This window comes from Coenobita brevimanus, chromosome 19 (assembly GCF_032717465.1).
Source record: "Coenobita brevimanus isolate Jiangsu-jjx chromosome 19, ASM3271746v2, whole genome shotgun sequence".
NCBI lineage: Eukaryota > Metazoa > Arthropoda > Malacostraca > Decapoda > Coenobitidae > Coenobita > Coenobita brevimanus.
In genome coordinates, this window is record NC_136972.1 from 9,188,390 (window position 1) to 9,260,478 (window position 72,089).

Consider the following 72,089-nt stretch of genomic DNA (forward strand, 5'->3'; position numbering starts at 1 on the left):
AACTAAAGAACTTAGAGAACTATTTCAGGCCCGAATGGAAGAACAGAAAGAGTTCAGGAACGAACTCAAAGACCTAATGCAGGCACATACTAAAGAACTCAAAGAAAAAACTAAAGGACTCAAAGAACAAGTACAAGTACAAAGGGTACAAGTGGAGCCACAGAGTGAACAACTAGAGGCACTAGGTGAAGAAGAAAAAGAACGATATGAACAGCATCAGGAGGCATTATAGGAGCAACAGAAGGAACTACAACTGAGGATGCAATGACAGCTAGATGCTTTCATGGGGGAAATGAAGGAAGAACAGGAACAATTGAGAGAGGAGGTATACGCAGAGCTACGGCAGCAGAAGTATGAGATACGCAATAATGTGACTTAGTTCAGACAACAAGTAGATGACCAGGTGAAGACAATTAATGAGGAAAGAGTGACGGAGTGAAGACACCATGTAGATAACCAGTAGAAGCATGTAGTTGACCATGTAAAGATAATTAGTGAGAAAACTGAGACTGTAGAGAAATATTGCACTCCTGAGCCTCAGGTTAGTGTACAGGGGGCATATGGAAGGAATAGACAGTGTATGGTGAATCTTGACGGATACCAAGCATCTAAAGGTAGCAGTACATGGTTGAATATTCAGAATGGAGGAGATTTAAGTCCTGGCCTTGATTATGATGCCTCAGGTTTTAGGCCCCAAAACAATGAAGTGCATGGCTATAACAGGGGTCCAATTAAAAAGAAACCTCAGGAATGTGATGGTAGAGTATCTTGGGAAGCTTACTGTGCACAATTTGAGTTATCTGTGGATCAGAATGGTTGGGATGATAGGCAGAGGGCAGTGCAGCTTGCTACTAGCCTTAAGGGTGCCACAATGGAAATTCTGGGTCAGATGTCAGTGATGGAGAGGAACAGTTATCAGTCCCTAGTAGAAGTGCTGGAGCACAGATATGAAACCATGTACTAGACTGAGGTGTAAAGAGCAAGATTCCAGGGCTGTGTACGGGCTTGAGGAGAATCCCTACAACAGCTTGCTTATGACCTGGAGAGTATGGCATACAAAGCCTACCCTGGAGCAGCACCTAACCTGTTGACTATTCTACTGAGGGACAAGTTTATCGATGTTCTTGACAGTGCAGAGTTGAAAGTGCAAGTGAAGCAGGAACAACCAAGAAGCATGGAAGAAGCACTGGCCAGGGTACTGGAATATGAGTCCTATGTCAGGTCCAGTACAACCACCTTTCAGGCAGGTCGTAGCGCATAATTCAAGACAAGAAAGGGGCAGGTATGTGAAAAGGAAAAATTTGAGGGAAGTTGCTGGTACTGTGAAAAACCAGGACACAGAAAAGAGGACTGCTACAAGTGGAAGAGGGAACAAGAGAAGACCGGAGGAGGCTGCCGGTTCTGTGGGAAGTTGGGACACAAGAAGGAAGATTGTCACAAATGGAAGAAGGAGCTAGAATAGAGCAGAGTAAGGAAATCTTCACTTGTAACAAAAGAGTGTTGGACGTGTAATGAGGTGGGACACCTCAGTTCCGATTTTCTGAAGAAGAAGAAAAAGGATGATAAGAAGAAGGTTGCAGAAGACCAGAAAGAAGTGGAAAACTAGTGGAGGCTGGTGTGAAGGGGTAACCACCAGCCTGCTTTTCCCAAGTCATTCTCTGACTAAATATATCTGTGCTGTTTACTTATCCCCTAATTCGACTGACTATCAAAAATTCTTCGACTATCTTAATTCTACGATGGAACACATTCTATCCATTTCTCCTTTCTCTGAAATCTCCGTTCTAGGAGATTTCAATGTTCACCACCACCTTTGGCTCTCCTCTCCTTTCACTGATCCACCTGGTGAACAAGCCTACATCTTTCCTATCCTTAATGACCTAGAGCAGCTTGTACAGCACCCTACCCGTAACCCAGACCACCTTGGAGAGAGCTCCAACATACTTGACCTCTTCCTTACAACTAATCCTTCTGCTTACACTGTTAATCTTTTCTCTTCATTGGGTTCCTCTGATCACAACCTTATCACCTTAACCTGTCCTATCACTCTGGTATGGCCTGTGGACCCTCCAGGGAAACGTTGCCTGTGGCATTTTGGAACCGCGGATTGGGAGGCCCCCAGGCAGTACTTCTTTGATTTTCCCTGGAATGATTATTGCTTCCATGGCCGGGAGCCATCTGAGTGTGCCTTGGCATTACGGAGGGTATTCTCTCGGGCATGGAAGCATACATTCCTTTCTCATATCCTTTGACTAACGCAAGAAAGCCTTGGTTTAATCACGCTTGTTCCAATGCTGTCCACAACAAGGAGAGGGCCTACAAAAGGTACCGGAGCCAACCCACCCCTGAATCACATCATCTTTACGTTTCTGCCCGGAATCGTGCGAAGTCTGTTCTTCGCTCTGCTAAAAATAATTTCATCCATACTAAATGCTCTCAACTCTCCAACTCGAATTCTTCCCGCTCCTTCTGGCACCTTGTCAAAAACCTTTCTAACGAATTTACCTCATCATCCTTCTCTCCCCTTTTCTACTCTGATGGTTCTGTAGCTATTTCTTCTACTGATAAAGCAGATCTCTTCGCACAGACTTTCTCCTCCAATTCTACCTTAGACGATTCCGGTGCTGTTCCTCCATCACTTCCCGCCTCTGACTTCCTCATGGCTGATATTAAAATTTCTTCAGCTGATGTATTTTCTGCCATCACTGGCCTCAATACTAACAAGGCATATGGGCCTGATGGAGTCCCTCCTGTTGTTCTCAAGAACTGTGCTTTTGTGCTTACACCCTGCCTAGGCAAACTCTTTCGCCTTTGTCAACTTATACCTTTCCTTCTTGCTGGAAGTTTGCTCTCATTCAGCCAGTCCCAAAGAAGGGTGACCACACCCATCCCTGCAACTATCGTCCAATTGCTTTAACGTCGTGTATTTCTAAAGTTTTTGAGTCAATTCTCAACAGAAAAATTTTAAGGCATCTTTCCCATCACAACCTTGTTTCTGATCATCAGTACGGGTTCCGTCAGGGACGCTCCACTGGTGATCTTCTCACCTACCTTTCAGACTCTTGGTCATCCTCCTTTCGGGACTTTGGTGAAAGCTTTGCCATTGCACTTGACATCTCAAAGGCTTTCGATTGAGTCTGGCATAAATCTTTAATTTCCAAACTGCCCTCGTACGGTTTCTATCCCTCTATCTGTGCCTTCATCGCTAGCTTTCTTACTGGTCGTTCTATAGCCACTGTTGTAGACAGCCATCGTTCTTCTCCTAGATTTATCAACAGTGGTGTTCCTCAGGGCTCTGTCCTATCACCAACTCTCTTCCTTCTATTCATCAATGATCTTCTAAGCTGTACATCTAACCCTATCCACTCATACGCTGATGACTCCATCCTTCACCTTTCCATTCGGTTCCCGCAACGCCCATCTCAGCAGTTACTTCAACAAACAAGGGATGAGGCTATGGCACACCTAATGTCTGACTTGGCTCGTATCTCTGACTGGGGTAAAAATAATCTTGTTGTTTTTAATGCTTCAAAGACTCAGTTCTTACACCTATCAACCCGTCAAAATCTTCCACAGGTATACCTACTAATGTTTAATAATATTCAGCTTAATCCTGCATCATCCTTGAACATGCTTGGGATTTCATTTACTCGGGACTTATCTTGGAAAGATCATTTTACATCTCTTGTAAAATCTGCTTCCAAGAGATTGGGTGTGCTAAGCCGACTCCGTTCTTTCTTTACCCCTGTACAATTGTTGACTCTATACAGGGGTTTTATCTGCCCCTGTGTGGAGTACAACTCTCATGTGTGGGGAGGCTCCCCACACACAGCTCTTCTCAATAGGGTGGAGGCAAAGGCTTTACGTCTCATTAACTCTCCTCCTCTTACTGACTCCCTTCAACCTCTGTCACTTCGCCGCACTGTTGCATCTTTATCTCTTTTCTATCGCTACTTTAATGGTCACTGCTCCTCTGAACTGTCTTCATGCATTCCTCCACCTCTACGACGGGCGCATAGCAGCCGTCTAGCAGCAAACTCTCATCCCTTTTCTGTCCAACTCTCTAATGCAAGAGTTAACCATTACTCCCAGTCCTTCATTTATGCAACAGGTCAACTCTGGAACTGTCTCCCTCTGTCTGTATTTCCTGCTGCCTATGATCTTCAGTCTTTCAAACACAGTGTGTCCAGGTATCTCGAAATGAATGGATCTTGAATTTTGCTCTCTCTTGTATTTTGTTTTTCTCTTGGAGGGAACTCTTATTGCGGCCTCATGGCCTTTGGTTCTTTCTTCCTCGCATAAAGAAAAAAAGTAGCCCCACCACTGAGAAAATGCAAGAGGACAGCAATCGACAGTATGTGAATAGAGAGAAGCATAGACGGAAAGAAGTGTTCCCTGGTGACTGATTCGGCCTCAGAGCAGACTTTTGTGAGGCCTGATGTGTTACATCATCGGTATCTGCCTGAGTCATCAGAACAACTGTGTGGCGTAACTGGGCACTGCACAGAATTGAGGGGACTCTTGGATGTCTGTATTGAAGTGGCAGGGTAAGAGGCTACTCTACCAGTCTACGTGGCCGACATGGAGGATCCTTGCCTTCTGGGTCTGGACTACCTTATGTCCATGGGATGTGAGCTGGACTTCTGCTCCATGAAGTTGAAGGTTCAGGGAAGGTCGATTCCCGTCACAGCAGTGAAATGTACCAGTTCTGGTAGCGAGGTAAGGGCGCTCCGCACTACAGTAATACCCCCAAAATCAGAACTGATGCTCTAGTGTAAGGTGAGTGACTCTTTTGACAGCTGTGTACGGGTAGTGGAGCCTGATGTATGGTGCAAGACGAAAGCCAGGGTGATGGTGGGGAGAACACTGGTGGAAACAGGTGCAGGTGAAGTGCAGGTTGTGATGGCCAATTTCTCCCATGAACCACAGATGATCAATGAGGGAGATATTGTGGGACTGTGCCAGGCTGTGGACCCTGAGTGGCATCGGAGGAAGGCCTGTAAAAGGAGCATAGTCAAGGAAGACGAGTACGTGCCAGACCACCTAGAAGATCTCTTCTCAAGGAGTTGCCAATGCCTGGATGGTTCACAAGTGCTGAAGTTGAGGCAGCTGCTAACAGAATATCTATCTATCTATTGCCAGACGCCTCAATCCCGTTTGGGGTGGCCACAAACAAATCGCCTCCAAGTCGCCCTTTCCCCCGCCATTTCACTGCCCTGCTCCCAACTCACACCCCCCTCTCTCATATACCTCTCCACCCCATCCCTCCATCTCATCCTCGGCCTCCCCCTCCCTCTTCCCCCCCCCACCTCACTCACATACACTCTCTTCGTCAGTCTTTCACCCTCCATCCTCTCCACATGGCCAAACCACCTCAGTGTGTTCCTCATAACGCTTCCTATCACATCCACATCCACACCACAACGCTTCTTTATATCCTCATTCGTCAGCCTGTCTCTCCATGTGACTCCACAGGCTCCTCTTAAATAACTCACTTCCACTGCTCTCACTCTTGACTTGTGTCCTTCCAACAACGTCCAAGCTCCACTTCCATACGTTAGAGTTGGTATCACAATACTGTCATGTAGTAACTTTTTCACTTCCATGCTCACTTCCCTGTTTCCTATCACTGCTTTCAAAGAACCAGCAACCTTTCTTCCCTGCTGTACCCTTTCAAGCACTTCACCCTCCAAACCTCCATCCTTACTCATCACACTACCCAAGTACTTAAACGTATTCACATTTTCCAATTCCTCACCATTCAACCTCGCTGTACATTCACTGACTTCACCTCTCTCAAAGACCATCACTTTACTCTTCCCTACATTCACCTTTAGATTCCGTTTCTTACACACTCTCCCAAACTCATCCACCAAGCCTTGCAGCTCCCCTTCGTCTTCACTCAACAACACAGTATCATCTGCAAACAACAGTACAGGGAGTTTCCAAACACCATCCTCTCTCACCAGGGCCACTTCAACATCCACTACCCTACCTTGTACCTCTTTTATTGCCCCATCCATGTACAGATTGAACAACCATGGAGACATGACACATCCCTGTTTCAACCCAACTTTCAAAGAGAAAAATTCACTTAGTTCACCATCCACACGCACTGCAGCCTTCGCACCATCGTACATACTCTTCACACCATTCAACAACTTCCCATCTACTCCATATATTCTTAACACTTTTCACAATCCTTGTCTATCCACCCTGTCTTATGCTTTCTCCAAATCCATGAAAGCCACGTACAACTTCTTTCCCTTCTCTAGAAACTTTTCCACTAAAGATCTAAGAATGAATATCTGAATATGCTGATGTTTTTTCCACAGGTGACCTAGACCTGAGGTGCACTGATCTGGTGGAGCATAGTATAGACACTGGGGATCACCGCCCAATTAAACAGCCAACGCGGAGGATGGCGCCAGCCCAACGGCAAGAAATGGAGGTGTTGGAGAATATCCAGTGTCTAGGAGTAATAGAAAAGTCTAGCAGTCCTTGGGCATCAGCAGTGGTTCTGGTGAGGAAAAAGGATGGCTCAGTAAGGTGCTGTATAGACTATTGAGCCCTGAATCAAGTGAAAGTGAAGGATGCATACCCCTTGCCAGGAATTGATGACACTCTTGATGCTCTGTCAGGTGCTAAGTGGTTCTCCACCCTAGACACGAAGGCAGGATATCACCAGGTCAAGGTTGCAGAGAAGGACAAAGTGAAGACAGCCTTTTCATATGGACAGGGTTTATGGCAGTTTAAAGCGATGCCATTTGGCCTACGTAATGCCCCAGCTACTTTTGAACGTCTCATGGACCGTGTACTTGAAGGTCTCCACTGGCAGATGGCTCTGATCTATCTGGACGATATAATTGTGTTTGGACGGACTTTCGACCAGGAACTGGAAAGGTTGTCGAAGGCGTTGAACAGGAGCCGTGCAGCGCACCTCAAGCTGAACCCCAAGAAATGCTACTTGTTTCAGAAGCAAGGAAAGTACCTGGGACACATTGTTGACGAAAGCAGCATCCGTACTGACCCAGAGAAGGTGGCAGCTGTGGAAAACTGGCCAGTTCCAACTTGTATGAGAAAGCTACGGAGTTTCCTGGGCTTGTGCACCTGCTATCGGCGTTTTGTCAGAGACTTTGCAAAGACAGCTGCACCTCTTCACAAGCTGTTGGGAAAAAGGCAGATGTTTGCATGGACAGCAGAGACTCAGAAAACCATCGACAAACTCAAGCATGCGTTACCAAACTCTCTAGTACTGCCGTACCCAGACCAGAATTAGCCATTTATCTTGGACTGTGACACTAGTGACCATGGTATTGGTGGAGTCCTGTCGCAGAAGAAGGATAACAAGGAGTATGTGGTTGCGTATTACAGCAAGAAATTGAGCCCACCAGAGCAGAGCTACTGTGTGACCCGTAAGGAGCTCTTGGCAGTGATGAAGAGCCTTCATTTCTTCCATCCCTACCTGTACAGGTCAAACTTCATCATCAGGACTCACCATGCGGCACTCAAGTAGCTGAAAACGCTGAAGGATCCAGAAGAACAACTAGCACGCTGGCTCAGGAAGCTAGACCAGCACAATTATGAGGTGCAACACCATCCTGGGGTGGGACCATGGCAATACTGACAGCCTGAGTCATCGGCCTTGTAATGCAGAGTGCTGGCAGTTTAGTAAAAAGGAAGATCACAGTAAGAAATGCAGCCGTACTGCAATGACAGGGCCAGCATCAGATGAAGACCTGAAGAGGATGCAGATGGAGGATGCAGATTTACAACCAGTGCTAGAGTGGCTGCAGCAGAGTACAGTGCAACCATCTTGGGAAGAAGTTTCCAGGTTAAGTCCTGCAACCAAGAGCTGCTGGAGTCAGTGGGACCTTCTTCGTTTGAACAATGGACTTCATCAGTGGGAGACACCCAGTGGCCTCAGCAAGTATTGGCAACTGGTGGTTCTGAAAAAAATGAGGTAAGAGATCTTGGATGAGTCCCATAACCAGATCCCTAATGGGCATCTGAGAGTGAAGAAAACTTTAAGCTGGCTACAACGGAGGTTCTACTGGATTGGCATGCATCAGGATGTTGAAGAGTGGTATCGGGCCTGTGATGTATGCTGTGCCAAGAAGGGACCCAAGAAACGTGGTTGAGCCCCTCTCCAGCCGTACCAAGTGGGTGCACCAATGGAAAGAGCCTTGGTGGACATTGCTGGACCTTTGCCACTCACTGAGAGAGGAAACCGGTATATATGTGTCACCATGGATTACGTCACAAAGTGGCCAGAAGCCTATGCTATCCCTGATCAAGAGGCTGCAACTGTTGCTCAGGTGTTGGCTGAACAGTTTTTCTGTCGTTTTGGGATGCCACAAGAGCTACATTCAGACCAAGGAAGAAACTTTGATTCTGATGTGTTACGTGAGTGCTGCAAGTCATTGGGGATCAAGAAGACCAGGACGACCCCCTAAGGCCGCAGTCAGATGGGATGGTGGAGAAATTCAACAGGACCCTAGGACACAAACTGGCCAAGTACTGCACAGAGGGACAAACAGGATGGGACCGGAAGGTACCTGCATTGCTGATGGCATGTAAGTCTGCATCCCATGAGTCTACCAGCTACACTTCTGCAAAACTGATGTTGGGCCATGAGTTACGCTTATCCGTTGACTTGTTAATGGGGAGACCACCTGGTGAAGAGCTGCCTACAGACACCACCGGCTATGTGAAGCACCTTCAGGAAAGGATGGCTGAAGTACATTATCAAGTGCAAGGAGCCCTCAAGTTTTCAGGAGAGGTAATAAAGTGCAAGTATGATGCCAAGGCAAGTGAGGTGAGCTTCAAGGATGGTGTCCAAGTTTGGTTATACAATCCTCAGCGAAAGAAGGGACAGTCACAGAAGCTGCAGGGCCCATGGGACGTGCCTTTCACTGTGTTGGACCGCCTATCAGACGTAATGTATCGGATTCGGGGATGCAGGAAGTTTCGCCCAAAGGTGTTACAGGTGAACAGTCTGTGGAAGTACCATGGGCAAGGACAGTTCAGCTGTGACGCGTCTGAGGAATTGTGCTCACCCGCAACCAAGGATGTTGAGGAAGACAAAGGAGCTGAAGTGCAAGAGGATGGTGACAGTTTCCCCGAGGGAAGAAGTGAATCAGGAAAAGAGGACCAAGACTTTCCAGGAGAGGTGGACTGTGTGGAGGAGCAAGGACATCATCAGAAGCGGCATGGAAGAAGAAGACCTGATAAGTTGAAGGATTATTTTGTGTATAGTTAGATGTTCCATTAATATTAAGGTTTGTGTCCATATATACTGGGTAGTTTTGTTGGGACGACAAAGAACTAGGGAGAATGTAGTGTTAAGAAGTGAGATTTGCCAGCTAGGTGCTTGAGAAGAGTCTCGGCGTTTCGTGTACAGTAGTTCCGGTATCAGTACGAGTCACAATTGCCAGTTTGCCTGGTGTTTGTGAGTCTAGTTGTTTCGTAAGTAATGCATTAATTTTTCTGCTCTTTTTCTTAAAAATGTTTTATTTAAGTGATTACTTATTGAATTATGTAATTTAAGTTCGTATGGAAAATGATTTAGAGTGTTATGTAATGTATGACATCTTTAGCATGTTTTGATGTCTCTGAGTTGGTAGATGTGCTCTTTCCCTAGAATACACCAGAAATGCGAAAAAATGTAGAAGTTTCGAGAGTAATGCAAGCTTATACAAGATGGTGTGGAGACTATTTCAAGTTCACTCGGGTTTCAATTCAGTGTGAGCGAAGTTCAGTCAATTTTGGTGTTGTGCAGACTCAGTGCAGTGCTGTTAGTGAAGTTTTTGAAGAGTTGCTGGCATGCATTAAGTGTAATTACTGTCAGTGAAGATTATTTTTGGTACTTGTGAAAAACTGTGAAGTATTGTCAAGCATTAAGTGTAATAACTGTGAAGTGTTGTTAAACATTCAGAGTAACTGCAATCAGTAACGTATGTATAGCTCCAGTGATTGTGGGAATAGTGAAGAGAAGTTAGAAAGCATTAAGTGGAATTATTTGGAAAATAAAGACAGTGAACTTATAGAGCCAGTGTATATTTTCCCCTCAGTTGATCTTGTGTACTGTACAGCTTAAGGCTGATCATAGGAAGAACAACTCACTGGGCAACGTCCTTCGTGTACTGAACTACTGCTGTTGGAGCCTGCGGCAGTGTGGGGACTCGGACGTAACAATATATATATATATATATATATATATATATATATATATATATATATATATATATATATATATATATATATATATATATATATATATATATATATATATATATAATAAATATATATATATATACATAAATCTATAAATATATATATATCCCCACACACACACACACACACACACACACAGTATAATTACACAGTGGTGTTGTGTCACAATAATTGTCTTTTACCTATGAGGCTCGGGTTTGATTCCCGAATTGAGCTTTAGAAATATTCCATGTGTAATGTGTGTCTCTTCAATATACAGGAAGACCTTTGCACAGGCTGAAAAAGAATAAACCTGCTATGTCACTTGCCAAATTGCATGGGGTTAAGCAAAAATTCCTGTCATTCTGATATACGTTATCATAATTATGGAGTTGGGTTGAAAAATATTGTTACACTGTAGCGTTCTTTGATCATTGAGAATGATGCGTGGACTAGCCTGGATGTTGGCACTTTCGCGGTCCGACCTTCTTGCAGCCAATAGAACCCTCCGTGCTTCCCCCCTCCCCTCCCTCATTTCAACCCTGCCAGCTGAGAATCCGCACCCTTGAGTTTTTTTCTTTTCCTATAATTTTTTACAACCCCAAATATTTAGATAAAGGGATTTATTTTTATACCGTTACGAAGGTGAGACTTTGTAAAATATAATGAAAGAGAAAAGTAAAAAAGTTATGACGAATATGACTTTAAAAAGCGCATCAGAATGCTTTTACCACTTTTTTTTCTAAGTGTTTTTTAGTCACGTTTTCGAGTTTTCCTATGGATGAAAATAGTATCCACGAACTGGAAATTCAATCTAGTTTGTTATGATGTTTTTAGATAATTTGAACTATCTCTGTAAATGGAGATAGAGAATTTTTTTCACGAATAACTTACACACCGCCCAACCTGTCTCGTGCTGGGAAACCTTTTTGCGTTCATTTTTATACCAAACTAACCACCATTTGAAATATTTTACTGTCTTTCATATTATACCGTCAGAGTACTTGGGCAATGGAGATTACATTGGAAAAAAAAATAGCCTAAAGCAAAAGAGAAATAACGAGTAGAGGTTGCAAATCCCCTTATGTAACGTTTTCACGTTTTTTTTCCCTAATGTAATCACTTCGGTGAATGTTTTCGCTGAAGTGGAGAATGAAGCAGGGTCATAGGCAGAAGTGGAGGCAGAGACAGTGGCAGAGGCAGAAGTGGAGACTACAACAGGGTCATAGGCAGAAATGGAGGCAGAAGCAGAGGCAGAGGCAGAAGTGGTGGCTAAGGCAGGGGCCATAGGTAGAAGTAAGGGACATACGACCATGTATCTTACCGGAGAATCGTAGTACATTAACGCTACTAATTGACGACAATGGGGCTATGGAGGAAAGAACTGGGCTAGCCTGGTCCCACAATGCCCATGGCGACGGGCCAGGTGAGTGGCTTGTTTCACTTTTGGCGTAGCGGGTTCCCATTTTCATTTTTTTCCAAGGAGATTCATCACCAATAAGGTCGGTGTCAGTATCTCAACTTTCGGAAGACTTATGCTTGAATATTTCATGGCTAATGGCCGCCTGAGAAAGCATATGACGTTATCATGAGGCCATAGTAACGGCTCATTTTCAAACAGAAAAAAAATCTAACACTTACCACACAAACACTGACATAACGAAGCACACGTAGAATATATATATATATATATATATATATATATATATATATATATATATATATATATATATATATATATATATATATATATATATATATATATATATATATATATATATATATATATATATATATATATATATATATATATATATATATATAATGTGTAAAAGGTAAGCAGCAGGAAGGGCAAGCAAGGCATATTCCTCTGAGATAACCGACGGGCCCAGACCGATGCTGGCCACTACAGCTACGGTGCGCAGGTGGTCTATTGTAGCAGGAGTGTTGTCATTCCATTTGGATTACCAAAGGATAATAGCAGACCAAATTTCATACAGCTAGATGCAATTCCTGATTTATGGTGAATAATTCTTTGTTTGGATGCAGATGTGCGTCCAAAGAGCAGGTGGCACACTTTCAGGTTGGATGCGAATTGGTGTCGAGAGACCGCGAAAATGATACTTAAATTGTTTGATTCAAAGTGTTTAACATTGTGCTTATTAACCCTGCACAGGTAGAGGTGAGTCTGAGAGATCCCCCTCCCCTCCGTCCCATTATCTAGTTCAATAACTTCTAAATATCTGGGAGCTCTGTTCTTCTTAGTAGCCTCCTAACTTTGTGTATCCATGCAAGGGGTGAGGGAGTTACTTCAAGCTCTCTCTCTCCATTTCTGCAGTATAAGGGTATGTGAGTATAAGTTGGGCATGTGAGATCCACGTCTACCTGAGGTGTGTGGGAGCCCAGATTCCAGATATGAATGTAGTGTCTGGCAGCCCCTCTTCACACCATGAAGCACCATCCCATACCAAGCTTTGGGACCACTTAACCAACCGTCCAGATTTTTTTTTTCTTATAGAAGGCCAAAATTTACTAACTGTTTTTTCTACATTTTTTTTTTTTTTTGTTAAAACTATATAAAGAAAAGGATACTTAATATTTTTTACATGTTTGTGTTGTGGAAACATAAAATGTTACTCTATTTTCAGTATTGGAATAAAGGAAACATAAACATTTTTTCCCGAATTTTTATATTTTTGAGTCTGAGAGACCCATGTCTACCTGCTATGCAACACAGACCAACATATTCCTTGGCAGGGTTAATTACAATCTCAAATTCTTTATCAAGACGAGGTGGTAGCTATTGGTCTGTAATCAGTGGAGTCAAAGGAACTTCCTTTCCTGGGAAATGAGTAGATATTGACGGAGTGCAGACAGCATGTAGAGAACCAGTTGAAGCATGTAGTCGACCATGTGAAGGAAATTAGTGAGGGAACTGAGGTTGTGGAGAAATATTGCACTGCTGGGCTTAAGGTTAGTGTACAGGGAACCACTGCCTCCCCACACATCACACATCAGGCCTCACAAAAGTCGGCTCTGAGGCCAAATCAATCACTGGAGAACACTCCTTTCCATCTATTCTTCCATGTACTTGCATCCTATCAGTTGCCATTCTCTTGCATTTTCTAGATGGTGGGGCTACTTGGGAATTGCCAGCTGGTGGTTGCCCCTTAACACAAAGCTCCATTAGCTGAATCGGTAGAGAGGCGGCCTGCAGTCCTAATGGACCCAGGATAGAATCCCGACTGGTGCAGGGAATAGCTTAAGGATTTGAATTTCCTAAAAGTAGACTTTCCTGATCTGCCAGATGACCCGCCGACATGTCATAAAAATACCCCTGCTAATACCAATACACAAGTCCTGTATGAGACAGCCCTAGCATGTATTCAATATGGATGGTGGGTGTTAGTGCCGAAGTGGTGGCATGTGGAGGTGTAGGAGGACTACTGGGCCTTGGTCCCCCAAGAAACAGGCCTTGAAGTCTTTCCCCAGAGTAGGACACATAAAAAAAAAAAAAAAATCATCAATATCTGCCTGAGTCATCAGAACAACTGTATGACATAACTGGGCACCTTGCATAACTGAGGGGACCCCTGGATGTCCAGGCTGAAGCTGAAAGTTCGAAGGAAGGTCAGTTCCCATCGTGGCAGTGAAACATGCCAGTTCTTGTGGCGAGGTGAGGGTGCTCCGCGCTACAGTGATACTCCCCAAATCTGAACTGTTGCTCCAGTGTAAGGTGAGTGGCTCTTTGACAACTGTCTAGGGGTGGTGGAGCCTGATGTACAGTGCAAAACAAAGGCCAGAGTGATGGCAGGAAGAACCCTGGTGGAAACAGGTGCAGATGAAATGCCGGTTGTGGAGGCCAATTCCTCCCATAAGCCAAAGATGATTAACGTGGGAGAAATTGTGGGACAGTGCCAGGTGGTGGACCGTGAGTGGCATCATTGGAAGGCCTGTAAAAGAAGTGTAGTCAAAGACGATGGGTACGTGCCAGACCACTTACAAGATCTACAGTATTTTCAAGGAGTTGCCAATGCCTGGATGGCTCACAAGTGCTGAAGTTGGGACAGTTGCTGACTAAGTTTGCTGATGTCTTCTCCACCAGAGACTTAGACCTGGGATGCACTGATCTGGTGGACATTGTATAGACACCGGGGATCACCATCCAACTAAACAGCCAGCACAGAGGATGGCACCAGCCCAATGGCAAGAAATGGAGAAGGTGATGGAGAATCTCCAAAGTCAAGGAGTGATAGAAAAGTCCAGCAGTCCTTGGGCATCAGCACTGGTTCTAGTAAGGAAGAAGGATGGCTCAATAAGGTGTTGTGTAGATTATCGAGCCCTGAATGATGTGAAAGTGAAGGGTGCATACCCTTTGCAAAGAACTGATGACACCTTGGATGTTCTGTCAGGTGTTAGGTAGTTCTCCACCCTAGACATGAAGGCAGGATATCATCGGGTCAAGGTTGCAGAGATGAAAAAAGAGAAGACAGCCTTTTCATATGGGCGGGGTTTATGGCAGTTTAAAGTGATGCCATTTGGCCTATGCAATACCCCAGCTACTTTTGAGCATCTCTGGACTGTTTACTTGAAGGCCTGCACTGGCAGACAGCTTTCATCTATCTGGACGATGTAAATACTGTATGTTTGGACGGACTTTCGAACAGGAATTGGAAAGGCTGTTGAAGGTCTTGAACAGGATCCGTGCAGCACATCTGAAGCTGAACCCCAGGATGCGCTACTTGTTTCAGAAGGAAGTAAAGTACCTGGGACACATTGTAGGTAAGAGCGGCGTCTGTACTGACCCAGAGAAGGTGGCAGCTATGGAAAACTGGCCAGTTCCAACATGTCTGCAGGAGCTACGGAGTTTTCTGGGCTTGTGCACCTAATATCAGCATTTTAACAAGGACTTTGCAACGACAGCTGCACTTCTGCATAAGTTGCTTGTGAAGAGGCAGAAGTTTGCGTGGACAACTGAGATTCGGAATGCCTTCAGTAAACTTAAGCATGCATTGTCAAGCTCTTCAGTATTATTGTACCCTAATCAGAGTCAGCCATTTGTCTTGGACTGTGATGCTAGTGACCATGGTATTGGTGGAGTCTTGTCGCAGAGGAAGGATGAAAAGATTATGTGGTGGTGTATTACATCAAGAAGCTCAGCCCACTGGACCAGAACTGCTGTGTCACCTGTAAGGAGCTCTTGGCAGTGGTGAAGAGCCTTGATTTCTTCCATCCCTACTTGTATGGGTCCTACTTTGTCATTAGGATGGACCATGCAGCACTTAAGTGGCTGAAAACGCTGAAGAATCTGGAAGGACAACTGGCATGCTGGCTCAGGAAGCTAGACCAGCATAATTATGGACGGGTACATGGCAATGCTAACAGCCTGAGTCGTCGGCCTTGTGATCCAGAGTGCCAGCAGTGTAGTAAAGATAATAGTAAGAAATGCACCCATACTGCAGTGACAGGGCCAGCGTCAAATGAAGACCTGAAAAGGATGCAGATGGAGGATGCAGATTTGCAACCAGTGCTAGAGAGCCTGCAGTGGAGTTCAGTGTAATCATCTTGGGAAGAAGTTTCCAGGTTGAGCCCTGTGACCAAGAGCTACTGGAGTCAGTGGGACCTTCTTTGTTTGAACAACGGACCACTGGAGCATCAGTGGGAGACACCCAATGGCCTCAGCAAGTATTGGCAACTGGTTGTACCAAAGAAGATGAGGTCCCAGATATTAGATGAGTCCCATTACCAGATCACCAGTGGGCACCTGGGAGTGAAGAAAACTCTAAGCTGGCTGTGCAAGAGGTTCTACTGGATTGGCATGAGTCAGAATGTTGAGTGGTGTCGGGCCTGTGATGTGCGTTGTGCCAAGAAGGGACCCAAGAAACGTGGTTGCTTCCATTTTCAGCTGTACCAAGTAGTAATACCGATGGAAAGAGTCGTGGCGGACATTGCTGAACCTCTGCCATTACTGAAAGAGGAAACCGATATATATGAGCTGCCATGGACTATTTCACAAAGTGGCCAGAAGCCTATGCTATACTTGATTATGAGGCTGTGACTGTTGCTCAGGTGTTGGTTGACCAGTTTTTCTGTCATTTTGAGATGCCACATGAGCTACATTCAGACCAGGGTAGAAACTTCGAGTCTGCTGTGTTCCGTGAGCGCTGCAAGTTATTGGGGATCAAGAAGACTAGGATGACCCCAGTAAAGCCATAGTCTGATGGGATGGTGGAGAAAGTCAATTGGACCCTGGGACAAGACCTGGCCAAGTACTGCCCAGAGGAACAAACAGAATGGGACCAGAAATTACCTACGTTGTTGATGGCATATCAGTCTGCGTCCCATGAGTCTACCAGCTACACCCCTGCATAACTGATGTTGGGACACGAGTTATACTTACCCGTTGACTTGTTAATGGGGAGACCACCTGGTGAAGAGCTGCCTAATGACATCCCCAGCTTTGAAAAGCATCTTCAGAAAAGGCTGGCTGAGGTACATCATGAAGTGAGAGGAGCCCTTAAGTTTTCAGGAGAGGTGATGAAGAGCAAGTATGATGCCAAGGCAAGAGAGGTGAGCTTCAAGAATGGTGACCATGTGTGGTTATACAGTCCTCAGCAAAAGATGCGACAGTCACCGAAGCTGCAGAGCCCGTGTGACTGGCCTTACACTGTGTTGGACAGCCTATCAGATTTAATGTATCGGATTTGGGGAGGCAGGAAGTCTCGCCCAGTGGTGGTACACGTAAGCTGTCTGTGGCAGTAACATGGGCCAGGACAGTACAACTGGGACGTCTCCGTGGAATCGTGCTCATCTGCAGCCGAGGATGTTGAGGAGGACTAAGGAGCTGAAGTGCAAGAGGATGGTGACAGTGTCCCAAGAGAAGTGAATCAGGGAGAGGACGACGACCTTTCAGGAGGTGTGGACTGTGTGGAGGTGCAAGGATGTCATCGGAAGCGGCATAGAATAAGGCCTGATAAGTTGAAGGATTATTTTGCATATAGTTAGATGTATCATTAGGATTAAGGTTTATGTTTGTATAAAATGTGTAGTTTTGTTGGGACGACAAAGAACTTGGGAAGGGGTAGTGTTAAGCGAGATTTGGTAGATAGGTAGTCTAGAAGTTTCTCACTGATTCCCGATGTTCGCCATAGTTTCAGTATGAGTCAAAGTCGCCAGTTTGCCTACTGTTTGTGAGCGTAGTTGCTTCATAAGGTATACGTTAATTTTTGTGCTCTGTTTCTGTATAAGGTTTTAGTTATGAGATTGCTTGTTAAATTATGTTTATTTATTTAAGTTTGTATGCAAAATAATTTACACTTATGTACTGTAAGAAAACTCTTGCAAGTTTTGGTGTCTCCTGGTTGGTAACTGTTTTAACTGTTGCCCTGTCGAGTGATGCTAGAAGTTTCTAAAGCAATGTAAAGCTATATAAGAATGGGGAAGAGACTAAAGGGAGGCCAGTTGGATTTCAGTTCAGTTTGAGTATAGTGCAGTGTCAGTGACGTGTCAGTGTAGTTTGTATATTTTCGGTACTTGTGAAAACAGAGAAGAGTTGTTGGCAAACAGTGAAGTGTTATTGAAGTTCATCGATGCTTGTGAAAATAGTGAAGTGTTGTCAAGCATTAAATGTAATCCCAGTTAGTAAAGTTTCTATAGTTCCAGTGCTTGTGAGAATCCTGAAGTGAACTTGGAAAGCTTTCAGTGTAATTATTAGGAAAATAAATATAGTGGAATTAGTAAGCCAGTGTTGATTTACAACGTCTCAGCTGATCATGTATATTCTATACCTAAAGGCTGATTATAGGAAGAAGAACTCACTGGGCAACATCCTTCCTGTACTGAACTACTGCTTTTGGAGCCTGTGGCAGTGTGGGACAGGGACGTAACAACAAAGTAAATTTTGTGGCATTTTGTGCTGAACTGACACCACTTTAATGCTTTAATGTTACAAGTAACAATAATATAGCAATGCAACTGCAAGAACAGTTCACTTAATGTAGTCTTTGAAGTGTGGAAGGCGGGAGGCGAAATCTCTCTCCTGCTGACCACAGAACCGACATCAACGGCCCCGTGTTGCACCTCCTCTCACTGAACGGGATGTAACTCCCTGTCTGCGAACTCACTGCCCCTAAAATTGACTCGTTGAGCCACTATGGCTGAAGGAAATGTTGGAATTCAGTACAACTTTCGATCATATGAACGCTGTGATATTGGTGGACTATCCACCATGGCTATAATTAGAAGTGTTGGGGGACCTGTTGATACAAAGAAAACAGTTTTAGCGCAGACTGCTATGATATACCGCCTTTTTGCACTGATAGCCTCATATATATATATATATATATATATATATATATATATATATATATATATATATATATATATATATATATATATATATATTAGACACACATAGTACACATGCATACATACATGGAAAGTTTTCGATGGATTATCCGGGAATCGAAACAAGAAGCTCTTCAGGGAATGACTATACCACAGCATGAAAAAAAAAAAAAAAGCCAAGCAACCAAAATTCTATGAAGAACCAGATAAAAATATTATGGGGGAATATTTTTTAACCCAAACTGCATAAATAATGACACATGTTGCAACCTTGTACTGGCTGGGATAGATTAAAACTGTTATGTCACTTGCCGAGGAGCGTGTGGTTAAGCACAAATGCTGATGACTGAAACATGTGTCATCATATAGAGTCGGGATGAAAAATATTGTCACAGAATGGATTGACCTACTTCTTCTGAGAACTGAGGTGGCCTAACTTTTACCACGCCATGGGTCATTAACAATGGCGCCTGGCTTTCTGTGTGCGTGTGTGTGTGTGTACAAATATATATATATATATATATATATATATATATATATATATATCTATATATATATATAGATATATAGAGAGATAGAGATATAGATAATGTCAAAAGAGAGAGAGAGAGAGAGAGAGAGAGAGAGAGAGAGAGAGAGAGAGAGAGAGAGAGAGAGAGAGAGAAATACATGCATACATAAATAGAAACTGATTCTTTCAAAACAGATACCCCTTCGGTGTCGTTAAAAACGTCATTTTTTATTCTCTTCAGACTAATCCTCTGGTTCCAGTGGGTGTCTCTGATCCAGATAAAACCGTCTATCTAGCTGGTATATAAAAAAGTTACCAGTTCATACCCCAAAACGTTAAGTGGTGGAGTGTATAATCTCACTAATGTAAAATGTTCAATGTATCACTAATGAAAAGATGCAACGAAGTGTCCTATGCCAAAGAGAACACGGCTGATCAGCATAAGGTCAAGCATGTAGAAATAATTGCACTGATTGGGAACGTGAACCAGATACCATAGTCAAGTACTATTAATCCATAATCACCCTTCCTCTCTCTCTCTCTCTCTCTCTCTCTCTCTCTCTCTCTTCCCAGCGGGCTTCCAGCACGTTTTAACAGATCCTGCAGCCTGAGACTCCCTGCACTAATAAGTCAGTCTCTCGGGCCCTTTCCCCTCCTTCCCTCTCCTGCTTCTTTCCCTCCCATTCTGCTTCTCTATATTCCCCTGTACTGTATATCCTCCTCCCTCGTGCACCTTTCTCTCCTCCACTGCATGTTTTCCCTTATTTTCTCCATTGTCTTTCTTCTTCCTTCAGATTTCTTCCTTAACCACCCATGGTTCTCTCCTCCTTCCATCTTTCTTCTTTCCCTCCATCCTTCCCTCTTGCCTCCTCCTACGTCTTATATCTCCCTCCTTCCCTCCACTGTTTCTCTTTCTTTCAATCTCCTCCTTCACTAGCTTTTCTTACCGCCATTTTTCCTCTCGCCCTTCTCTCTCAACGTTACCTCTTTTCCCTTGCTTCATCTGCCCCGTTTCAAGACCTCCTCCCTCTCTCTTTATCTCTCCTGTACCCCTCTCCCCTTCGTTCCATATTTACCTCCCGCCTTTCGTTTTATCTTTTTTACCTACACGCTCTCGTTTCTCCTAGGCCATCCTTCCTCTCTCCTTCCTAATTCCTCACACCTCTCCACGCACCTCCACTAATAAGTCAATCTCTGGGGCCTGTGAACTGCACCAACACATGCTGAGCAAGAGTGTGACTGGATGTGACACGGATGACTACGAGTGCTGAAAGTGTTGGCATTTTCCTCACACGATAATTATAATCGTCCCAAGGTTACCACATCCATAGGTTAAACTCCTGCCTGAATATAATCCTTTAAATATGAAACGGATGGATGCAAGTACGAGGCGCATTTCGAACTGTCATTTTACCCTCCATCAAGCAAAGTCAGAGTAAGGTGTTTTTACCATTGAGATCAATAGGCGTCCGTCTGTAGAGTTGGGCAGCAAGGGGGCATAGCCGCTGGCCGGGCGCAGAGATTTCGTTTGCGGTCCAGAACTCAGAAAGTATTTGGTATGGGGTCACGAAATTTAACATTGCTATGTGCCTTCCAGTGAACTGATGCCTTATGACAGGTAGAATGCTGTGTCTTAAGTACTTTCTTCTTAAATAATGAAAAAGCACTATATATATATATATATATATATATATATATATATATATATATATATATATATATATATATATATATATATATATATATATATGTAGTGCTGCTCTCGGGTGTCTGTCCTTTCCCCTCCTCCATCCTTCTTTCCTTCCATCCTCTTCTGTCTTTCTTTCCTTCATTCTTTCCTCTGCCTTCTGCCTGTGGGTGACTCTACCCTGAGTGACAAGCCAAATGGTTTCCTGAACACCAGGGAACCATTTACTATGCTGGGTGGTAACCATATAACCAAATTTTGGCTCCTGGTGATTTAATGGGTTATAAAGATGCTCCAGTCGGATTGAGCCGGTGAAGGTTTATATCCAAGGGATGGTTGGGGTTTATTGCTCCCGGAATGCCACTCAGGGATAAGTGAGGCTGGTCACTCTCATCTTAAATGCCAGGACTAACTTTCCTAGCCCCGGGCTCCTACGCTCCTCATGGGGCAACGTAAGATTAGATGATGGATGGATGGACGGATAAAGAGAGAGAGAGAGAGAGAGAGAGATACGTATATATATATATATATATATATATATATATATATATATATATATATATATATATATATATATATATATATATATATATTTTATGTGTCCGACTATGGGCAAAGGCTTCAAGGGCCTATATCTCGGGGGCAGTAGCCTATCCCAAGGCCCAGTAATATATATGTATCGTTTCCTGGCTAGGACTCAGAAACTATTACAGGCACTGGCTTCAAATTCTCCAGGGATATGTGTTACTATCCTCCTAGTGCCTTTTGGTAGTTAGAATGCCATGATATTATAATGGTACGATGTTGCAAAAATATATACCTGATTATTTGAAAAACTTTTTCTACTAAAACATTGCAACTATTACACCTAAAAGTCAAATTGTACATGATAAATGATTATATGAGTTTCAAATGATGTATGAAGTTTCATGAGTGTACCTATTATGTAAAAATAAAAAAATGCCTACCTAAATTAAAAATGCACGAGTCATAATTTCATTATATATACTCATAAGATCATTATTTTCATGGATAAACTACTGAAATTTTTTAATCTCTGTGTTAGACAGAGGGGAGGGGGTGAGAGCCGTTACTCAATTGGTTAGGTGTCCAGGGAGGTGGGGGTACTATTGTATGTGCTTGGTCAGGGGGATGGTTGCAACAATATAGCGTTCTCTGTGTTTTAATATTATTTTCTTCTCTCAGCTGAATAAATCGCCTGAAGGATACGAATTGGATGGATGTACCTGAGATAAATAAGTCTTCCTTTCAGGTACATAAAATCGTGTGAATAATAGTAATAAATGGATAGCTTGCAGTTTGATAGCGGCGTTTTTCTTCCAGCTGATTAAGACTGAACAGTAATACACGGACAGCTGTAAATGTGATAATCGTGTCTTTCTTTCACTCAACAATTTTTTTTTATGGGATGAATAAGATAATAATGTATTTCTCTCAGGTGATAAAATAGACAGAAGATTGCTGCTTGAACTTGAGCGGAGATTGACTTTGTTATGTAAATATACTTGCCTGGAAGAATGTAACACGAATGGTAGCGAGTGCTGAGCGTATTCCTAATAGTTTATTAATTGTGTTGGGCTGAGGGTCTAACAGGAGACACATTGAACGCCCGACACGTTATACCAGTTTTCATTCGTTGCAGTTCAACACAACGGTCTTTTTAAAACTGTGCTGACCAACACTTTCATTCTATATGCTACTCATTTTTACCTACCCCAGACTGTGAGAGTAATGTGAGGTCATATTGCTGTCATCCTGAATGCTGTCAGAGGCTGAAATCTGGAAATATGTTTTCTATTTCTGATAATGTAAAGCAATCATATAACCCAGGCTTAGAGCATTTCCTTTTCAAGGTTCCTGGACATATTGTGCTTAATCTCCTTAGTGTGAGGGACTTCTCCTACGTCTGATAGTGCTGTCTGGTAGTACCAAGAATATAGCAGAAAAATAATCATAGTTGAGAAAAGATTCATGGAAGTTGTTTTATTTAAACCCTTCAGTTAGAGGGAAACTTACTGAGGTGCATTACATCATCCATAGACAGCAACAACAAAAACAATAACAACAACAACTACAATAATGATAATAATAATAATAATGATAACAATAATAATAATAATAATAATAATAATAATAATAATAAAAATAAAAATGATAATAATAATAATAATATAATAAACTAATCTAGCCATCTATGTACCTAGGCTGCTTCCCCCAAGGAAAAGGAGGTAGCCGAGACAGGACGACACACTCCCAGTTTACTCATCCACTCAAACACATTAATTCGCATCTTAGTCCCAAGGGGAGAAGGCACAGATCCTCACCGCACCACACCGCACGAGGGTCAACTGCGCAGTGTAATCAGTGACATCTGCAGCAGGGCCTGATAGCAGAGCTGGTTTACCCCTGCCACATCATAATGGACCCAGCCCCTTACCCGCACCTGACCTGATCAACTGATCAGACCAAAAGCGGGAGAATATCCCCTCAGGGCTGCGTCATCTTTTATGCATTTGCAATTTCTCTCCAGTCATCTCTGTCACGCACAGCCACTCTTCCTTGCTCAACAGACATCCCTCTCACATCCAACGCTCTCTTCACACTGTCCATCCATCCTATTCGTGGTCTTCCTCTCAGCCTTACACATGTCACATCAGATCTACTTATCTTTTTCACCAAACGCTCATTATCCATTCTCTCCATATGCCCAAACCAATGCAACACTCTCTGCTCAACTCTATCAGCCATCTCCCACGCAACTCTAGTTCTCCTTCGCACCTCACCATTTCTCACTCAATCCATATGCGTCACTCCACACATGCTCCTCAGACACCTCATCACCATTATGTTCAAACTTTTCCTCTCTGCTACACCCATATTCAATGTTTCACCCCTGAATAACGCAGTCGGTACAACAACACCCTCATAGAGCCTTCTCTATAAATCCATTCTAAGCGAACGACATCTAAACACTTTTTTTAATCCTCCCAACACCTTTCCTACTTCATTGATTGTAAACTTCACTTCCGCATCTCTTCTTCCATCCACAGCAGCATGTGACCCAAAATACTTAAAACACTCTACCTCCTCAAGCAGCTCACCATTTAACACTATATTCGTTCTCCTACCATCTACCAACCTTGTACACTTCATCATTCTACTCTTATTCTCATGAATTTCAATTTCCTGATTTTACACACCCTTCCATACTCCTCTACCAACTGTCTCATTCTCTTCTCTGAATCAGCCACCAGTGTGGTATCATCTGGAAACAGCAGCTGCTTCAGATTCCACTCTTTACCATCAACATTCACCTGACTCAGACCTCCACCTAATACTCTTATATTTACCTCATTTACAACACCATCCATATAAATATAAAAGAACCAAGGTGTAACTTGCTATACTTTGGTAATAGAAACTCCGTGTACAATCAGCTAGATAAGGAGTTTATTACAAGCTCACAGTAAAATAGTCTGCCCGTGTCGGCTGTCCGCTATCAATTGATGCAATAACGCCGTCTTCAGGCGTGGGAAAGGGTGCTGACCTAGCAAGATTAGTGGGGGCATGTATGCATTGGGGGGGGGACATATATACATCGGAGGTAGACATATTGTGGAGGGGGTACACTACTACCCCGGGTAGCTGAGATGGTGTCTCCTGACACCGGGAGTTAAAGGGTGTTTGATTATAGTAGTAAGGCAGGACCGGGAGGTTTGTACAAGGGATAAGTAAGAGACAGGGGCAGTAGGGGAGACATGGCCATGTTGAGGGGAGGGAATTAGAAGGACATATACATATAAGATATACAAGGAATAATAGGTACAAATCCAGTAAGGGTCGAAGGGATATATAAACATAATGGGAAGTACTCAATAATAGTTTGATACATGATAAACAAAGAGTAGATATGAGAGTTCTATTGTTGTTCTTCCTTCATGCTTTTTTTTTTTTTGTATTTTCTGTAGGATACACTGTCACTCAGTAAAGCATGAAAGAAATACCATCATTTTCTAGTAGGCAGAGTACTGTTCACAGGTTGGTTAATTGTTAGATGGCAATGGAAGTCACTGTATGTGAGGGCACTAAGTATGGGGAGTTTCTACGGCGTGTGTAGGGCGTACTATGCCTGTAGCGACTCTGATTTCCTGGAGTCGACGTTCCATTTTTCTGACACAACAATGCACTGCACAGATGATGAGTAGAAAACCTATGAAAGCGATAACCACAGGGGGAAACACAACTGTTGGATGAACCCATGAACGGCTGAAGGCCAGAGAAAATTGATCCATAATGAAATCACTGTCATTGAGGAAGGTGAGCATGCGCAAGTGAGGGGAGGTGATGGTAATGTTGGCAGAAGGTAGGGTTGAAGGCATGTCGATTGGTTGAAAGATGTCATAGGAGTGTTTACAAACAGCTTGGTGATAGCGAGTGGCGTAAGTGATGACAGACTCTGATTTGACGGTACAATAGTCAGGTGCTTTGTAGAGACCACGAGCGGGGACGGAGCGAATGGAAGAACCAGGACACATGATTGTGACAGAGATGGGAACAGCAAAGAAGAAGTACTGGACATGGTTGAGGTGAGCATGGTGGACCGGGAGGTCAGGAGCTGGGACAAAAGAACAGGCCGAGTAGATGGAATGGTTGCAAACTAAAGCAGACTCACAGGGTGTAGCACTGCTCAGGGAAGATAGCGAAAAGGTGGGGAGCACAGAGACGAGAGGTCGGAGTAAGGGAGGAACATTGCTGGAGGTCTGTGGAAGAAAGGAAGGCAACGGAAAGATGATCATGGGAGAGGAGGAAATATTCTGAAGGAACAGATACCTGTAACAAGGAGTTGTTGAGGCGGAAAGGGAAGGGAATGATGTGGAAATGGTTAAAGGTTATGGCAGAATGGAGAGGAATATGGACGACGACGTATGTCGTGAGAAGAGTGGCTTCGAGAACAGGATAATAATATTCAAGGGAGGAGTAACGGAGGACTGGGGAGAGACCGAAGGTGGAGTGAGCCCATTCCAGGACAGAACGGAGAGCTGAGACAGGTACTAAGTCGGCAGTGACACGTCCATTGATAGCATCGACCAGGATACGAACCAAGGTAGAGACTTGAGACAGGAGAGAGTCAACGGCCAGTTGGAGATTATCCATGTTGAGTTTGAGTAGAAGAACTGAGAGATAACGTTGAGATCTGAAAGGTGGCGTTGTAAGATATCGGTGAAATTGTTTAGAGTGGACGTGATTTCACTGAGTTGGGTTGTGAGCTTCTGTAACATAGTGTGTTGGATTTTAATGACTCGGCGTTGGGATTCTAGGGCTGAAACTAAATGAGTGAGATCAGATTTGAAGCCGGAAATGTCACGGGCTGTAGCAACGCCAAACAAGCCACTCAGAATCTCACCGCCGAAGTCGAAGAGACCTCGTTTCACATGAGAACGACCCACGGGTGTCTGAAGGGAAAATGTGTCATTGAGCTCAGTGAGTCTGTTACTTATGTATTGCAATTGCCAGGAGAGTGGGAGGAAAAGGCTATAGAGATACTCATTCGGGTTGTGTGTCCCCATGAGGGCCGTGAGATGGTTCCTGATTCCGTGGAGCTGGTGCGCGTAGGCAGGTAGGGCAATGGCTACGTCGGCCAGGGGCGCAAGATCGTAGCGCAAAGAGGCGATGTCGTCGATAAGCATTACCTCTCCTCCCGAGCCGACCAAGGCCCCGGAACGTACTCCACCATCGTCCTGACCTGACCCAGACCCCAGGAGGGTCAGCACTGCCAGCAGGGAGATCGCTAACATCATACCTAGAATATCAGGGTAGAGTTAATGGGGGAGGTCGTGAAGAGGTTGATGGGCAGAGCGCAGTTTGGACCGATATTGACTGATTGATGAATGAGCAGGTGGAGATGGAGAGGAAGGAGACTGAGGGATAGGTGGAGACAAAGTAGACTGAGGGATGGGAGGAGGGGAAGAGGGGGCAGTAGGTTGTGGAAGTGACTCTTCCAACACGAGGCCACGGGGTGCTCGCTTTAAGTCATCGACGTGGACCCATCTGGTGTCCCTAGTGGACAGGTCCTGGAGGTGAAATTTGTTGCCTTGTTGAGTGAGGTCGCGGTGGGGCCCTGTAAATTTGTCATCCAACTTAGAGGAACGCGTATGGGAATGAGCAAAGACAAGATCGCCTAGATTGATAGTGATAGGAGAGGCGGACTTATGTTGGTGCTGCAGCATGTCCTCCTGAGAGGAAGCCAAAGTGGATTGGACATACTGGTGGATTGTCTGGAAGTTGGCCAATTTTAGTTTAACATAAGCATCCATGTTGTAGATGGGTTCTGGCTTTGAAGATAAGAGAGAGTATGGGAGGTCCTTGTCAAAACCAAAGAGGACGAAGAAGGGAGATTCAGCAATGGATGCATTGATGGAGCTATTGATGGAAGATGCCACTTGGGGAATCCAGTCATCCCAGGACGAACTATGGGAGCCTAGATGTCTGAGGCACTCTAAGATTTTTCGGTTGTGGCGTTCTACAAGGCCATTGGAAGCCGGATGGTTAGGCACGACATTGCACTTACTGATCCGATAGTGGCGACAGATCTCATCGAGAAGGCTATTGTTGAACTCTGTACCGTTGTCAGTAAGAATGGTATGAGGGGTACTGAACGGGCAAATTACGTGATCTACAAGGGCACGTGCAACGCTCTTCGCGGTCTTGTCGGAGAGGGGAACGAGGACACAGTAGCGGGAGAAGTGGTCGACCGCTACGAACAAGTACTCAGCACCAGATTCTGTGAGAGGAAGTTTTAAAAGATCGATTGAGACAGTTTCCCATGGTCGTGATGGGATTGGGTATTGTAAGAGAGGTGCTGGTAAGCCGGTTGATCCTTTGTGGCGGTGGCAGGAGAGGCAAGAGTCACAGTGGGCATTGATATCGTGGCGCATGGTTGGCCAATAGTATTTGAGACGTGCTTGGCGCAAGCATCGGTCTTTACCTGGATGGGAAGCTTGAGGAGTATTATGAACAATATGAAGAACCTGTGGTATCAGGGCAGTGGGGACAACAAGTTGGCGTACTTCGTGATTGGGCATATCTTTGCCTGTTAGCAGTGTTTTCCTGTACAAGAGATCATCATCTAGCATGAACTCATCTAGTGATACTGGCAGAGTAGGTAAGGTCGAGGCATCGCCAGATTCTAGGAAATAAATGACTTTGGACCACATGGGGTCTTGGTGTTGAAAGTTTCGAACAACTTCTGACGTTAGTGTAGTATTTTCAGTTACTTCAGGCTGCAGTGATGTTATAGCTGCTGCTACGTGACGTGAGAGTGCGTCTGCGACTACATTCAACTTGCCTGGTACATATTGAAAAGTGGGATTAAAGTCCTGGATGATGACAGACCATCTAGCTAGTCTACCTGTTAGGTTGCGATTCTTGAACAAATCACATAGTGGAAGGTGGTCTGTTTGGATATGCACTGGATAACCATAGGCTATATCTCTGAAATGTTTCAAGGACCAGATTACCGCTAGCGCTTCGAGATCTGTGACACTGTAGTTACGTTCAGCGGTTGTAAGGGTGCGACTAGCATACGCTATTACGCGCTTCCTTGATGCTTCATCGAGTTGCATCAAAACGGCACCAAGTCCAGTGCCTGAGGCGTCTGTGCAGAGAAGGAAGGGTGTGGTATAATCAGGGAATGCTAGAACAGGGGCATTTACAAGAGCTGTCTTTAGCTTTTGGAAAGCCTGTGACTGGTCATTAGTCCAAACAAAGGGCACATTCTGCTTGAGTAAGTGGGTCAGAGGAATGGCGATCTGTGCATAATCCCGGATAAAGCGACGATAATAGCCACTGAGGCCCTGGAAACTTCATACAGCGTCGATAGTGGTAGGTTCTGGGAAGTTAATGATCACCTTAGTTTTATCCTCATTAGTATGAATGCCTTGTGCATCTATGACATGGCCTAGCAATTTGATTTTCTTTCGCAGGAAGTCACATTTACTGAGATTGATTTTCAGGCCTGCGAGCTGGAGGCGTTCAAAGACTTGCTGGAGTTTGGTAAAATGATCAGGGATGGATTTACTCACAACAATGATATCATCTAGGTAAGCAAAAAGAGAGTGTCCCATCATACCGCTGAAGACTGAATGGATAAGTCGCATGAACACGGAAGGAGCATTTCTCAGACCAAATGGGAGTCTCTTAAACTGAAAATGTCCGGAAGGGGTGCTAAAGGCTGTAACTGGGCGAGAGGACTCTTCCATTTCGACCTGCCAGTACCCGCTGAGGAGGTCTAAAGATGAAAAGACTACGTTATTGTTACCAAGGGACTCTAGCAAATCAGTGAGGACGGGTAACGGGAAACGGTCTGGAACGGTGACAGAATTGACCTTACGATAGTCGACTACTGGTCTAAAGTTGCCGTCCATCTTTGGTACTAAGAAAAGTGGGCTATTCCATGGACTGACGGAGGGTTCAATAATGTCCTGGTCTAACATGTTCTGTACCATTTGATCTGTTTGCTTTCTCTGGCTGTGAGGCAATCGATACGCTGGTATGTAAATCAGCTGAGTTCCTGGGAGTAGTTCAATCGTATGTTTGACAAGGTCTGTTCTACCCATCGGTTCACCGGGTAAGGCAACCACGTTTCTGTATGAGGTCAGAAGGTCGAGGAGTTGAGGCATATTTTCTGGGAAATCTGTGCAAGTGAGATGTGAGAGCATATTGGGTGAATGCGTCGGCGCAGATCCCGTAGAGTTAATAGTACATACACCAATTGGCGTATCATCAATCTGAATAGTAGGAATTGAGGAATCCTGGCACACCTTTACGGCCGCTGGGTATACTAGGAAGTCTCCAATCTTTACACCACTTTTAAGTTTTAGTGGAGCATTTGTGACATTGAGCAAGTACAGGTAGCATAAACTGTCCTCTAAGACTGTACACCACACTGACTCATAAGTCAAGCCATTCACACAACACGTCTCAGGTAGGGTTAGTACATCCACTCATTCTTTCGCACTGGCAACACAAACAGAGACTTTGGTGAACTCATGCGGTAACAAAATTGTGCACATATTCGTTACTGCACGTTTCGTCTCTGCGTGTTGGAGAAGATCATTCAGACTGTATGAGGTAGGTAACTGAGACATGTCTGAGTCAGCGATAGTGTTGTCGGGAGAGGATGTAAGGGCCATGTTCGAAGGCTGAGATGATGTATCAAGAGACATTGAGGAATTTATGTCCTTGCTCACAGTCAGTAAAGGAATGATCGCTGTATTCTCAGATGATGATAGTGGTGGTTTCGGCTGGGTTGGACTTTTTGGTAGTGATAGGGACAGAGGTAACTGAAGGACTGATTTGATCGTAAGAACAGGACGGGGACATTCCACAGTGTAAACCGGGAATCCAGAAATGTCTATACTACCACAAGCAGGTAATAATGCAATGGAATGTTGTGCCATGGTGGAGAAACCAATAAGGGCATCTGCGGGATACTGCAAGTCATTAGTGACATGAAATTCAATGAGGATAGGGGGCAAATCTCTGTGGAGTTTGACTTCAAGGGTGACTCTTCCCTTAACCTTAAACTCTGAGCCGTTAACACCACATAGGCGAATGTCTGGTGGTTCTAGGAAACTGACGTGGCTGTGATGGCGATGAATAATTTGTAAGGAATTTTTGGAGATGAGATTTACTATAGATCCTGTGTCCAAGAAGAATGACGTTGGTATGTCGTGACTGCTTCCGAGAATGACTAAACCCGAGGATGTTATGGGACCTACATGGCGGATGGGGAGTTGGGTTTTTGGTTCTACGTGATATTGGTCCGATACGGGCGCGGCGCTTCCCCCGACTGTGGGCGGTTGAGGTAACGACATTCCTCAGTGGTGTGAGTCGTGCTTGATTTGTAATATTTGCAGTGTGGACGACGTGAGCGGGAAGGCATACGCTGTCTGGTTTGGGAGTGAGGACGTCTGTATGTACGGTCGCAACTGGATGCTCGATGTCCAGGATGACCACAGTACCAGCAAAGAATCGAAGATTGTCTGTTTCGTCGGGCGCTAGATTGATCACGACCTGCGGTAGGAGAGCGATGTGTGGCAGGTCTGCCGTGTGTGGTGGGACAGGAGCGAGATTGGTCTGGGGTAGTGGAGGTGTGACAGACTGAGGAGGCCAAGGGTTGGGTGGTGCCCTGACGCGTGTAGTTCGAACCTGTTCTTTCATGAATGGCTTTAGTGACCTGAATAATTTTATCTCCTGGATTGAAACTGATTTCCAAGGCTAGCTCTCGCTGTTTAGGAGTAAGCCAGAGAAGGAATCTGAGGTAACCAATTAAGTCAGCAAAGTTGGTGAGTGAAAGCATTGGAACGCTGTTCTTGTCTTCTAACCATTTCGTGCCTACCAGGAATTGGAGCAATTCGCTACTAGTTGCTTTCATGGCGGCGGCAGCTTCGCGGAGCTTGGCATATTGCGCTGGGATGCGCAAGTCCTCATCTAGTTGGTTTAGGAGATTAATGAATCCCATGAGAGACGCGGTATTTGAATGCTGGCAACAAAGGCTGATGAGTTCCGTACGAAAATCAGCAAAGGTACGAATGCGATCGAAATGTCCTGCACGGATCGCGGATCCGATGTCCGATTTACCGTGGTGCAAGCGACCGAGGAGGTAAGCTACTTTGAGCGATTCCTCGGTAATTTGTCTATTGTTTATTTCTGTTTCGACTTCTCTGAGGAAATCATAGACAGACTAAGTTGGGTCCTGGCCGGTAAATTTGGGACGATTGGCATCGTCGAGATAGATAGACTGTGGAGGGTTGGCCATGGCTGGAAGTGCAGAAGTGGCGGCAGGAGAGGTGTGGGAGAGAGAGAAGGTAGTGGCAGTTAAGGGCGAGCAAGACGGGTATGAAGGGAGGCAGGAGAGGGAACGACAGGGGAAGGAGTAGAGGAAGAAGAAGGGAGTGTAGAGGCAGGAGTAGAGGAGGAGGTATCTGGATTTACGAGGGTAGGACGGGTAGTAAGTGATTCCGCGGGAAGTGAAACGGGAGTCTCAGGTACAGAGCAGTGGTACTCTTTGCCACTTTGTAAATGAGTGATTGTGTTAGAGTCGGCAGACGGGGTATGAGCAGGTGATGTTTCCCGGTCGAGAGGGCTGGTGGTAAGTGGTTGACGTGGAAAGTATGACATTTAATGCGGCAATTTAAGATGAAAGGATGAAGATGGATACGTAGGTGGAAATGTATAAATAACAATGAGAGAATGGAATACACTAGGTGTGAAAATGAATGAAGGTGCGGGCATGGATGGTTTAAATAAAATGCGAAGGATGAGATGGATAATAAATAACGTAGATGAAGATGAAAACGGGGTAATGGAAATGAGATGGAATATTTACAATAACCAATCTGTAGAGAAAATCGAGGATAATCTCTATAGAAAAGAAAGATATACTATAGTTACACAGTAGAGATGGGAGTGTTGAGATGTATGACGTGTAGGGTGGCTGGGCGTAGCTGGGCTGGGGCAGGGCGGGGCGACGGGGCGGGGCGGGGCAGGGCGGCGGTGGAGAGACAGCTGGGCGGAGAGGAGAAGAGACGCCGCGATGAATCACCGGCAGGGAGTGGCGGTCTTAGGAGGCTCCGTAATGCAGACCAGATGCGGGCGACGGCGGAGGCCGGTGGTGGGGGGTGAGGGCAGATGTCGGCGCAAGGCAGGTGTAGAGCTGGTGAGTTGCAAATGCAGAGAATGGTGGTGGGCAGGCAGCGGGCAGACAGTGATAAGTGGCACCATGGGGGCAGGAGCTATGATGAGTCCGGAACAGGTGCTGGGAACCGGTGCAACAGGTGCGTAGGTCGGCGACGGTGACACGTGCGGTCAGGAACAAGGCGTATAGGTGCGGTTGCTTGAGAGGTGAGCACTGGTGAGAAAAATGGTACACTCGAAAAGCACAGCCAAGGTATGACACCACTAGAGGCACGGAGGAGGGGCGAGGCTGGCAGATGCGAAACGTCGTGTATCTTGTTGTATCACTAAAAATCCAAGGAGGCGGTCAGAATGTGATGGGTCGAAACACTGCTGCTACCAAATGTAACTTGCTGTACTTTGGTAATAGAAACTCCGTGTACAATCAGCTAGATAAGGAGTTTATTACAAGCTCACAGTAAAATAGTCTGCCCGTGTCGGCTGTCTGCTATCAACTGATGCAATAACGCCGTCTTCAGGCGTGGGAAAGGGTGCTGACCTAGCAAGATTAGTGGGGGCATGTATGCATTGGGGGGGGACATATATACATCGAGGGTAGACATATTGTGGAGGGGGTACAAAGGCGACATCACACATCCCTGCCACAGTGCCACTCTCACAATCACTCACAGTATTTCCCACTCGTACAGACGCTCTACTAATTACATAAAAACTTTTCACTCCTTTCAGCAACCTACCATCAACTCCATACAATCTTAAAACAGCCCACAAAACCTCCCTATCAATTCTATCATACACTTTCTCAAAATCCATGAACGCCCAAAACACATCCTTACCTCTCACTAAATACTTTTCACACACCTGTCTCAAGAAAACACCTGATCCACACATCCCCTCCCTCTCCTAAAGCCACACTGCTCATCACAAATCACTCCCTTTGTACCCTTTCTCTCTTAATTAACACTCCACCATACACCTTACCTATAATACTCAACAGACTTATACCCCTAAGCTACTACATTCATACTTATCACCCTTATCTTTATACAACGGGACCACACAAGCACTTGCCTAGTCAATTGGCACCATACCTTTCACAAAACACAAATTCAACAATCATACTAACCAGTCAACAATAGTCGCTCCATCACCCTTCAGGCATTCCACAGCACACTCATCCAAACCTGCAGCTTTCCCTGTTTTCATGTCCTTTACTGCCTCTTGCACTTCCTCCATCGTGACCAAAGAATCATTCAACTCTCCCAACACATTTATTCCTTGCACCCTTCCATCTGCCACAATCTCAACCTCCCTTTCCTCGTCTACATTAAAAAATCTTTCAAAATACTCCGCCCATCTCTTCCTTACCGCATCCATCTCAGTCAACAGCCTTCCATCCCCTGCTTTTACTCGCTATTCCTTCCCAGATTCTCCCTTTCACATCCTTTTCACCTTCTTCCAAAACATTTTCTTATTCTGTTGAAAGTTCTCAGTCAACCGCCTACCCCACCTCTTATCTGCTGCCACTTTAGCATCAGGCACATCCCTTCTCGCCCTATTCCTCTTTTCCTTATACCCCTCATACGACACCTCATCCTTCCTCTGCAGCAACATTTCATATGTACGTCTCTTCTCAGCCACAGCCATACTTGCATCCTCACACCACCATTCACTTCCCTTTCTTACACCACCACCCACTCGTTTCACACCACACGCCTCTTTTGCATACCCCAGCACAGCACTCTTAAACAACCGCCATTCCTCCTCCACACTGCCATTTTCCTGATCTTTCACTGTGTTTCACTCATCTTTCAATTTCTCCTGATACTCTATCACTTTCTCTCTTTTATCCAACTCACTCACTTTCAAAACCTCCCTGCCACACCCAACTCTCCTAGCTCTCATCCATCTCTTACCTACTCTCAACTTTTCCTCTACCAGGTAGTGGTCAGATATGCCTCCACTCTCCCCTCTCAAAACTCTCACATCCAACAATCTTCCTATTACATTCCTGGACACAACCACATAGTTCATTAATGCTCTATCAACAACCCTTCCACCCTCCTGTCTCACCCATGTATACTTATATTTTTCTTCTCAAACTAGGTATTTCTAATCACTATGTCTCGCTCAGTGCACATCCCTATCATTCGTTCCCCATTTTCATTTCTTCCAGGCACACCATGCAAACCAACTACACCTTCAACCGCTACATTTCCCACTCTAGCATTGACATCTCCCATCACTACCACATTCACATCACACGAAAACTCTGCAGACACTCATCAACATCATTCGAGAAAGATTCCCTCCCTTCAGTATCCCTTTTGCTACCACACTCAAAAATACCCACAAGTCATGTTCAGATTTCGCTTTCATCCACAACAGTCTCTATGGCACTGTGACTCTTTGGTCTTGTAATATGTAAGTCTTGAGTTTTGGTTAAAGTTATTGTGCTAATTGAAGAGCAGGAGGAGTTAAAGATGAATACAGGGAGTTGATCTTGATTTATCATCTTCATAGAAAGTCTAAGGTGAGCACTGTATGTAGTACACAGGGACGTAATTTAATGTCATCATACCCCTCTTCTTATTTCCTCTCTCCACTACGTGTCGGTTCTATGGCTAACCCCTCTCTGATCTCTGATTCCTACTTTCTCGTTTATCAGGGCTCGTGTCACATGGGCTATACTGTCGTGGAAGCATCTAGAACTCTATATGTCTGTTTGTACGGTATGTACTGCTTCTGGTGCACTTATAGCATTCCTTCACTTAAGAGTTGCAAGCTTATTTCCTTTTGGCTGATTCTTGCTGACACACTTCCTACCTCACACCCTGGCTTGGTGCTTCTATCTATCTATCTATCTATCTATCTATGAGTTGTATTATTATAATATGGAGTCCTGACATCGCTCGGTCACGCCAGCTGGCGGTCCACCGACAGCAATCATCATTGACATATGCTAATCTATTAATACATAACATTGATTATAATATTGTATAGATATAATATTCATGTTAATATTACAATGATCCAGTAATATTACATTTTAAACAAGTTGTATGCATAACTGAAGAAATGCAATATGGTTAAATTGGTTATTGTGTGATATATTGCACGATGGGTATGTATAACTCTCATAAAAGACTTTGTAACGTCTTGTAGTGGAGTTTTGTAGATTACTTATATATATACTATACTGGTAGACGGGCGGTTGTTATACGTGAGCAGCTTTGTAAGTAGATAATCTTAGTTCCCTTTTGTCATGCAATGACAGGAGAGGTAAAGAATAGTATGGGACTATTTTTATTTGTCTTGGAAATATTAACAAAGTCTCTCACACAGAGTGAAGTATAAAGTCCCGCCATCTACCTCGCAGTCTCGCTTTCGCTCTCTCTCTCTCTCTCTCTCTCTCTCTCTCTTCCATGTTGCTAAGCCCTTCTCCCTACTACTTGCCGGTTCTATGGCCTGTCTCCTTCTGAGCTCTGCTTCCTAAATTCTGGTGAAGCAGGGGTCGTGTCACGTGTGTTACACTGTGGTTGGAAAGTTCTAGAAACCTGTGTGTGAGTATGTGTGTATGTGTGTGTATGGTCACTAGGCTTTGTTTGTATGCTATCTCGCTGACACACTACCTATATCATCCCCTGACTTGCTACTTCCTGTGTATTGTCAACATTTCCTCAGTTAACTTGCAAGATCATTTCCCTTTCCCAGGGTTGCCTGGAGCTCTGTCTATCTATCTATTTATCTATCTATCTATCATGTTTTCTATAATTAATTGTATTTATAATATGGAGTCCTGACAACACAGTCATATGTATACCGTATATGCAAAACAAAAAATAGTTCAAAGTTAAGATTATGATAAGAGCTATTAAAATTTTATATAATGATAATGATACTGGTATACTTCTATATCATGTCACTCATTTTTTGTGTGTGGGTGAGTAAAATTAATACTATATATAAAATAAGTACACTTCATTCAGGGGGCTTTACTTGAAATGCGCACTTTACCCCCACTAAATACTGACTCCAAGTTTCCAATTCTTGCATGCATTCTGTGCATTGCAAACAGCACTACTGCAAATACAATACAGAAGATTATAAAGACAGTAGGTGCTGGGCTATACACATCATATGGGTTGAACATACTCAAACTCAAATCTTCCCAGGGCTTCATTGTTTCATTGATCAGTTGCATAGTTTCAAACTTAGGTGAAGTCAACTTAATACTTGTGCTCATGTTTAAGTCCATATTAGGTAGTGGGTGGAAATGTTTGTGTGTATGATTGAGGATGTCGTAGTGATTGATGGATAAAGTAGACATGAATGGTGTAAATACCGCACAGTAGTCTGGTGCTATGTATAATCCTGATACTGAATTATGAGATGGTGGTATATCTGGACAGACTATGTAAACTGATGTGTTATGAGTGAAATAAAAAAAAAACTGTGAGTGTCCGATGCGTTGATGGTGTACAAGCTTATCTGGAGTAAAAGTGAAGTTGCAGTGATTATGAATGTCGTGATTTCTTATGATAGCCATTTCTTAAGGGACTGTTGCAGTAGGCTGAAACGTGAAAATGTACACAGAACAAAGGTGAACAGCATGTAAGGATGTACGGCACTTTCGTTCAATCGTTGATTCACTGGCGAAAGTGACAGTGTTCCATCTCTTGGCGACCATGATGAGCTTGGTGTCTGTGTTGATGATAATGACCAAAGTGTTATTATTCTTAGAAGGGAAGGGGTGTATTTGGTATACTGACTATCAAAAATTCTTCGACTATCTTACTTCTACGATGGAACACATTCTGTCCATTTCTCCTTTCTCTGAAATCTCCATTCTTGGAGATTTCAATGTTCACCACCACCTTTGGCTCTCCTCTCCTTTCACGGATCCACCTGGTGAACAAGCCTACATCTTTTCTATCCTTAATGACCTAGAGCAGCTTGTACAGCACCCTACCCGTATCCCTGACCGCCTTGGAGAGAGCTCCAACATACTTGACCTCTTCCTCACAACTAATCCTTCTGCTTACTCTGTTAATCTTTTCTCTCCGTTGGGCTCCTCCGATCACAACCTTATTACCTTATCCTGTCCTATCACTCCGGTACGGCCTGTGGACCCTCCAGGGAAACGTCATCTGTGGCATTTTGGAGCCGCGAACTGGGAGGCCCTCAGGCAGTACTTCTTTGATTTTCCCTGGAATGATTATTGCTTCCATGGCCGTGAGCCATCTGAGTGTGCCTTGTGCATTACGGAGGTTATTCTCTCGGGCATGGAAGCATACATTCCTTTCTCATATCCTTTGACTAACGCAAGAAAGCCTTGGTTTAATCACGCTTGTTCTAATGCTGTCCGCAACAAGGAGAGGGCCTACAAAAGGTACCGGAGCCAACCCACCCCTGAATCACATCATCTTTACGTTTCTGCCCGGAATCGTGCTAAGTCTGTTCTTCGCTCTACTAAAAATAATTTCATCCATACTAAATGCTCTCAACTCTCCAACTCGAATTCTTCCCGCTCCTTCTGGCACCTTGCCAAAAATCTTTCTAACAACTTTACCTCATCATCCTTCCCTCCTCTTTTCTACTCTGATGGTTCTGTAGCTGTTTCTTCTATTGATAAAGCAGATCTCTTCGCACAGACTTTCTCCTCCAATTCCACCTTAGACGATTCCGGTGCTGTTCCTCCATCACTTCTCCCCTCTGACTTCCTCATGGCTGACATTAAAATTTCTTCAGTTGATGTATTTTCTGCCATCACTGGCCTCAGTACTAACAAGGCATATGGGCCTGATGGGGTCCCTCCTGTTGTTCTCAAGAACTGTGCTTCTGTGCTTACACCCTGCCTAGGCAAACTCTTTCGCCTTTGTCTGTCAACCTGTACCTTTCCTTCTTGCTGGAAGTTTGCTCTCATTCAGCCAGTCCCAAAGAAGGGTGACCACTCCCAACCCTCCAACTATCGTCCAATTGCTTTAACGTCCTGTATTTCAAAAGTTTTCGAGTCAATTCTTAATAGAAAAATTTTAAGACATCTTTCCTATCACAACCTTCTTTCCGATCGTCAGTATGAGTTCCGTCAGGGACGCTCCACTGGCGATCTTCTCACCTACCTTTCAGACTCCTGGTCATCCTCCTTTCGGGACTTCGGCGAAAGCTTTGCCATTGCACTTGACATCTCAAAGGCTTTCGATCGAGTCTGGCATAAATCTTTAATTTCCAAACTGCCCTCCTACGGTTTCTATCCTTCTATCTGTGCCTTCATTGCTAGCTTCCTTTCTGGTCGTTCTATAGCCACTGTTGTAGACGGCCATCGTTCTTCTCCTAGATCTATCAACAGTGGTGTTCCTCAGGGCTCTGTCCTGTCACCAACTCTCTTCCTTTTATTCATCAATGATCTTCTAAGCTGTACATCTAACCCTATCCACTCATACGCTGATGACTCCACCCTTCACCTTTCCATTCGGTTCCCGCAACGCCCATCTCAACAGTTACTTCAAGAAACAAGGGATGAGGCTATGGCACACCTAATGTCTGACTTGGCTCGTATCTCTGACTGGGGTAAAAATAATATGGTTGTCTTTAATGCATCTAAGACTCAGTTCTTACACCTATCAACCCGACAAAATCTTCCACAGGTATACCCATTAATGTTTAATAATATTCAGCTTAATCCTGCATCATCCTTGAACATGCTTGGGGTTTCATTTACTCGGGACTTATCTTGGAAAGATCATATTACATCTCTTGTAAAATCTGCTTCCAAAAGATTGGGTGTGCTAAGCCGACTCCGCTCTTTCTTTACCCCTGCACAATTGTTGTCTCTATACAGGGGTTTTATCCGCCCCTGTGTGGAGTACAACTCTCATGTGTGGGGAGGCTCCCCACACACAGCTCTTCTCAATAGGGTGGAGTCAAAGGCTTTTCGTCTCATTAACTCTCCTCCTCTTACTGACTCCCTTCAACCTCTGTCTCTTCGCCGCACTGTTGCGTCTTTATCTCTTTTCTATCGCTACTTTAATGGTCACTGCTCCTCTGAACTGTCTGCTTGCATTCCTCCACCTCTACGACGTGCGCGTAGCACCCGTCTGGCAGCAAACTCTCATCCCTTTTCTGTCCAACTCTCTAATGCAAGAGTTAACCGTTACTCCCAGTCTTTCATTTATGCAACAGGTCAGCTCTGGAACTGTCTCCCTCTATCTGTATTTCCTGCTGCCTATGATCTCCAGTCTTTCAAACGCAGTGTGTCCAGGCATCTCAAAATGATCGGATCTTGAATTTGGCTCTCTATTGTATTTTGTTTTTCTCTTGGAGGGAACTGTTACTGCGGGCTCATGGCCTTTGATTCCTTCTTCCGCGCATAAAAAAAAAAAAAAAAAAAAAAAAAAAAAAAAGGTCTTCAGTTATGAATGGTACATGAACTACTACTGATGTTGGTGTTAGTGTTGCTTCTAAATATGGACAATATTGCATGAAAATCCTACTTCGGAACAAAGGCTTCAATTTATGTTTATGTATGCCTTGACTAATTATCTGACGTAGCTCATGAACTGGTAGTGAGTCAGTTGTGATCTTGCCATTACTGGCATTCGAAATTCCTTGCATAAATGCCCTGTAACGAACTCTAGTGTTGTCTAATTGGAGTAGAATTGTGGCAATGTGTTCCGTGATGATGAAGTGTTGGAAAAGTGTTACGAGTATGTTCCCTTCCGTGGCATTTATTTTATCTACACTTTGGAGAGCTATGTTTTCCGCCTTTATCAGATTTTTCCACGATTGTCTTCATTGCTGAGTTATGTCCGGCTATGAATTTATCTTGGTATGTTAGTACCTGAGTTATTTTATTAAATCTGTTGTTTACATCTTGAAGGTCTTCCTCTGTAGCCAATCCAAAGATGTTCTCAAAAATTGCACCACCCAGGTTGAACAAACCGCGCTTTTGGCGAGTACGTGTAATGTTCGTGGCGCTCAATACCTCCTTTCCATGAGATGGGAGATCTTGGATCATGATGAGCATAGTTGACATCGCATGTTCTATCTTCCATTTAGCTAACTTCACTATTTCATCCACTTCCTTTGTGTTATGTGCTTGTGAAACATAACATCCTATCATGAAGTCCAGGGTCCTCATGAGTCTGGGGATGTTCTCTAGATAAGAAGGTCTGTCTATCTATCTATCTATTGCCAGACGCCTCAATCCCGTTTGGGGTGGCCACAAACAAATCACCTCCAAGTCGCCCTGTCCCCCGCCATTTCACTGCCCTGCTCCCAACTCACACCCCCTTCTCTCATATACCTCTCCACCCCATCCCTCCATCTCATCCTCGGCCTCCCCCTCCCCCTTCCCCCCTCCACCTCACTCACATACACTCTCTTCGTCAGTCTTTCACCCTCCATCCTCTCCACATGGCCAAACCACCTCAGTGTGTTCCTCATAACGCTTCCTATCACATCCACATCCACACCACAACGCTTCTTTATATCCTCATTCGTTAGCCTGTATCTCCATGTGACTCCACAGGCTCCTCTGAAATAACTCATTTCCACTGCTCTCACTCTTGACTTGTGTCCTTCCAACAACGTCCAAGCTTCACTTCCGTACGTTAGAGTTTTGGTATCACAAACTGTCATGTAGTAACTTTTTCACTTCCATGCTCACTTCCCTGTTTCTTATCACTACATTCAAAGAACCAGCAACCTTTCTTCCCTGCTGTACCCTTTCAAGCACTTCACCCTTCAAACCTCCATCCTTACTCATCACACTACTCAAGTACTTAAACTTACTCACATTTTCCAGTTCCTCACCATCCAACCTCGCTGTACATTCACTGACTTCACCTCTCTCAAAGACCATCACTTTACTCTTCCCTACATTCACCTTTAGATTCCGTTTCTTAAACATTCTCCCAAACTCATCCACCAAGCCTTGCAGCTCCCCTTCGTCTTCACTCAACAACACAGTATCATCTGCAAACAACAGTACAGGGAGTTTCCAAACACTATCCTCTCTCACCAGGGCCACTCCAACATCCACTACCCTACCTTGTACCTCTTTTATTACCCCATCCATGTACAGATTGAACAACCATGGCGACATGACACATCCCTGTTTCAACCCAACTTTCAAAGAGAAAAATTCACTTAGTTCACCATCCACACGCACTGCAGCCTTCTCACCATCGTACATACTCTTTACAGTATTCAACAACTTCCCATCTACTCCATATATTCTTAACACTTTCCACAATCCTTGTCTATCCACCCTGTCATATGCTTTCTCCAAATCCATGAAAGCCGCATACAACTTCTTTCCCTTCTCTAGAAACTTTTCCACTAAAGATCTAAGAATGAATATCTGATCTACACAACCTCTTCCCTTCCTAAAGCCTCCCTGTTCTTCTCCAACTAATTTCTCTGTTCTTTTTCTAACTCTGTCAATAAGTATCCTACCATACGCTTTTCCTATTATACTAAGAAGACAAATGCCCCTATGATTACCACACACTTCTTTTTCCCCTTTTCCTTTGTACAAGGGAATAATTATACCTGACTTCCAATCCTCCGGGACTCTACCTTCCTCCCAGGCCAATCTGCACATCTTCCACATCCATTCTACTACTATCTCTGCCCCCTGCTTCAGCATTTCACCACACACTCCATCAATTCCTGGGGCTTTCCCCGATTTAACTTTCTTCATTGCTTCCACAACTTCTATCCTACTGATTTCTTCCTGTCTTCTCACCTCCCTCCTTCTCCCAGCCATTCTCCAGCCACTTATACTCATATTACTTCTATCCTCTATGTTCAACAATTCCTTAAAGTGTTCTCTCCATCTGATCACTTTTTCTCCCTTCTCCACTAGTAATCTACCATTTTTATCTTTCACTCCCCTGCTAACTTCACTTCCACCCTGTCTTACTCTTTTCACCTCTTTCCAGAACATTTTCTTACAGTCCCTCCACTTTACACTCAAACTCCTTCTAAATTCCTCATCCACTCTCTTCTTACTCTCTCTTACTAATCTTTTCACCTCTCTCTTTCTTTCTACAAATAACTCTCTCTTCTGCCTCTCAACTTCTTCCACGCCCCTATTTCTCATCCATTCATTGTATGCTTTCTTCTTTTGTGCCACAGCCTGTCTCACCTCTTCAGTCCACCACGCTGTTCCTTGCACCCCCCTCCGTCTTCTCTTCCTTCCACACACCACATCACATGCTGCACATATTTCTTCTGTAAATATCCAACACACACCTTCCACGTCTCCCATCTGCTCCAATTCATATTTGCCCAATCATTCCTCCACTTCTCTCTTATACTCTGCCTTTTTCTCATCCTCTTGTAACCTTTCCACTCTCCTTGCAAGTACTGCTTCCTCTCGTCTTTCCCTTCTTCTATTCCTCCATCTTACTTGAATTCTAATTCTGGCCACCACCAAGTAGTGGTCAGAAAGTCCACTCCCCCAACCTCTATAAACTCTTGCATCCATTACACATCTTCGCATCCTTTCATCCACACACACATAATCAATCATTGCCTTCCTTTCATTCAGTTCACCACCCACCCTTCTCATCACTCGCCATGTATACCTGTGGATCATTTTATGCCTGAAGAGGGTATTGGCTATCACCAACCCCCTCCCAGCACAAATGTCCATTAACGCACTCCCATTCTCATCTATCTCAGCAGGCACACCCTACTCACCAACTATTCCATCCACCTTCACATTCCCAACTTTACCATTCATATCACCGATTGAAAAACACTCTCTCATTCCTTCCAAACTTTTCCATGCACACTTCTACATTTGTCCAGAACTCTTCTCTCACTCTTCTAGCACGATCTTGCGTTGGCGCATACACACACACAATCGCCCACATTTGTATTCCAACTTTCAACTTTACCCACACAATCCTTGACCCAACTGATCCATACTGTCTTATGCTCTTCTTCCATATTTTACTCACAACTATACATACTCCTTTCTTTGCCCTCTCATTCTCACCTACTCCTGCACATATACCCCATCCATACTCCCATTCTCTCACACTTTCTTCTCACCATTTTGCTTCAGTTATTCCACATACATCCACTTTCGCACCCTCAAGCACCTGGACAATCTCTCTCTCTTTCACCTCATCATTCGCTCCCCTTACATTCCACGTTCCGATAACCATGTCTTTTGTCCCGTCCTTGGTCGTCATCGTGTGGTCAGTCCTTGTCCGAGGCTTATTGTTTGTTTATTTTAGTTGTTTTCTGGAGAGGGGCACTAACCCTCCGCCAACCCTTTTAGTCGCCTTTTACGACAAGCAGGGATACTGGGGGAGTATTGTTGAAAAAAACCCCTACCCCCAGGGGGGATAAGAAGGTAATTCGTATAAATAATCCAAACTGATTTCAGTACTCATGACAGCTTTTACGATTGACGTCGTGGCGGTTGGGGCTATGAGGCATCCTTGCCGTCCTATGTGTTGGGGGTCTAAGTGAGCATATCCTCTTGCAATGTAGGGGAGAATCCATAGCATAAGTCCCTTCATCGTTACCTACAGACAAAAAGAAATCTATTAATTTTCTAATATGGTCATGCTGTGGTCGAGGATAGTGATGATACGGTTGACTAACGGAGAACAATAACTTGCTTATTTCATTTATAGAAGGAGTTTAAATCGATATTTAAATCATGTAAATGATGTACTGTAGATTTTTTTGGAACAGTTGCACCTATGTTTGATTGTTTGGTATATGACCTTAATTTATTTTTGTAATTATTGTTGTTTTCTTGATTGGTTTCATGAGTTATGTTCGGTTGTTCGGTGGTATCCGAGGCTGTATAATTATTGGATAGTTCCCTTGAAACTCGTTTTAAATGGTCAATATGAACTTGTTTCTCTTCGCCACTTGACAGTGACCTAATTAAAACTTTGTTTGCTTTTATGTTAATTACTCTGTATGGGCCTTCAAATTTCGGGGATAATTTATTGTCTCTTGTATGAATGATACCATAGACAATGTCTCCTAAGTTGATAGGCGAGTCTCTTACCTTTTTATTAAATGCCTCCATCATTTCATCCTTGGACATAGTTAATTGTTTTTTTTACTCTTTTGTGTATGTCCTGGAATTCACGTAAACGGAGTTTAGAGTAATCATCTCAGTTATATATGGGCAGAGTTTCACCTTCTAGAATTTCATATGGTAGTTTTTTATCTGTCTCATATATAATGAAATGTGGTGTGTCTCCTATAGATTTATTTATAGATAGATTAATTGAGGCTTCTACTCTGGGAGTCCAATCATCCCAGCTTGCATAATTTTCATTGAAAATGTGTCGTAGTACATCTAATACTTTTTTGTTTTGTCTCTCTACTAACCCATCGGATGCTGGGTGATAGGCTAAAACGTTAACCTTTTTTATACTGTATTGTTTACATATTCATGTAAGATATCAGAAATAAATTCTCCATTATCACTTATTAGTACCTTTGGGGTAGTAAAGCGGCATATTACATTACCTATTATTGCCTTTGCTAGTGTCACTGCTGTTTTATCCCTAATTGGGGCTAAAATTACATAGCGGGAAAAATGATCCGTTGCTACGAAAAGGTATTGGTTATTATTGTATGATACTGGCATCTTGAGCAAATCAACAGCAACAACGTCCCATGGTTGATGTGGTACAGGGTAATTACCCATCGGTGCAGGTGTGATTGGGTATCCTTTGTGTTTTGCACATGATTCGCATCAGTCTGTATGATTGTTTATATCTTTTCGCAATGATGGCCAGTAATATAACAACTGAGCTTGTTTGAATGTCCTATCCTTCTCAGGATATCCTGCATGTGGGCTGTCGTGTATCGTTCGTAATACTTGTGGTATCATGTCATTAGATACTACCAATTGTTTATTATTTCTTTGGCGTTTTGGTTGGCCTGGGTTGATCCTGTATAAGGCATTATTGATTATTGTGAATTGTCCTAGTGGTACATGTAGTTTGTGTAATTGTATGTCATCTCCACTTTCTAACTTGTATATAACTTTAGACCATGTTGGATCAAGTCTTTGTGCTTTAGCGATTTCATCGTGGTTTGGGATGTCTCCTTTGAGATCTAATGCCGAGACATGAATTGTCTTTGGGTTCCTAGATAATGCATCGGCTACTAGATTCATTTTGCCTTGTATATAATGAATGTGGACATTGTAATTTTCTAACGTACATTTCCATCTTGCTCTCCTCCCAGAGAGGAGTTTTTCTTTAAACATACCCACTAGCGGTTTATGGTCAGTGAATAAGTGTATTTCGTAACCCTATACCAAATCTCGAAACTTTTGTAATGCAAAAACCACTGCAAGTGCCTCTAAGTCAATAGTGCAATAATTTTTCTCTGCACCTTTTATTTTTTCTGCTGGCAAATGCAATTGGTTGATTCTGTCCTCTTTTATATTCTCGTATCAATACAGCCCTTAATCCTTTAACTGACGCATCTGTACAAATAATAAATGGTTTTGTGAGATCCGGATATGCCAAGCAAGGTGCATTTGTAAGTTTATTTTTTGATTTGTTAAATACTTGTTTTTGTCTTCTCGCCATTGGAATATAGCATCTTTTTTGAGTAGTTGGAATAGATGAAAGGCTATATGAGAGAATTGTTGTATGAATGACCTATAGTATCCTCCTAGACCTAAATATTTTCTAACTTCGTCAGTCGTAGTGGGTTCAGGGAAGTCTCTCATTGCCTGTATTTTGTCATCGGTGGTGTGAATACCTTTAGCACTTAATCTGTGGCCTAAAATTTTATTTCCTTAAAGCAAAATTTGCATTTAGAAAGCTTAATTTCTAGACCAGCATCACCAAGCTTTTGTAAGAGCTGGCCTAATTTCTGGAGATGTTCTGTGATATCTTTCGTTGCGATGATAATATCATCAAGATAAACATATATTCCTTCTCCTAAAATTCCGGACAATACATATTTCATAAGACCCCGGAATGAGCCCGGGGCTGTCTTCAGTCCCATTGGCATTTTCCTATACTGATAATGTCCTGTATTAGTGGAAAAGGCAGTGTGTTTGCGTGACTCCTGATGAACTGGTATTTGATATCCACTGAGCAAATCGATCGTGGAAAATACATTATTTTCTTGTCCAATATTCTGTAGGATGTCGCTTAGCAGTGGCATGGGAAATCGGTCCGGGATTGTTTACGGTACTGCACGCATTTCTCCATTTCGTCTGGGCACGAAGAATATCATTTTCTTCATCAAATTCACCTGAGTGAATTAAATTCTCTCTTATGCTGTCCCTATCTGTAGATTTTATCTCACTTGTCATTCCAGCTAAAACTATTTCCATCTCGGGGGTGGGGCATTCTTCAATATTAACTAAACAAGTCTCCTTTTTCAATCGTACTTGCCCATTCATGTGATTAATTAGGAATATCTGAGTTTGCCCGTCAGTGTTCATCTGACATAATGCGTTTTCTACTGACAATCCTTTTACTTTACATAATTCTTCATCGACAAGAACAGTACTATTCTGTAATTTGCTCTTTATGGTAACTTTCATACAGGAGTTAGATGGTATAACTAAACCTTTGGTGAGATGGGCGGGAAAAACTCATGAGATAGTACCATTACCTGGGTTTCTAGTCCTGGAGCCTAGGGGGGGGGGGGTGAGTGGATTTACTGTATACATTCATCTGTTTGTGTATGTTTGTTTAAGCTTTTAATATTTCCAATTCTTTTTGGTTCTGTTTTACTAATCGCGAGGACTCTGATGGTATTTCCTCTATGAATTCATTGTCGAAGTCTGTTCCATTAACTTATGGGAGTAAAGTTATTTTCTTTGTTCTCATGCGTCTTAAGCCCAGTAACATATGAGCTTGAATTGCTAAGTTTCCAACGATATTAAAAAAATGCAGAGTTTGGTCTTGTAGTTTCTGTGAAGCTGATGTTTAACCGTATCATGCCTTTTACTCCATTTTGTTTACCATCTACCGTATATAAGTCTAAATCAGATTCTTCCAGAAAAGTTACTTTCCTCTTATTTCTAGAAATTCTGTCTATTTCTTCTTGTGTTATTAAGTTCACTGGAGTGCCTGTGTCTAAAAATAAGGAAACGGTTTGATCCTCACATACAGCTGGTATCAAGATACACTCACTTCCCAACATTCCTCCTGTGTGAATTTTAGACTTGCTTTTCTTTATGTTTGTTCGTTTTTTGTCGTGACTTGGCCTTCCCCCAATTTGAAAATGGAAACTAATTTCTCTACTGTCTTGCAGTTACTGGTCCAATGCCCTTGGCACCGATGATGCCTACAGTATGGATCAAATCCTTGTGTCTTTTGTTTGTCTTCTTTTGTGTTAATAAAGCTTTCATTCTTTGTGTGTCCTGGTTTTGCACAACAATAACATAGAATGGACCTATGTCCTGACTGTGATCTGCGAGATGACTTCCCATATTTAGTGGTGTCTGTGGCGCGAGATCTGCTCAGACAGAGTGGAAATTTATTATGAGTGCCTGTGGCCTGGTGTTTGAGATTGTTGCCTCGACGCGATTGGTTGTTTGCTCTGTCTGCTTTCGGGTCGCGATCCATTTTGTTCTCTGTTTGGGGAAATTGTAGCTGTTTTCAGAGCTGATACTCTCAGGCACTCTCATTCTACTAGAATGTTGATTGTGTTTCGATCACCCCTGCTTTGCTACACCGCATCTTTACCTCATTCATTAAGTCTAGTAGGCAAATACCTGGGATGTACGCAATCATCTTAGCGATCTTGAGGGTCGTATCATGTAATTTACACAACGCAGCTACATAACCAATGATGTCTACGACAAGGTCTGGGGACATCTTCCATCTCCTGTTATCCAGTTTGAGTTTTATAAGGTAGCTAATAATGTTCTTTTAATGGTGAAGACATCAGCAGTTACTTCGTTGAGCACATGATTTGTAATGTGTTCCCTTACAAGATATACAATCTTATGTAATTCTGGGATTATACCTGGCAAAAACTTCATACCTCCAGAAAATTTCTTCAAAAGTTCAGTTTTAAACTCATCATATGTCTTAGCTCTGAGAAGCTTATCAGACTTAAGCAAGTCGACTGCTAGGCACCTTTCCTGATTAGGGCAAGATTAAAAAATAGCAATTTTCTCTTGTTCATCTGTCATGTGCATTTTTACGAAGATCTGTTCGCACTGATTATCAACGAAATAACATCAATACGATCTTTTTCTGTGCCAGAGAATTTTGGGGCAGTTTTATCTTCATGATAAACGTAAACATGACGTGGGGATGTTTGATCTGCGGTATTAGTTGCGTTATTTATTTTCACTAGTTGCTTTGTTAATGTAACTTGGACTTGTTTATCGTTGTGTGAGGGAATAGTGGAATAGGTTTTCCCTGAATGATGAACTCTGTTAAGTATATTTTCATAGGTATGCAAGGCAGAGACAAAGTCCTAACTTGCTACATCAGAAGGGGTTTGCCAATCATCATCATTATCATCTAGAATTGAGGTATTTGTTTCTTTGTCTTTAGTTTGCGGTGAATTTTGTAGGGTGGGTGTGTTGCCCTGGTGCTCTCCTAACTGTGTATCTGCAGTGGGCACTAACTGTGTATCATCTGTTACTAACACAGGTGGATGTGATACTATTCCTGTCATATCACTCAGCTAAAAAGAATTCATGTTGCTAAGGTATGGTGTTATGAAATACGTCTTTTGTTTATGTCCTAACTAAATAGATGAGTATATGCGTTGTAATGAATGATAGATAGTGAGTGTATAAGTGTATATATAAAAATAAGTAAAAGAGGTGACTGTACCTAATTTAAAGCTGAGAAGAAATGAGTAAGTATAATTACACCCACTTGATACAGATGATGTCACTCGGAGAGGCGTGTTGACAGCAGATGTTGATCTCGGAAGATAAATTCAGAGTTGATGGAAAATCTCCCTCTCGATGATTCTAGGGCTGTATTGATGGACGATATTACTCCAGAACTTCCATGGCCTGATGATTTCAGTGTTGACTGTAGTGGTTAACAGCTGCAGTCATAGGCAAACCTTACCATACGACGTCGAATTCCCACTCAGTACTGTTGAAAATAAATGAGTATGAGTAGGAGCTATGTGAATAAGAATGAGTAATAAGCAGTGGGTGAGGAGTACCTGGTGTCAGTCACAAGTTGATTGACGTGGCGTCGTCTCAGCAAACACGCATGGTGACATCCTCTCAGCAGATACACATGGTGATGTCGGCTTCCCACACTGGTAGCTGTGGTAAGTAAATTAGTAGCGATGAGTAACATGAGTGGGGAAAGGTAAGATGCATTATAAATGTGGCTCTGGTATTTGCCGCATTGTCTTGACCTCTGTGATCTTGCGTCAGCAGTGGAGGTAGGGGGATTTATTGCTTGTTGTTTGGTTCTTGCTTTTCGTTTACTTGTTTTATTCGTCTTGCTGATACTTGAAATGGCGTGAAGATTATAGAGTTGTCTTGTAGACTTGTTATTTGCAGTTAATCGTAGAGCTTGTTGATCCTCACTCGTAACTCGTCGTTGCTACTGTATGCTCGATTGTGTTTCATTGATTGTAGAAATGATGATTTGTAGGCGTAGAGCCAATCGTTACTGCCACTATTTATTATATGTGACTCTTTGGTCTTGTAATATGTAAGTCTTGAGTTTTGGTTAAAGCTATTGTGCTAATTGAAGAGCAGGAGGAGTTAAAGATGAATACAGGGAGTTGATCTTGATTTTTATTATCTTCAAAGAAAGTCTAAGTTGAGCAGAGTATGTAGTACACAGGGACGTAAATTACTATGTGTTGTCAGACCCCTCTTCTTATTTCCTCTCTCCACTACCTGTCGGTTCTATGGCTAGCCTCTTTCTGATCTCTGATTCCTACATTCTCGTTTAGCAGGGGTCGTGTCACGTGGGCTATACTGTCTTGGAAGCTTCTAGAACTCTGTATGTCTGTGTGTATATACTGCTTCCGGTGCACTTCTAGCATTCCCTCACTTAAGAGTTGCAAGCTCATTTCCTTTTGGTTGATTCTCACTGACATACTTCCTATCTCACACCATGGCTTGGTGCTTCTATCTATCTATCTATCTATCTATCTACCTATCTATCTATCTATCTATCTATGAGTTGTATTATTATAATATGGAGTCCTGACAACACCTCCTTCTATTCAATCATACACTGCTGCACTTCGGGGCTCACTAACAAGGCCACACCTTCTCTTGCCCTTCCTCTATCAACACCTGACAATCTTCCATTCACACTTCCAGACCTAGCCTCACCTTTCCCTTTCATCTTTGTTTCACACAGAGCTAACACATCCAACTTTCTTCACACAATCATTCTCTCAATCTCCTCCTTTTTTGCCTCAGTTGTACTACATCCACGCACATTCATAGACCCAATCTTCAGGGTACGGGGATAACTCAATCCCAAATCCCTTTCTATGGCCTGTCTCTTTTTAGGAACTTAAAAAAAAAAAAACAGAGGAGGCGCTCCCTAGTCCCCTCACCCTGCCCCATTTGGTCACCTTTTACTACACACAGGGATTACGGTGGCATAATTCTTCCTAACACAACCTGGCTGCAGAGTAGTAGAACTATACCATAGTGCAGCCAGACTTTGTCCCCCCGCCACAGGGGGTAAAATAATAATAATAATAATAATAAATAATAATAATAATAATAAAAGACAAAATAACATCAAGAAAATATTGAAGGCCGCAGGCTAAGTTGCACTGAAAATTTGTAAGTAAGGCACAACACGCAGATTGTAACTGTATTCTAGTCGGAACATTGCACACCTTACTTCCTTTGGTCCTTTGCTCCATAATTCATTCTGCATCATTCCCTCTCTCTCTCAGGTAAAGCACAAAAAGCGAGCAAAATGAAGAAACACCTTGAATTACAAAATTTTTCTTACAATCTGATTTATATTGTTGTATTTGTGATTCTATATTACAAGTTCAATGGCCTTATCAGATCCTTGGAATACTTAAACTCTTTTAACTCTAACCAAAAGTAAAATAACCATAATTACATCTTGAATGCTGAAGTATACTAAGAGTTTAAATATGGCGCTGGTCACGAAGAGTGTTGCAGAAACTGTAGATCCACAACACTGCATTTTCTCCAACTATCACGTGAAATAATCTGCAAACGTAAGAAATCCGAGGCAGTTTAAAGTGAAAGAAATAATTCTGCTTTGCCCTCGTTAGTCCATATACCAAGCTAATATTTAGAGTACTTAGATAACTTTATGCTGGAGACGGGATTACACACCAAAGTCATTTCAGCCATCTACTATAAACCAAATTGGATCCTGAGTTTCCTAATTTGTTCATGCCACGATTACTTTACTTCGCGCTACAATCAGTTTTAATTTGTAACTCACGCTGGAAAGTACTGCAGACCGGCTGGTCGGATTTTGAGTCGCTGATATTCTTACAACCTGGTTTACCTAAAGTTGAATCCACTGTATACTACCAACGTTCGTCTTCAGCATACTCCGAGAGCTGGATTATCTAGTTGAATCTCTTCTGGAACCTTAATTATGTAGTTGGGTCTATCTTGCCATCCATAACCCGCATCTCACACTGGAAACTGGATTGCCTAGCTGACTATCTTTAGTCATTCTTCATTCATATTTACTCAACGTTCTCAGGCCCTAGTGGCATTCTCAGCCGAATAATAGCGCTGGACGTTAGCCACAATTAAACTCTAGAATCGTCCTTACCAAGGAAGGGAGAATGGTGACTGCATTAGCATTTCTAAGCTTCAGTGAATCTTTGTCAAGGGACTGTAATAGTCTACTGTTAGCAAGACCATGAAAGGATTAATTTAATACTTGTTTTAAGTACTTGGATCTGTGTTGTCACCCTTAATCCTTATCTCACGCTGTCGCGTCCAGTTATAATCCGGTTCACACGGTCACAAATGAAGCAGCACAATTCTGACCAAGTCTGCGTGAGAATTCGAGAACCAGAGCGAGATTGCCTTCCACATGTTGCCCCCATGCCAGTGATGTTGCACGAATTGATATTGCACGGTGCAGTGATGTTACAGTGCGGATGATACTGCAGATGGCTCTCTGATGAAGTGGGGTTCATTACTAAGTGGCATGTTGCAAGCAGATTTAAGCTGGTAGGTGGCAAGTTGATGCATATGGCAGGAATGATGATGCGGATGAAAGCATCATTGATGTGATTTGCGGCAGAGCTGATGTAATGGTAGGTTGAAGGTATACATACTTGTAATGATGTTGAAGATATTTATGTTTAAGGAGGTGATATTGTCGGTATTAATGCTGAAAGAATTGATGATGAAGCTGTTTGATACTGAAGGGACTATTCTGATGTTATCGAATACTGCAGATAATGAAGTTGTAGGTGCTGATGTTTGTAGATGCTGACAATGAAATTAGAGTATTAAAGGTATTTACAATGAAGGTACTAATGGCGAAAATATTGATGTTTATGGAGTTGATGTATAAGTAGTGCTGTTGAAAGTGTTCATGTTGAAGGTTTTGATGTTAACGTTCTTTGATGTAGAAGGTAATAATGTTGAAGGCTTTGATAATGAAAGAACTAATGTTGAAGAATTTAATGCTAAAGGGACTTACGTTGAAGGTACTGATGATGAACGTATTGATGATGAAGGTACTGAGGTTCAAGGTATTGATGATGAACATATTGATGATGAAGGTAGTGAAGTTTAAGTTACTGCTCTATCTAGTAAAGGACAGTACAGCTGGGACTGATGTTAAAAATGACAGCAATTTTACACAGTTCATACTTAGCTTTAGTTGATGTAAGGAGATTGATGATGTAGCTGGTAGTGATGATGATGGTATAAATGGCAGCAACGATAGAGGAGTCAGTGTATCCTTTTCTCGTACTATTGCGAACAAAAAGGAAATCTTGATATTAAAATTAAGATCTAACCATCTAAAAATGACCAAAGGATTTACTTGTAAACGGATCTGTGAATCTCTCTCTCTCTCTCTCTCTCTCTGTCTGTCTGGCAGCCGTGGTGTAGACTTGTTTTGCTGTCTCTCCACTGTCAACCCATGCACAGTTCCCACAAAACTTACACCAAGATGGATGTTAATGTTTTGAAAACACTGTTGGCTTCTCAAGACCAAGCTTTTAGTAGTGCAGTGGAAGTGTTACGAAGCAAGGTAATGTAAAGCTGCAGTCATTACAATCGACTGTAGTGGAGATTACAAAGAGCTTGGAATTTACTCAGAAAGAAGTTGACGAATTCAAGTATGAACTGAAGCAGCAGGAAAGAGCGGATATACATAACAAGGGACTGATTAAGAAGCTGAATGAAGATCTGCATCCAAGTGGAAAGCTAATAAAAGAACTAGAAGATAGATGTAATTACCAGGAGGACTACAATCGTCGCAACAACCTGCAAATTATTGGCATGGAAGAACGAATTGAAGGTGAAACTTGGGAGCAAACAGCTGCTCAAGTCTCTAAGCTGTTACTAGACAAGCTTCATTTACCGAACATTCAGCTTGAACTCGCTCACAGAGTGGGCTGGAGCTTTGAATGACGCAACCGACCCATTATTGCTCGATTCTCAAGATTCTGTGACCGGGAGGCAGTACTGAGAAATGTTTCTAAAGTGTGAGGAACCAAAATTTATATTAATGAAGATTTGTGTCCTGCATCGCAAAACTTAAGGAAGTCACAAATGCCTCTGCTTAAGGAAGCAAAAAGCAAAGGCAAAGTGGCTTACTTTTGCCATACGAAACTAATCATTAAGGACAAGTCAAGTGCTCCTGCGCAAGGAGTACCAGTCACGGAGGCCTGCAGTTCAAGTTCTGCCACATCTGGTACATATGTTTGTGCTGGTGCTGGTGGCGGTGGCGGTGCTGTTGCTGGGGACAGGAATGTTGGTATGGTCTGTGGTGCGGCTATTGCTACTGGTGTTGTGGCACCTCCTGTTGGTGCGGGCACAAACAAAAGCAGTGCTGAAATAGCTGCGCTTGGTGCCACAGTTGTTAACGTTGCAGTGGGACATCCTGCTGGTGAGGACACTAGTGGTTGTGATGTTGTTGTGGTGGCCCTGTCTGATCATGCTGGCGAGGCTGGGGCTGTTTCCTGCGTCGGTGGACATGACAGTTCTTCCATCACTGCGACACAACAAAGAACGAGAATGTCATTGTGTGGGACAAAAAAAAAAATTGTTGGTAGTACATTTGCATACACAATTTAAATTAATTATAAGTGGCTGATTACCAAATAGCCTGTCGATATAATCACTTAAATGAAACAGAATATAAGAACAAATTGAATGAGGATAACCACCAGTTTCCTTTAGGTGTACTTCTATCTATCTATCTATTGCCAGACGCCTCAATCCCGTTTGGGGTGGCCACAAACAAATCGCCTCCAAGTCGCCCTGTCCCCCTCCATTTCACTGCCCTGCTCCCAACTCACACCCCCCTCTCTCATATACCTCTCCACCCCATCCCTGCATCTCATCCTCGGCCTCCCCCTCCCTCTTCCCCCCTCCACCTCACTCACATACACTCTCTTCGTCAGTCAGGTGTACTTAATAATATAAATTTAAGTAGATTTAATTTCAGTAGTAGGGAATTTAATTATCATGTTCTACAAGAGCGTTATGCAGTTATCATTTTTGTGATACAATATTTAAACATAATATTGTCTAGTCCCAACTTAAACATATTATCTTATATTTGTAGTGTTCCTTTACACTTTGAAACCTTCCGTGATCAATGTCTTGAACAAATGGATAATAATCTTGATGAAGTAGGGTTATGTGAGACTCGGTTAAATGATGCAATTTGCTCACTTTACAGTCTGAATGAGTACCATGTGCATTTCAAAAACAAGAATACAGATGGAGGAGGTATAGCAATTTATTTGCACAAAAAGTTTCAGAGTTTGTAGACGTATAATGTATCTTTTCAATTACCCCATATAGAGTCTCTGTTCCTAAAGATTAATCAACCCTTCAGTTTCATTATAGGGGTAATTTATAAACCACCAAAATCTAACTTTGATAAATTTCTTTAATCAATTGAAAATAATACTGGAATATTAGTAAAGGAAAAACTACCATGTTACATAATAGTGGACTTTAACGTAAATTAACTTAAAAATGAATAAAAGGTACATGATATTATTAACATGCATTATTATTTTTTCTCAACATAACAAAACCTATCAGAGTAAATAAATTTTCAGCGTCCCTAATTGATCATATATGAACAAATATCTTTCAAAACCATCAGGAAAGTGGTATATGTTACATTTGTATCAGAGATCATTTCCCTGTTTTCATTATTATCTCAGTTAACTGTGGCAATGCTTACTTTCCCAGAATAACAAAGACTAAAAGGATGTTTAACCCGTTGCGTCCCGTTGATGTATATATACGTCCACACATTTTGTCACTGCCACTCCCGTTGACATATATAAATGCGAAACAATTCCAAGGTCCCTAATTTGCACAACTTTCAATTTTTTTTATTTTGGTATGTATAAACGGGACACCTTCCTCTACAAGATTCCAGGCAGGGACAATGCCTTACCCCGCATGACCTTCCCCCCACTCGCACGCCATTGTCTTGGCAATTCACCAGTTACCAGAGCAAAGGCATGTCGTGCCATAGTATCAAATTCAGGGCCAGAGTGATACCCCAATCGATGACAATATGGAGGACAAAGTTTATGTAACATTAGAGGAAGAAACAGTCAGAAATGATGATCAGGTAAAGTCGCCAAAAAAGGTCAGGTATGTTGATGTGTTTGGTGAGTGAAACAATGCTTATATTGCCTATATTATTGTGTGAAAACCAATATACTCTCGTACTACACATAAATTCGTACCAAATAAATAAATAAATACCATTTATGAGTGGTGTGGAATAGTTACCCTCCCACAGAACTCATTTTCTTTGGAGCCAGCCTGATAGAAAACCCAGTAAGGTAAGGAGTACTGTTACCTGTATCGAGTATTTTAAACCTCAGGTGAGTGATTTCTCTATGAATTGTCGATGTTTCTCACCAAAAGCTGAGGTTTGAGTAAAAAAAAAAAAAAAAAAAAAAAATCCAAAATTGGTCAGGACTGAGGGGAGTCAGTGGTGGAAAAGTGGTCAGGATGGGGCGGGTTAACAAAGATTCTATAAATGCTTTAAAAATAGATCTTATTAACCATAACTGGCAATTAGAGATGAATAATTCTGATGTTAATGAGAGTTACGACATTTATATGAGGACATTTCAGAACCTGTACAATAAACGTTTTCCTTTAAAACAATATACTTTCCAAGAAAAACATGTTGGTAAACCTTACATAACTTGAGCAATAAAAAACTCCGTCAAACACAGAAATGAGTTACAGAGGCTTTATGCTAAATGGCCAATATCCTATGAAAAAGTATTTAATCAATATAGAAACATTAACTTTTCTAATAAGAGCACCTAAAAAAACGTATTATGAATCAGAACTAAAAAAAAAAAAAAAAAAGAATGTAGGAGATAGTAAGAAGACATGGGAAATAATTAATTATTTAATGGGGAGAAATAGTGATAATAAATTGCCAAATTTGATTACATTTCAGGATATATCCATTTGTAATTATCATGAACAGCTGAAGCATTTTATGAATATTTTTGTAATATTGCTAGTAGATTAGCCTTGAATATCCAGCAATCTCCAGTACCATTTACTTCCTATCTTCCCGAGTCTGCTGTATTTTCATTTTTTCTCAGACAAACAAGTATCTCGGATATTAGAACAGTTATTAGCAATCTTAAGTTAACGTCACAAGGATATGGTGATTTTAGCGTAAAAATAATAGAATAATGTAAAAATGAAATTTTTCCTTTTCTAGAATATATAATCATTAAATCTTTTAAAGACGGCTGCTTCCCTAAGTACCTCCATAGTGCTAGAGTAATACCTGCAGTATACTTAAAAAGGGTGAGAGAACTATCCATACTAATTAGAGACCTGTCTCAATCCTTCCAAATTTAGGAAATTTTTTGAAAAAAATTATAGCAAGTAGATTGATGGATTACTTACCTAATTGTTCATTATTAGCTGAATATCAGTATGGCTTTCATCCTAAATATTCTACCGAACTTGCAGTGCATCATCTTTGCAAAACTATCCATAGTGCATTAGACAACAAGCCATACCAAGTTGCAGTTTTTTGTCACCTATCCAAGGCTTTTGATACCATACCTCATTCTGTCTTGCGGGAAAAATTAAAGGTTTATGGAATCCGTTGTCTGGCAAATGATTTGTTTAAATTTACGTAAGCCACAGGAAACAGTGTACAGTATACAACAATACACCATCTTCATATACACAGGTTAATTGTGGTGTACCCCAAGGATCTTTTATTTTTATTATTCGTAAATGATATTACACGTAGTACTGATAAACTAAAACTCCTACTTTTTGCTGGTAACATGACCACTTTTCTCCTGGGTCAAGGCCTTATGGAAATTAAAAATACATTGAATAAAGAACTTGTTAACGTATCTAATTGGATAAAAAGTAATAGATTAACTTTAAATATTAGTAAAACACATTTTATGTTATCACATTGTTGGAAAGACACAAGTCAAGAGTGAGAGCAGTGGAAATTAGTTATTTAAGAGGAGCTTGTGGAGTCACATGGAGAGACAGGATGACGAATGAGGATCTAAAGGAGCGTTGTGGTGTGGATGTGGATATGATAGGAAGCGTTATGAGGAACACACTGAGGTGGTTTGGCCATGTGGAGAGGATGGAGGGTGAAAGACTGACGAAGAGAGTGTATGTGAGTGAGGTGGAGGGGGGAAGAGGGAGGGGGAGGCCGAAGATGAGATGGAGGGATGGGGTGGAGAGGTATATTATGAGAGAGGAGGGTGTGAGTTGGGAGCAGGGCAGTGAAATGACGGGGGACAGGGCGACGTGGAGGCGTTATGTTTGTGGCCACCCCAAACGGGATTGAGGCGTCTGGCAATAGATAGATAGATAGACATTCTTTAATGATGCAGCCGGCACATATTAATGTATACAGCATATTGACAACCTCATGTTAAATCAAGTTAGGGAGTCTAGATTTTTAGGTGTTATAATTGATGATAAATTAAAATGGAAGTCTCAGGTACTTGAAGTAATGGTTAAACTGAGCAAAATAACGGATGTAATATATAATATCCGAAATAACATTACCATTAAATGTTTAAGGCAAATTTACTTATCATTAGCTTATCCACACCTATTGTATTGCTCACCTATATGGGGAGGAATATTTAAAACTAACCTTGATAGTCTTTTCATTACAAAAAAAAAAAGTTGATATGTGTTATGTCCAACAACCAGCATTATGCCCACAGAAACCCTCTGTTCAAGGACTTAAAATTAATTAAATTACCTAACGTTTTATCATTCCAGACTCTCATATTTGTATATAAAGCGTTGTGCATATATCTAGTTGACAGTGGTTTTCATTTTATATCACAGAATCCAGACAGCAGAAGGCCAAATGATGTGAGACTCCCATTATGTAGAATATCCCATGCACAGCATAGTACAGTATAATAGTTAGAGGAATGAAATGTTGGAACCAGCTAACAAAAGATTTAAAGTGTATTACATCATGTGATGTTTTTAAGCATAATATGAAACAAAAGTTTCTAAAAAATTATTCGTATCTCTAATTCTTTATATATATTCAATATTGAAATACCCGCCTGTGGAGTCACATGGAGAGACAGGCTGACGAATGAGGATATAAAGGACCGTTGTGGTGTGGATGTGGATGTGATAGGAAGCGTTATGAGGAACACACTGAGGTGGTTTGGCCATGTGGAGAGACTGACGAAGAGAGTGTATGTGAGTGAGGTGGAGGGGGGAAGAGGGAGGGGGAGGCCGAGGATGAGATGAAGGGATGGGGTGGAGAGGTATATGAGAGAGGGGTGTGTGAGTTGGGAGCAGGGCAGTGAAATGGCGGGGGATAGGGCGACTTGGAGGCGATTTGTTTGTGGCCACCCCAAGCGAGATTGAGGCGTCTGGCAATAGATAGATAGATAGAATACCCGCCAATGCGGTAGAACACCGCCAAATCATGACGACACCCCCCCAGGAGGAGACCACTGAGGGGCTCTGAGGACGCGTGCGCTGCCCAGGCAGTACGGACCTATGTCCCCGACTACCTTGCACCCTTATTCCCCAGTGAGAACGTTGCAGTCTGAGCGCATTACCCACCAGCCGGACCAGCCCTCACCAGGGTCGAGGTGGGGCTGATTCTTCAGTCCCAAGCAGCACCCAAGTGATGGCCTTCAGCCACACCAAACCAGTGACGGCCTTCAGCAGCACAAAGCCAGTGACAGTCTTCAGCTGCACAAACCCATAGACGGCCTTAAGCCACTGAACCGCTCCAAACCCCTCCCCCCGCAGAAACTGGTGACGGCCTTCAGCTGCACTCGGGGAGAGACAGTACCACCCCCTCTCCTTCTGCAGCTGCCTCTGGGAGCTGGACTGCAATCCACTCCCCTCACAGGACACCGGTGACAGCCTTCAGCCACACTTCGCCCTCGGTCCTGTCAGAAAATTGGGACCTGGTTACGGCCTTCAGCCGCACCAATAGGAAAGGGACGGCCATCAGCCGCCCTCCTCCTGTTGCCCACCGGAGCTCAGCGACAGCCATCAGCCGCGCCAGGGAGAGACACCCCACCTAATGTCTCTCACCTGCTGTGACTTCCCCCGTGGAGGATGACCCTTGCTCGGCTCCACCCTCTGGTAGCCAAGCAGGATGCCCTTCCATTTCTCCTCACAGAGGCAGATCCCAGGAGGAACTTTCCTGGCTTGAGGAGGTTTGGTGAGGCCCTGTGGTGACGACGGGAGTGTGTGCGTGCAGCTGGCACCCAGGGAAGACGACCAGCTGATGGACTCCTGCCGGAGGCAATGCCACAGACTCCCCCTGACAGCGGCCCGAAGGAAGGAGACCGCAGCCGCCAGACTCCCAGAGGTGCCCCTGCAACTCCAGAGTGCAGCCTCCCCAGTCCCAGATGATGGCGACCCTCTCCCCAGGGTGGGCTCAGACAAGCATGCCTGCTCACCCTGTTTGGCCCGAGCCCCAAGGACCAGACCTCTCCTCGAGGCTCCATTAGAGGAGGGCCTCTTACTACACCGCCCAGCAGCTCACTAAAGACGACGTCACCCCTGAGGATTGTCCCATGTCCCCTGAAGGAAGGAACACCTGATGGGACTCCTCCTACACGTGGCCGACACCTGTAGAGCCCAGGACTTCAGCATCCCAGTTGGAGCCCTCTAGTCTACCTAGTGCCTTTGTGAGTGAATAGAGTACTGTGTTGTACTTGTACCCTCATTGTATACTGTGTGTAGAATTTAAGACAATATATGTGTAAGGATGTTGCCCAGGGTTTTTATCCCCTGTTACTCTCATGGTGTGTTCTAGGTCCGGTCTCGAAAGAGAACCCTGGCTCAACAGCTAGTGTTTCTGGGACTGTAGCACCAGTCGAACAGGGCAGTACTCCCGAGGTTGATGGCAAGCTGGTGATAGGGAGAGCTGGAGCTCCCGTTGCACCAGCCCTCAGGACTTGATCCTGACAATCTCCCTTTTCTGAACATTTTCAGTGCATTCATTTACACAGAGAGTAGGCCAGCATGCTCTCATAATACCTCTACTTTCAACTGTCTACACCACACTACATGCGCATAACATATCACACCTTCTATTCACATCTTTAGTAATGGCCGCTGCAATCTTACAATCAAATGAGGTGGTACCTCAGATTGCCACCACCGGCAGGGTAGGGTTGGAGGCACAGGGTCCTCCCGGTCGCCATCAAGCGACTGTGCCGGCAGCGACTGTTGCTATTTCCGGGAATGCTCGTCGGCAAAGAGGTGACAGTGCGGCCTTATTCTTTACCAACATCCGCGGCCTTACCACGAATTTAAACTCAGTTCATTTTTTCCTTCAGTCCATATCCCCTTTGGCCCTTTTCCTCACAGAACCACAAATCTCACCCTCTACCGATATATCTCCATTTTGTTTTCCCGGTTACCATCTCCTTACAAACTTTCGAAACAAGGGCAACACCTGTTGTTATATCAAATCCCAATATGCAGTTGATACTATTTTAAACTTCACTTCATCCAGTTTTGATTACTCATTATATAAATTAAATTGCCAAAACATTACCAAATATATCTGTGTAGTTTATCGTTCCCCCAATGCTTCTTCGGAACCCAGTGTATTTGATTCCATATCCACTCAGTTGAGTAACCTTGACCTTGCCCTTGGCAATGAAATTACCATTTTGGGTGATTTTAACATACACAATGTTGAATGGTTATTGCATTCTGCCTGGACTGACGACGCTGGTCTAGAATGCGAGCTGTTTTATGGAATCGTTTAATCTCACCCAGTTGTTAAAGCAACCAACCAGAATACCTGATAATCCTGACCATAATGCCCATCTCTTGGATTTATTCTTGACAAATAATCCAGATCAATACAGGATAGAGGTACTGTCACCACTTGGATCCTCTGACCACAATCTCATCAAAGCCTCATTAGTTAACCCTCCTACACCTCCCCATTCCGAACCTGTCAGGGTGACCCGATGGCACTTTGACAGGGCAGACTGGGATGGATTTAGAAATTATCTTGCTGATGTTCCATGGCAGTCTTTCTTCTCTAGTGATCCCAATTCTACCCAGTCCCACATTTGCGACTTAATACTAGCTGGTATGGATTTATTCATACCAAGTCAACAATTCACTAAAAGATCGAACTCTCCAAAATGGTTTGATGGCAATTGTGCCAGAGCAACAGCCCAAAAGTCATTAGCATATAACTCTTACTTAAAATCAAAAACATCTGAATCACTCTCCCAATTTAAAATTGCTAGAAATCATGCGAAAGCTGTATTAAATCTATCTAAATCAAACTTTCTTCAAAAGCAAGCATCAAAACTACTTAACAACCCTAAAGACAATAGAATATTCTGGTCAACTCTTAATTCTTTCAATAATATCTTTAACAAGTCATCTTCAATTCCCCCACTAAAATCTTCAGATGGCAATATTACAAATGACCCACGTGGGAAAGCAGATATCTTTGCTAGTACCTTTGCAAGAAATTCTACCTTAGATGATACCAGCCAGAATGTATCAGTACTGGAACTTGATTCTCCCGAAATTGCCTCACTTAAAATACAGACAAGATTCGTAAAATCCATCCTAGACAATTTACTTACCAACAAAGCTCCAGGCCCAGATGGAATTCCGCCAATTGTTTTGAAAAAGTGTTCCCCTGAACTTGCCTCTGTCCTAGCCAAATTATTCCAACTATGCATACGTACTTCTTTATTCCCAAATTCATGGAAAGAAGCCAATATCCACCCAGTTCCGAAGAAAGGAAGTTCGTCTGACCCCTCCAATTACAGACCAATAGCTGTCACATCTTCTCTTGGTAAGGTATTTGAAACTTTAATTAATAAGCATATTGTTAAACATCTTGAATCCAACAACTTAATTAGTGATAGACAATACGGTTTTCGCCACGGAAGATCCACCATTGACATACTCAATCTCTTAACTCATACCATCCATCAATCAATTGATCTTTTTGGAGAAACTCATGCAGTAGCTCTTGATATCTCTAAAGCTTTCGACAGAGTATGGCACCGTTCCCTGCTGTCCAAACTCCCTTGCTATGTACTAATGTCTTTTGTTCCTTTGATTTCTTCTTATGCTAGTGACAGGAAAAGAAGAGTAAAAGTAGATGATGTATATTCGAATTTCCACTCAATTAACACCGCCGTGCCGCAGGGATCAGTTCTGGCGCCAAACCTATTTCTGGTTCATATTAATGATCTCTTATCTGTCACTCACAATCCCGTTCACTCATATGCAGATGACTCAACACTACATAGTTCATTCACACTCAGACATCTATTTACAAAGTCTAATATCTCTACCTCTCATCTCAGTACAGCCATCTCCATAAATCAAGATCTAGCTACAATCAGTGAATGGGGACAAAACAACCTTGTCTCTTTTAATGCTAGTAAAACTAAATATATACAGTTTACTAATAGACAGATATTGCCAGATTCGTACATTACCTTCAGTGCTACTAATATTCCCATCTCCAAAAGTATTGAAATTCTTGGTGTCTCACTTAACAGTGCCCTCAGCTGGACCTCTCATGTCAGATCACTTACTAAAACCGCCTCAAAGAAACTTGGATTATTGTACAGAGTCCGTAACTTCTTCGCCGATGAGCAGTTAGCTATAATTTATAAGAGTCATGTGCGCTCTCAGCTTGAATATTGCTCACCCTTGTGGAATGGTTGTGGAAAAGTTGCATTAAGACAACTAGACAAAATTCAGAATAAAGCTGTTAGAATCATTAACAACCCTGCCATTACATATAAACTACCTCCCCTGCAAGTAAGACGGAATGTTGCCTCCCTTGCATTATTTTACAGATATTTTTTTGGCAAATGTTCAGACGAAGTTGCGTCTATGGTGCCACCTCTCCATGCCTTCCCTCGTGCTACACGGGCATCTGGTAGCGCTCATGACTGGAATGTCACTCAACCATATTGCAGAACTTCTGCCTATCAGAATTCTTTCATTCCCCGAACTGCATCTCTCTGGAACTCAGTTCCCCAGAGTTGTTTTCCTCCAAATTTCAACCCACAACTGTTCAAGTCTAACTGTTACAGATATTTTATGAATAGAGGACACCAGTAATCTGGTGTATGGATTATTTTTTTTTCCCAATTTGTTTTTCCTTCCTCCGTTCTGTTATTAAAAAAAAAAAAGTAAAAACACCCAGCATAACAATTATTTTCTCTTCTTGCATTGTATGAATTATCTGTCATTTCTGTATAACCCGTCTAGTTGTGTATATATTTTTTCATTATATACTGTGTGTTTTAATATGTATATCCAAAATGTTATGTGTGTAATGGCTTTTGAGAGCTAAAGTTAAAAATTTTTATATAAGTTCGTATTATCTGTAGGTCTCGTTTTTTTTTCTTCGGCTTGGTAAGTCTAGTAACAAGTCTGTACAAGAGCTCCAGCTCAACAGACCTGGGCTTCAGAGTTAACATGTATATATGATTCCTAATTGTATTAGATAAGGTCAATAAAATGTATCAGAATCTCTCTACCTCCCCCCCCCCTCTCTCTCTCTCTCTCTAATTACGAAAATCTCTCTGACTCTAAATATCTCTCTACCTGTCTACGAGTCTCTCTTTCTCTCTCTCTTTCTCCTCCCCAGCTGGATTGGAGCATGTTTTAACAGATCCTCCAGCCTGGGGCTCCTTCCACTATTAAGTCAGTTTCTCGGGCACTCTCCTCCTTCACTCTTCTACTTCTCTCCCTCTCCCACTGCTTCTCTATATTCCCGTCTATCCTCCTCCCTCGTGCACCTTCCCCTCCTCCATTGCATTTCTTCCCTTATTTTTCTCCACTGTCGCTCTTCTTCCTTCAGACATCTTCCTTAACCCCTCTTGATTCTCTCCTCCCTCCCTGTTTCTTAATTCTTTCCATCCATCCTTCCATCCTGCCTCCTCCTACGTATTCTATCTCTCTCCTTCCCTCCACTATTCCTTCAGTCTCCTTCACACGCCTTTCTTACTTCCATTTTTCTTCTCGTCCATTTATCTCAACGTTGTCTCTTTTCTCTTGTTCCATCTGCCCCGTTTCATGACCTCCTCTCTCTCTCTATCTGTCCTGTATCCCTCCCGCTGCTCCCCCTCTTTCCATAGTTACCTCCATCCTTTCGATTTTTCTTTTATCCCAACGTGCTCTCCTTTCTCTGAGGTCATCCTTCCTCTCTCCTCCATACTTCTTCCCACCTCTCCACGCACCTGCATGAATAAGTCAATCTCTGGGGCCTGTGAACTGTGCCTGGACATGCTGAGCCGGGTTGTGACGGGATGTGACAAGGATGGCAACAAGTGACGCAAGTGTTGGCATTTCTCTCATATGATAGTTATAATCGTCTGAGAGTTACCACATCCGTGAGTTAAACTCCTACCTGAATATAATCATTTGACTGGAAGGAATCAGTAGGATGGAAGTAGTGGAAGCAATCAAGAAAGTCAAAATGGGGAAAGCCCCAGGAATTGATACAGTGTGCGGTCAAATGCTGAAGCATGGGAGGGAGATAATGGTAGAATGGATATGGAATTTGTGCAGATTGATCTGGGAGGAAGGTAGAGTCCCGGAGGAATGGAAGTTAGGTATAATTAGTCCCTTGTACAAAGGAAAGGGGGAAAGAGAAGTGTGTGGTAATCACAGAAGCATTTGTCTTCTTAGTGTAATAGGAAGAAGTACGTGGTAGGAAACTTATTGACTGAGTTATTGAAATAGCAGAGGATTTAGTTGGAGAACAAGGAGGTTTTAGGAAGGGAAGAAGTTGTGTAGATCTGATATTCACTCCTAGGTCTTCAGTGGAAAAGTTTCTAGAGAAGGGAAGGAAGTTGCATGCAGCCTTCCTGGATATGGAGAAAGCATATGACAGAGTTGATAGAGCAGGAATGTGGAATGTAGTAAGGATAAGTTGTTGAATGCCGTGAAGAGTACATATGGGGGTGCTAAGGCTTTAGTGTGTGTGTGGATAGTGAATTGAGTGAATTTTTCAGTCTGAATGTAGGATTGAAACAGGGATATGTCATGTCTCCATGGTTGTTCAATCTGTCTATCGATGGTGTTATAAAAGAGATTCAAGGTTGGGCGTTGGATGCTGGAGCGACCCTAACGAGAGAGGGCAGTGTTTGGAAACGCTCGGTACCGTTGCTTGCAGGTGATACTTATTAAGTGAAGACGAAGGGGAACTGCAAGGCTTGGTGAATGAGTTTGGGAGTGTGTGTACGATGCGGTAATTAAAAGTGAATGTAGGGAAGAGTCATTTTAAGGTCTTTGAGAGAAATAAAGTCACTGAATGTTCAGTGAGGCTGGATGAGGAGGAACTGGAAAATGTGAGTTGAGCATGTGGAGCAACATGGAGAGACAGACTGACAAATGAGGAAGCAAAGGAGCGCTGTGATATTGATGTGGATGTGACTTAAAATGTTTAGAGAAATACATTGTGGTGGTTTGGCCATGTGGAGAGGATGGAGAGTGAGAGAGTAATGGGAAGAGTGTATGCTAGTGAGGTTGAGGGGGGGGAGAGGGAGGAGGAGGCTGATGAGATGGAGGTATGGAGTGCAGAGGTATATAAGAGAGAGTGGTGTGAGCTGGGAGCAAGGCAGTGAAATGGCATTGGACAGGACGACATGGAGGCGATGTGTTTGTGGCGACCCCTTCCGGGAGTGAGGTATCTGGCAGTAGTTAGATATATAGACCGGAAATGACACGGGTGAATCCAAGTACGACGCACATTTCAAATTGCATCTTTGCTCTCCACCTGAGGGTGTTCTTAGGCTATCACTGAGTAAGGCAGTCCGTAGAGTTAGGCAGCTGTTGGCAGGGTGGGTGGCTGGGCGTAGACATTTCGTTTCTGGGTCAGAACTAAGAAAGTACTCTCTATAGAGTCACAAAATTTCACAGCGTTATGTGTCTAATAGTGAACTGGTGCCTTATGATTGATGGAATGCTGTGTCTTAAGAAGTTCCCTTTAAATAATGACAAAGGATTTTTAAACATTGGCTCCGGACTAGGACTCAGAAACCAATATAGGCACAGGCTTCAAACCTTCAGGGAACATGTGTTAATATGCTTCCTGGAGCCTTTTGTAGCTAGAAGTCCATGAGCTTATATACTGTTTTGACATTTCAAAAACAACATAAAACTCATTATTTTAAGGCATTTTTCGGTTAAAATTTTGCAACCACTACACCTAGGAAACAGAAATTGTACACGGTAAATGATTATACGAATATCTAATTATGTATGACGTTTCATGACTGTACCTATTTGGTAATCATAAGAAATGGCTGCCTAAATGAAAAAATAAAAGAACGAGTCATAATTTCATCAAACTTGCTCATAACTTCATTATTACTCTGAATAAACTACTAATTATTATTTTTCATTTTTTAGTTTTAATGCCTCTGTGTGTGTTAAACAGACAGGGGAGCGGGGGTGATTGCCGTTATGGGCTTTGTTAGGTGAGTAGGAAAGTGGGAGGTATGTATTTGGTCAGGTAGAGGTTTGCAACAGCGTACTGTTGGCTGTATTTTATTATCATTTTCGTCTCTTTCAGCTGAATAAATCACCTGAAGGATACGAATTGGATGGCTGTACCTGTGGTAATTAAGTCTTTCAGGTAAATAATCGTGTGAATAATAATAGTTAATGGATAGCTTCAACGTTGATAGCGACGTTTTTTTTCAGCTGAATAAAACTGGTTGAACAATAATACACAGACAGCTGTAACTGTAATAAGTGTGTCTTTCTTTCACTCAACAAAATTGTTTTATTGCAGAGGTGGGGAACGTCCGGCCTCCGGGCCGTATAAGGCCCGCAAGACCATTTGATCAGGCCCGTGATGCAATTCATAAATGCAGTTTCAAAAACTCATGAACGAATATATATATATATATATATATATATATATACTGGGCTACAGTTGATTTTAAGTTGATAATTTTGTATGGACCGTGAATGATGTTAAAAATATCCTAATAGGAGAAATGTTCCCCACCCCTGTTATATTCGATGACTAAGATTATCATGTATTTCTATCAGATGATAAAATCACCAGAATACTGATTGAACTTGGGCGGAGATTGATTTTCTCTTAGATAAATACACTTGCCTGGATGAATGTAACACGAATGGCTGCGAGTGCTGAGCGTATCCCTAATCGTTTGTTAATTCGCATGAGCTGAGGGTTTAACAGGAGACACATTGAACACCCTACACGTTATACCAGTTTTCATTCGTTGCAGTTCAAGATAACAACATCCTTTTTAAAACTGTGCTGATGAACACTTTCAGTCTATCAGCTACTGATTTTTACCTACCCCAGATTAGTGAGAGTAACCCGAAGTCATCTTGCTGTCTTCCTGAATGCTGTCAGAGGCTGAAATCTGGAAATATGTTTTCCATTTCCGATAATGCAAAGCAGTCACACATCCCAGATTTAAAACATTTCTATTTCAAGATTCCTGGACACATTGCGCTTAACCCCTTAACCGCGGGGCGTCACTTTTGTGACGCTTGGGAGCAAGGGATCATACCGCGGGGCGTCGCTTTTGTGATTCTGTGTTATTTTGAATTCACCCGGGCTTCCAAGTGGGGGCTTGTATCATCTATCAGTACTGCCAGTGTCCAACACTAGTCAGCACTCCTAATCTCATCTGTACTCCCATCCATTGTTGACAATTTAGCCATTTCTCCCCGTTCTTGACTCCCCTCCCTACCCCCCCTCCATTACACTATCCTCTCGCCTGCCCGGCCGTGCTACGCTAACTAAATCTTCCCTGGAATTTTTCACTGATTTCATCCATTGAAATAAGCCCTATGCCCTATTCTTATACCAAATAATATATACAAGAAAGAAATAAGGTAAGTGAGAGTGCCATACACCTGGAATTGGCTAATTATCACCTGACAACACCTCACGTGCACTCGTTCGCTAATTTTCGCTGTTTTTTTCCCCTTGAAATATGCCATATAATCTATTTTCGTAATAAATATACATATAAGGAGGGAAGGGAGAAGCCTAAGTGATATTTACATTCACCTGGAACTACCTAATTTATAATGTATTGTCTAGATTTCCTGCCAATCATTTCAGTGAAATACATAGCTGTTTCAAGAGCTACGTTGGTAGTACTGAATAACCCCTAAGTAGGCCTCAACCCGGGCCGGCCCTCCTTTATCAGTTCTCTTTCATCTTCCGAAGAGGAGGTACGGCTCATCCTCTTGCTGACTTCAGGGCCTTTTTTCACCCCCATGCAAAGGGCCCTGTGACCTTTACCCCCTACTAAACCTCGTGTGGAAAGAGGTAAAGGGCTGACAATTGATAAAAGAGTGACTACGATCTTTCTATTGAGTAAAACAGTGCAAGTGGAATTATAAATAATGTGTAAATAGTGCGTAAACAGCAAGTGAAAGTAATGAATGTAAACATACCTGAACAATGGAAAATAGTTTTATAAGTTACTTCAAGTGACAGTGCATAACACAGTGTAAATAAAATAGAAATGTAAATAACGTAAATAAAATAGAGAACGTAAATAGAAATGTAAATGAGTAGTATTATAAGAATACGAGTATATACCCTAGGAGTAATGAAAGTGAAAGTTTCACTCTAGCATGTCTGAATACTATGAGTTATGAGAGTGAAGATGAAAGTGACATTCACTCTCAATGCCAGTATACAGGACGAGAAAGTGAATGCTACGTATTTTACTGAAAGAAATTGAATCCCTACAGTGACAATAAACTAATACTACTGAAGGAAATTTATGGATAAAGACTGTAGATATATATAAGTGTTATATAGTAATAGAAATATAAAGTGTGAGGGGTTTTATGAATAATAAATGACAGAGTACCAAGAGCGAACTAGCGCAAGTGCGGCGGTCAGACGCGCTCACAATTTTCATTGCTTTCACAGTGTTTTTTTTTTTGGAGTATGGATCCCAAACTACTTGAAAATCATAGAGTAGTGTTTATAGTGTTAATATCTGGCTGTGGTAATCATATTACGGGTTGTCGGGAAGTGTAAAGTGGAGACTTCGTTACCCAACTTCAGAGGTCTCCACAAGTCCTACGGTAACTGACGAAGGCTCAACAAACATTCCAGGAGAAAGCTGAAGGTATGTGCCATAAGCATATATAATTTTAATAAATATTCTTGGACTAATAACTGATTTTTGGCAAATATTTTTAGAGAGTCTGTCGGAGCCCGAATAACCCCGCGGCACACGCAAAACATCGGTAAACATGCCCGCGGTGTAGGGGTTAATCCCCTCAGTAAGAGGGACTTCTCCTACGTCTGATAGTGCTGTCTGATAGTATCAAGAACATAGCAGAAAAATAATCATAGTTGAGAGAAGATTTATGGAAGCTCTTTTATTTAATCTCCTCAGTCAGGGGGAAACTTACTGAGCTGAATTACATCATCCATAGACAACAACAACAACAACAACAACAGCAACAACAACAACAACAACAACAACAACAACAACAACAATAATAATAATAATAATCAAAATAATAACAATAATAATAATGGTGATGATGATGATGGTGATAAATGCCAAAATAACATCAATAAAATACTGAAGCAACAGACTAAGTTGCACTAAAAATTTGTAAGTAAAGCACAACACGCAGATTGTAACTGTATTTTAGTCGGAACATTGCACACCTTACTTCAGCACTTTCTTAAACTGAAACTTAAAAAATCACACACACACACACACACACACACACACACACACACACACACACACGTAGAAATATAGTATAATAATACATGTGAAAATGTAGAGATGGCAACGCGCCAAAAACTATCGAATCAATGGTTGGCCGGTAAAGCATGTATTTCCATTCCTACAAGTTTTTACTCCACTACGTGGCATTACAGTGTAGCATAAGCACACCTTAAAAGTGTCATGATAATGGCATAACTCACAGCCAACCATGCAGTACACAAAAGTGTGACATTAGTAAAAAAAATGTAAGGATGGAATTACATGACGTGTTACTCAACCTCGTTCCGATTGTTTTTGACGCAATGTCATCCTTACATCGCCATATATTTTCTTTTCTTTTTCATTCCTTCCATAGCTGATCCGCCTTACATCAACCCCCACACATCAACAACCACAGTGTGAGATCCTTCTTTGGTGTCACGCTTTCTACCACAATCCACGGGCTAGAGACAACAGCAAAATAAGGAAAGTTGTCTGCGTGTAGTCAGGAAGGGGTAGGAAGCAGAGAAGGACACGAGGTAGGAAGAAACTGAATAGAGGGATGTCAAAACAAGACATGGAGAGCGAAGTGGTTCCATCCCCTTGAAATCCAAGCACCAAAGCAACGGGTCAATTAATTCGGAGGAATTAATACACAAATAACGTGGAAATCGTATATATGCGCTTGTACGACTGCTGCTGATAATAATGATGGTTTTTGAAGTATTGATGTCAAATCACTTGTGTCTCCCATTAAATTCATTTAGAGGAACTGTTGGAGAAAAAGCAGGGAAGTTGTATGCTTTTGCACTTTACGTTTCTTAATCAGTGGTTATCTATTTTAACATTCTTGTGACCCTCTTTCAACTGAATAAATTGTCTGTTAGCTGAAAATAAAAACTTGTCACCAAAGCATGAGTCACGTAATTCAAAAATCTTGTAGAAGAAAGGTATGAAATTCCTATACAATTCCTCGATTTTCTATTTTCTTATGGCATTATGCCTAACTCCATCTATCCTCCTCTCTTACTAAATACACTGTTCTTGAAATCACGTGGATTTATTCATTCACAATAACTGTCAGAAAATGGGCGTTGAGTTCTCATGCATTTCCATATTTTTACTTTTTTGTCATAATGATATCAATATTTCATCTTCCTCTGTTTTAAAGCCATTCATAATAATTTCACA